Consider the following 59021-nt stretch of genomic DNA (forward strand, 5'->3'; position numbering starts at 1 on the left):
GGTTTGGATGCAATTCCAAGGAAATATTCAGTCCAATCTAAGCATAAATCAAATTTCAGGGAAATATTCAGTCCAATTTCCTCCTCCCAGGAGGGAAAAATCCCAGGAACAGCCTCACTTAAGGCTCTGCCCGCCCTGTGCTGCTCTGCTCCAAAGCACATTATTTTTGTACATTTATCTAATTTAACTTTACAGCACAAATGTTGCAGTCATGGTGATGTCATCATCTTGTTAATTTAAGGAGCTGTTCTCAGACTGTGCCATTTGAGGGTGATTTTTTGCTTTGTTTCTATTTCAGCTTCTCCGAAGAGAGTTCTTTTAGTGAAATTACAAGGGGGGAAAAAAAGGAAAATTTAAAAAAAACCGAACAAGCAAAGAAGGAAAACAAACCTTGGAGAAAAAAATAAAAATACTTTTGGGGGAAAAAATAAAAATACTGGAGAGAAAATTAAAAATACTGGGGAAAAAATAAAAATACTGGAGAGAAAATTAAAAATACTGGGGGAAAATAAAAAATACTGGAGAAAAATATAAAAATACTGGGGAAAAAAATAAAAATACTGGGCAAAAATTCCTTCAGAGCAGCTGCAGGCCTCTGCTGCCATCGTATGGGAGCTGCTTTTGGAGCAGCAAGGAAGGAAAATTCTCCCAGGAGCTCCAGCTGCTGTCCTGGGAGACAAAAAAAACTCTGCAGTTACTCTGAGTCAGCTGCTCCTGAAACAGAATTGATTAAAAAAATTGACAAAAAAAAAAAAATTTAGAGTTGTTTAAAGGTTGGAGATGAAGGATGGAGATAAAGGTTGGAGATGAGGGTTGGAGATGAAGGCTGAAGATGAAGGATGGAGATAAAGGATAGAGATGAAGGATGGAGATGAGGATTGAGGATGGGTTTGATGGCTCTGGGCTCAGGCTGTGCAGGGTGTGGGGTTTTAGGTCCACAGGCCAGGTTCCAGGTACCTACAGAGAAACCCAGAGCCCTGCAGATGCTCCTGTGGGATCACACCTGTGACACCCCAAAACCCAGTGACACCAAACACACCTGTGGAACCCCACACCTGTGGAACCCCATTCTGGCGGCGCCCACACCTGTGGGACCCCACCCCTGCCCTACCCCACATCCAAGGTACCCCACACCTGTGGCACCCCACACACCTGAGCCTCCCCGCCCCAGGACACGCCCACACCTGCCCTGCCCCCCTGCCCCACCCCACGTACCCGAGGACACCGGGTCGCCCCTGAGACCCCCGATGTCCCCTCGCTCCGCCGGACCCTCCCGCCAAATCACATCAGCTCCCGCATTGATTATTCATGAGGGGGGCGTGACCGCACAGGCGACGCGGACCGTTATGGCAAAGGGGCGTGACTTTATTTAAATATTCATTAGATGGGCGGGGACAGCGCGGGCGGGAAAAGCCGCGCGCGAGCCACTCGCGCCCCCCTCCCCCCCCCGCGCCGAGAGGGGCCGCGGGTAAAAAGGCGGGGAAAATCGTTATTAGCCAAAATTCGCATAAATTCGCCTAAAAAAGGGCAAAAAGTTGCCAATAACACCAACGAAACACCGCTGGAGGGGCGTGCTGTTGTTGTCTGTGATCATTTCCTCCCTGCAACGTGTCTGTGGCTGCATTGGTAGCTATCAAAGCGAAACTTGCTGTGCTGGTTTTTAATATTTGGCAACATTTCTGAGGCTCCCAAACACAGCTGTGCTGCCTGTACATACCCGCCTCTGCTCCTAGGACCACAACCCCTTTTAACCCCAATAGGTAGCAACATTTGACTGAAATAAGGCTTTGAAGAGTTGCATTTTAATAATAATGATAATTATAAAAATGGCGGTTTGGGGTTTCTTTCCCCCTCAGGGACACGGGGTTCGGTGACCCCCACACCCCATCCCCTGCTGCTCCCTCAGAGCTCGCTGTGGGCGCCCAGCCGGGGGTGTTTGTGGAGAGGGGGTTTCCGTGAGGTAAAAAACAGCGGATAAAGTGTTTTGTGTGAGTATCATCAACTGTGAGACATCCTCTGTTCATTTGCTGTAGGTTTTGGGGTGCAGATCCCCCATTTCAGCCCTTTAGCCATGAAGTTTGGTAGCTTGGGGGAGAGGGGTCATGGCGGAGGACACAGCCTGGCCCATCCTTTGGCCTAAAGGTCGTAGCCCATCCAAATCTGACCCAAAAACACAGGTAAAGGGCCAAAAATAACAAAAAATAACATGTTTCATCAAATATTGAAGCTTGAGGAGCAAATCCAGGCTGAAGTGAGGGAAAAAGGGACCATTTTTAGTGTTTTCCTCCTCTGTTGGGAGCCAGCTCCCTCACATCACAACCCGGCCACCACCAAAAGGCCAGGAACCCTCAGCTCTGCTTTATACTCACATTATTCTCCAATTTAGGAGGTTTGGGGACCGATTTGCACCATCAGTCTTACACAGAGCCTTTATCATAAATAAAACCACTCTTTTTAAACAAAAAATTTCAGTGTAGTTTAAGGGTAACAAGGTAACTCCATGGGTGCACTCAGTGCTCTAAGGTTTGTCATCCCCCACTACAGCTTATACTTGAAAATGACTATTTTATTTACTTCTATTTTCTTCCACTCTATTTTATTTCCTTTTTATACCACAAAAGACGAGAGAAATTCGGGAAAAACAAATGAGAACCCCCATGGGGTTAATATTCAAAGCCACTGGGTTTATGCTCCTGGTGATGAGGAAGAGAAAGGGAAACATCCCAAGCCAATCTCCAGAGTAAACACCTTTTTTGCAATAAATGTTTGCCAAATGCTAACACAGGGCTCCGAGAAATATCAGGACTAAATTGCATCCATTAGCAGGAGTTTAGCAACTGCTTAAGGCCAACATGGGTGGAAGTTGATGCTTTCTGCCTTGTAAACAAATTAGTTTATAGCCACAAATAAGATGACCCTTCCTAGCTAATATTATGAGTTTAGCTCGTTAAATATTTAACGTTTACCTTTCAATTTCCAGTGTGGATTAAGCAGTTCTCCAAACACTGGTGTCCCAGCAGCAGATGGAGATGCACAGCCCATTGCCCCGCTCTGGCTCAACTCCCTAAGAAATAAAAAAACTCACATTAAGTCAAAGAGGAAGAAAACGGGAGCTTTCAGGAAAGGCTTTAAAACTGGCTGTTTGCACTCATTTTTATTCACACTAATTTTATCTAGCTCTGCTCTGCATTAAAACAGTGATAATCAATTTAACTTTGACCAGATTGGACAGAAACTGACAAATATTAGACAAATCCTTGCCAAAAACCTCGCTGGTGGCAAAGTATTTTTTTCCTTCCACAACTGGAAAGCCAAGGTAAGATTAAAAAAAAAAATCACTGAAAGTTCCCACAAATCCCCACAGCTCCAGGCAGAAAGGAGAGTGGAAAGAGAAGAAAGTATTTTAGGATTGCAACTTTATTTCTAAAGCCCGGATCAGAAATCCGCACCAGATTTAGCCAAGTTTAGTGGTGCCTGGTCATAAACAGAGCTGATTTTTGTGTGGCACAGCAGGAATTTATATGGAACACACAATTCTGTGTGTAAAAATCCTTCCTTTTAAAAGATAAGTATTTTTTATATAATTTTATTTGTGGATTATTTTTTTTCAAGGTGTTTTATGAATTTTCCTTCCTAAAATCCTAAACCCTCTCATTTTAGCAGCAGTCTCATTTCCTCCCAAGCCCTGTGAAAGTTTTCTGCTGCTTTAGCAAGCCAGAAATATCCTACAGCTAAATTAAAAACGTCCCAAATGGCATTAAAAATCCCTTAAATATCCGATTCCCAGTCTCCCCAGATCCAAAATTCCCAAAATTCCCCCATTCCTCAGCACAAACAAAGCCCCCATTGTGGCCAGGGCCGTTTCCCCTCCGTGGGATATCAGAGAGTCTGGCTGGAGCAGTTTGATAATAAACAGGGAGGATGTTTGGAGTTTGTTGTCTGGCATTTTGTACATTTTTAATCCCGGGAACAATGGGGGCTGTTCTCAGGGAGAATTTTTCCTGGAATCACCCCCAGCACTTGGCAGTGCCCGCGGAGCCTCAGCTGCTGGAATCAAGGACCAGGGTGAAAAATTTCTGCTAGAACAGAAATTTAAGACACAGCAATCCCCAGTGTTGCCTGACATTGTGAAGTGTGGCTGTTCTAGACACTAAAAATCCACAAGGTGAAGCAAATAATCTGATTTATTGATCTTTTCAGAGCTCATTTTCAGCTCCTTGTGGTTTTGGAAAAGCCTGAAGCACTGACATTTTCACGGGGCAATGCTGCATCATTTATTTTTATATAAGGTGTATAATTATTTTTATACATTATATTAAATTTAGCCTTGCACCAACTCGGTGCTGCAGGAAAGGAAGGGTTTGAAGCATCACTTTGGTGGTTTTAATCTTTGCTTTGGTTCTGCACAATCAGTAATTATCACCCTAAAGGAACAGTGATGATCCTTTCAATAACAGCCCTGGAATTTTGGTGTCCTGTTGAATAATTAGTGTGACAAATTAAAGCGATGTTGTTAATTACTGTAGCTTGTAACCTCACATGGAATTCCCCAAAAATTCCCTTCCAGAGCTGTTTCCTTCACTTTCTGTGTCCTCAGTGCTTTTGTCTCTTCCTCCACCAAAATCAGCTGAACCCTCAATTTCCCCAGACATTATTTACATTTCAAACACACAAAATTATTATTATAAATTATTACGAATAATTATTACATATTCAATGTTATTCATAATATAAAATGGCTTATTTATTATGGTATATATTATGTTATGTTATGTTATGTTATGTTATGTTATGTTATGTTATGTTATGTTATGTTATGTTATATTATATTATGTTATGTTATGTTATGTTATGTTATGTTATGTTATGTTATGTTATGTTATGTTATGTTATGTTATGTTATGTTATATTACATAATATCATATTATAGCATATTATAATATATTATAATATTCTGTTATAATAAATATTATTTCTACTATAGAATATATATTTATTATTTTATATACTTAACATTATTCTTTTATTATTATTATTATTATTATTATTATTATTATTATTATTATTATTATTATTATTATTATTATTATTATTACAATAAATTAGTTAGGACACATTTTATTCTTTATGTACTAAAAGTTATTTAGCAAATTGCTTTCACTGAATCCAAGCTGTTTATGTCACACACACACACACACACACACACTCCAAGGGAGTAATTTTCTCATTCTGGGAGATTTTTCCTCCTCAGAAATTCAGATTTTAATATATTTTTTTGTTGTTTTTCTCCAGGTTAGGTGTATGGGAGCACGGGGACAATGACCTCGAGCGCGGGGAGCAGCGGCACCTCGGTCCCCAGGCAGAAGCAGAGGCGGAGCCGCCGCCGCTCCGGCCACACCCCGGGCAGGGATTCCCCGGCTCTGTCGGCGCTGGGGGATTTCCAAACACTCCCCTTGGAGATCTTCCAAATGGTGCTGAATTATCTCTCAGGTGAGGACCTGATCAGAAACATCAATATCTGAAAATTACCACATATATTTTTTAAAAATTTATTTATTTTTTAAAATATTGTCACTTTCAAGTAGTTAAAATAATGTTATGTGACTTCAACTCTGAAGGTTCAGCTTTTTAAGTATGGAAAAAACAACTGACCAAAACCGCAATGATGTTTGACCAATATATATTTGAAAATCTATTTGAAGTTGCTTTCTGCCTATCAAATGTGAAAATTATTCCTTAGATCTGTCAGTTTCTAATTACTCCAGTTCGCTGGCAAAGCAGATCAACATTAATTAATTCCTATTTTATTTATAAATCTTATTTCTTGGCCTTGTTCTTTTGAAGGCAGAAGGAGTCATTGACTGGTTTTTTGAAGCCAGAAGGAGTCATTGACTGGTGATCAGCATTTTTTCCCTTGCAGAGGGGATTTAGGAGTGTCCTGGGCTTTGCTTTTGCAGTGAAGGACATCAGCATGCTGAGCATGGTGTCCAAAACCATCAGCGGCCGCCTCATTAATTACATCTCCACCTCATCAGGGAGCCGCCGGCTTCTGCTGCAGGACTTCCACCAGGAGCTCCCTGCCAGGAGAGAGGGAGCCTCCATCCTGGAGCACTACAGAGCTCTAGGTGAGAGCAAAACTCACTCCAAATATTTCTCCTGCCGTGTGTATTAACAGGGGGATGTTGAGGGTGTGGCTAAAAAAATAGAGGAGCAAAAGAATCCCTTCCAGCACTGAGGAATTGCCTGGAATTCATCCAGAATTTCTGAGTTATGGGAAAAAACCCTGCTTGTTCTGCCCCTTCTGGGCGTCCCAAAATTTATGATTTATGGGGAAAAAAATCCTGTGTTTCCTGCCTCTTCTGGGTGTCCCAAAATTTCTGATTTATGGGGAAAAACCCTGTTTGTTCTGCCCCTTCTGGGCATCCCAAAATTTCTGATTTATGGAAAAAAGCCTGTGTGTCCCCCCTTCTCTGGGCATCCCAAAATTTCTGATTTATGGGGAAAAAAATCCTGTGTTTCCTGCCTGTTCTGGGCATCCCAAAATTTCTGATTTATGGAAAAAAAATCCTGTGTTTTCTGCCTCTTCTGGGTGTCCCAAAACCTCTGAGTTAGCTGCTCCTCAGGGAGTGCTCTCCAAAGCCTGACCTAGTCAATAAAAAATGGACTTGGCTGAGCTTTGGGGCAGATTTGAGGCTGATGAATAAATGATGGCTGTCTGCAGGAATGCTGACACGCTCTGAGCCAGGGAAGAGTCACCTCAGAACCACAGCAAATCCACTTTCTGACCTTGGGGAAAAAAAAAAAAAAAGATGAGTTTTTAGGATTTTTTTTTAATGTGGAGAAAAATTTCTTTTTTTAAATTTTTTTTTTTTGTTTCTTTCCCCTGGGAAACTCCAAGTTTTCAGAGGATGCCCCTTGATTAATTAACAAGCAGTATATATATTTTTTATTCTGGTGAAAGGCTTTGAGTGCAAGCTGTTAACCCAGTTTCTGTCAGGAGTGGAGAAGAAATTCTGCTCAACAACCAGCTGTTCCTCAGGATAATGAGCTCCAGACTCTGACATCCCAAACATGGGAATAAATTTCCCCCTCTGCTGTGTTTTACATTAAGGAATTTTAAGCTTGCCTATAACTGCAGCTAGTTATGTCTATAACTAGCCTATAGTTATGTATAGGCAAGTTATATATATATATATATATATATATAACTATATTAAAAACTATATTTATTTCTTTATTGTTATTTATTAATATATATTTATATATAAAGGTTCTTCCTCCTTGAAAAGTGGGGCTTTTTCCTCCCTGAAAATTGGGGGTTTTCTTCTTTGAAATTGGGCTTTTTCCTCCCTGAAAATTTGGCTTCTCCCTCCCTGAAAATTTGGCTTCTTCCTCCCTGAAAATTGGGGTTTTTCCTCCCTCAAAAGTGGGATTTTTTTCTCCCTGAAAATGGGGTTTTTCCTCCCTGAAAATTGAGGTTTTTCCTCCCTGAAAATTGGGGTTTTTTCTCCATGAAAATTGGGCCTTTTCCTCCCTGAAAATTTGGCTTCTTCCTCCCTGAAAATTGGGGTTTTTCCTCCCTGAAAAGTGTTTTTTTTTTCCCCTGAAAATGGGGGTTTTCCTCCCTGAAAATTAGGCTTTTCCTCCATGAAAATTGTTTTTTTCTTCCATGAAAATTGGGACTTTTCCTCCCTGAAAATTGGGGTTTTTCCTCCCTGAAAACTTGCCTATAACTGCAGTCACAACCTGTAACTGCTTTAACATCTCATACACAATAAACAGATTTTGAAGAGCCACTGGAGTCCCACATCTCTCCTCACAGCAGCTTTTTCTCTGTGCCTACATTTATTTTTTTCCTGGGGATGCTCCAGCAGTGTCTGAGCACCCCCAGAGCTGTGTGTGTTGCCCCCTTTTGCCCCAGGGCTGCTGCTCAAGAGGTGCACCCTGCTGCTGCCCACCAGGGACAGGCTCAAGTATGTGCACAAAGTGCTCTCAGGGGTAAGTCTGAGGGCAAAATAAAAATTGTTTGCCTATTTTTTAATATACCTTTCATAAAACTCTTATTATTAAATGATATTAATATTGATTTTATTACTTTTTAAATTAAATATTATTATTTAAAAATTAAAAATTCGTTTAAACATGTTATTTTATTATTTTTAATATTAATATTTATATTAATGATGATATTGTTTTAATATTTTTTTAATTTATATTCTTTCTAGAACTCTAAGTATTCTTAGCATGCATGCTTCTAATCCCTTAATCTGATAACTCAGCCCTGGTATTAGGTTAGGCCAGGAGATCAAACATCCTAAAGGCTGGAAAATCCTAAATTTTCTTGGGAAACCAAGGCCCTATCTAGAACACATCCTGCAAATTAGAGATTTGGCCCATCCAGGGGGGAATTCCATGGATTATCCATGAGATATCCATGGATTTTTTGGTCCATCCAGAGGGGAATTCCATGGATTATCCATGAGATATCCATGAATTATTTGGCCCATCCAGGGGGGAATATCACCCCATTCACCCAGACCTCCCATTGGGGCATCCTTGTTAGATCTACTAATTTATAAAATCTATAAAGTTTATACTCCATCTATGGTGTGTGTGTAATGTGGGGCATTCCACCTTGGTGAAGTCCTTGATCCTTAAAAAAATCCTTATAGGATATTTCCTGAGGTGAAAACCCCTTATCCCTTAACCACATCTGGCTCTTGATTTTTTGACTCCCTGAAAATGAGAATTTGGCTCCCTGAAAATTGGGTTTTTTCCTCCCTGAAAATTGGGTTTTGCTCTCTGAAAAATGGGGGTTTCCTCCCTGAAAATGGTTTTTTTTCCTCCCTGAAAATTGGGTTTTGCTCTCTGAAAAATGGGGGTTTCCTCCCTGAAAATTTGGATTTTCCTTCCCAAAAATTGCAGTTTTCCTCCCCAAACCCTTTTGTACACCCCAGTTTTGACTCCAAACCCTAAAGTAGCTGCCATAACCCATTCCAACAACTCATTTCCACAACAGTCCCATAACTCACAAAAAGAAGGAACCTTTCTGCACCTCTCTGAGTTGAGGAACACGAAGAGCACAGAAAATTTCCAATCACAGCAATTAAAAATTGGCTAATTAGGATAAACCACTGCTGTTTGCACTTGCAGGTCTCCTGTTTCAAGCTGAATGGTTGTGCCAGTCCCCTGCACTGCCTGGGGCTGCAGTGCTATGGGGTTTTCTTACAGGTACAGTATCCCCATGCACACAAGGCAAGTAAAATTAATAAAAAAAGAAAATTCAGTCATTTTTCTAAATTAACCTGTGCTTTGAAAGATTTTTTAAAGTATAAACTGGTTTTTTTTTTGGAGTGGTTTGGGGTGTTTATTCACACAGTTCTCTGGGTTTTCTTTCTGGTGCTGGAAGTTGCTGATTTGACTGCTGAGGATTTCTTGGCCTGGATTTCACTCCCAGCCAGTCTGGGTTTTTTTTAATTAGCAATTTATTACCTAAGAAGACAGGGGAGAAAGGGAGAATTTTATCACACAGCCCCAAATTCACAGGTCAAGAGCTGAAATGCTTTAATTTCCAGGGAAATGGCTCCACACAACAAAGGCCAGAATGCTTCCTGTTTGTGGTGGCTTAAAATGAATGTAAACCAAATATAAAAATTAAAACCCTGTCTTAGAAGAGCAGGTGATTATTAATACTGGGACATTTTGTAGCAAATCCCTTCCACATCACAGCCACAAATCAGATTTTGGGACACTCTCAGCAGTTTTTGATTTCTGGGAGGCATCAGGCTGATAAATCCCAGCTTTCTAATGCTTCAAATCATGTTAGAAATTTTATTTTCTGGCCAATTTTAGTCCAAGTCCTTAAGCACCTCCACTCAGGTATGACCCTTCCCTCGCTCTCCTGAGAGACTGCAGGTAAAATCGTGTTTATCTGCTGGGACCGCTGGCATTGGGAACGGAATTTCTGCTCAACCTCCTCATTTTGAGCCCATTTTCCCTCCCCTCCAGATCCTGACCGCGGGCTGGGATGAGCTCGAGTGCCACCGGGTGTTCAACTTCCTCTGGGAGTTCAGCAATTTGGCCCGGAAGGTGCAGACAGTTGTCAGCAGCAAACCAGGTAACCCCGAGCAGCCCCAAAAATCCCAAAAAAATGCCAGTTTAGCCCCAAAACCCCAAAACTGCCAGCCAGGAAATGGCTCTTGGTTGTGGGATTCAGGGTGGTTTTGTCTCATGACTCTGCTGGGGGTTCTGTGGGCATCTCCGGCAGTTCTGGGCTTCACCTGAGGGACACTCCTCCCCAAGAGCAGAGGGAAATTCTCTCTCTCTCTCCCCAAGAAAGAGAAAATTTCATGTGTCTGAAATTACCTGTTTTGAGAGGTCTTTAGGGATTTTAAATCATCCCATTATCAATCCAAAGCATCACTTGTGTCTACACACCAATTGTGGATTTGAGTCTTTCCGACCCTCCAACAATGAAGTCGATGGGAGAGGAATTAGAGATAAAAATTGGGAATAAAATGAAGCAGTAAAAAGTGAGGTTTCACTTTTCTGAACCCCAGCACTGATGGGGCTAATGCCTCTCAAGAAATTCTCCCATTTCTCCCATTCCCCTTGAGAATTTCTCCAGGGAGAAATTGTTTTGATCACTTGCTCGCCAGAACAAGGGATTGTTTTGACTGTTTTGATAATTTCTGAGGAACATTCCATCCACATCACCCTTCCTCCCATTGCCAAACCCCAGAAACCAAACCCCAGAGGATGCACCCACATATTCCACCACCTGAATTAGGGCAAAACCCCCAAACTCAGGAAGCAAGAGACAAAACCCGAATGAAACACCTTACAAAACTCCCCTTTCCCTCCCTACGAAGAAGCTGTGCTTTGTAGGGATCCAGGCCGGGGAATTGCTGATCCCGGCCGGTTTTCCAGGCAGTGCCCGGAGGCTGGAGCTGCGGATCCGCCTGTTCTGCCGGGGGGTGCTGCTGTCGCCCGGCAGCCGCCGCAGCGACTCCGCCTTCTGGCTCACCCGCATCCTCAAGCCCTGGCCCATGGTGAACCAGGCCCGCCTGCTCTACATCATCTTCGGGCCCGTGTCCTCCCGCGATGGTGAGCAAAGGCTGCACTCCCGGCAGGAGATCTTCTGCCGGGAAAGCCCAAAAAATGGGATTGTGCTGGAATCGTGGAGTTGTGGAATGGGTTGGGGTGGAAGGGATGTTAAAGTTCATCCGGTGCCACCTCTGTCATGGGCAGGGACACCTCCCACTGTCCCAAACCAGTGTGGGGTGCTCCAAACCTCATCCAGGCTGGCCTGGGACATTGCCAGGGATGGGGCAGCCACAGCTGCTCTGGGAAATCCATTGCAGCCCCTCACCACCCTCACAGGATCCTCCCGTGAGGAAGGAAGGGAAGGAATTCCTTCCCAAGCCCCAATCTGAGCCTGCCCTCTGCCCATCTGAAGCCATTGGAGCCATTGCATTGCCTGGGAAAAAATTGTTCTGCTCAACCAGGCATCACTAACATACAGAAAATACATGTGTGTTTGTGTGTATAATTTATATAAGTTACAATTCAATGAAGAAATTAAATTACACCTCTGTTCCTCTATTCTCCCTGCCTGGGGAGACTCAAATCCATCTCAAAAATGCACGCATTTCCCTGCAGGAAAACACATTTTCTCACTTAATTATTAAAACTGAGTTTCTTTAAGTTTGACTCACTGTCCCTGCTGAAATGACAGATGGAAAATAATCACAAAGCCTCAATGGTGTCACCTGAATTCCTCTCCTCTACCTCTGCTGTGAGGCTCAGTTTAGCACCTTTCTTGTTTAAAAACTGTCACTTACCAGCAGTTGTGATTGATATATCACCCAGGACACGTGGTCTGGCAGAAAATGATAGAAGGACCAACAGATGAGACCAGTCTGAAGGGTTTAGCTGATGCAATTAAGCTGCTGTATGGTACAGAAGCTAGAGAATGGACAGCAGATGATGTTATCAGTCTTGTGGATGAGCTGTCAGGTGTGTTTTTGCCTTTATCATTAATCCCTGGGATTATGGATCCTCACATCCTCCAAAGGCAGCTGTGTGCTGCAAAATTCCTCTCAGTAGCCGTGGCTTAGCTGGAAAAGTCATCACACTGGGAAGCCAGGCTGGGCTGAGACAAACCCAGTTTGTTTTACACATCCAGGCTGTCTTTCCCCATGGAGAAATCTTTTAAGAACCCATGCAGACCTTTAAAACTCAAATCTTGCCTTGAATTATTCAGGAAACACTGTCCAAACATGAATTTGCTCAGGCAAAATTCTCCTGAGCATTTTTACCAGCTGCACTGAGAGTTTTGGCTGAGGTTGTGTCCCAGCGTTGGTGTGGAGAGCTCTGACCATGACTGGTAGGGATTATTGGTGCAATTTCACTGCTCCCTTTCTGCTCAGAGGTTGTTGGACTTCACCCTTTTCTGACCCAGAAATGGGGCAACTGAGAGGTGTTTTAAAAACTTTTATTCTATTTTTACTTTCATGAGAAGGGTGAGACAATACAGATGTTATAATTCATGCTATCACAATCAGAATCTATTTCTTAATTACAACACACCATTAGTGTTTTTTACCCTATCAGCTTTAGTCACACTATGTTGTAAATGTCTTAAAGCAAATTATCTAAAATTACTCCTTTAGGTCTTAGTACAATACATCTTTCATAGTTCTATTTCTCTAAAATATCTAGTCTTATTTATAAGACCATCCTTTAAAACTTATTTCTAGCTCTATTTCTCTCTCAACAATATCTATCTTATTTTATAGCATTTCTAAGTTAACATTTCTTATCTCAAAGATTACACCCAAACACACACTATGTAAACCTGTCAAGCTCTGAGAATTTTCTGTAAATCCATTTCCGCACAATGGAAACGGATTTATAGAAAATTTCAGGTGACTGAAACCCTCTCTCCCCCGTTCTGAAGTGGTTCCCCAGGAGTGGCTGATGGAGAACAACGCTCGGCTGCTGCTCCTCAGTGGGAACAGCATCTGCTTCACCTTCATGGCCAGCAAAGCTGTGAATGGCAGAGCTGTGGAGCTGGCCAGGCTCATGGTCTTCATGGTTCTGGTGAGTACAGCTCAGCCTCTCTGCCCCACATTTGCTGCCTCGGGCTGGAAAAGTTTTCCCCCACACACCAGGAATAAATGAAGCCAGGAGCTGGGTTTGGGATTTACACTTGTGATGGGAGCTGCACCCTCCTCCAGGTCCTTGTGCCATGGAACCAAAACCACTCCATTGCAAGGTGCAAAAAGTCAATTTTAAGGCAAACAGCAGCTGAAAGGAGATTTGAGGCAGACATCCCACCTAGCCCAATCTGGGGCAGCCCTTGCTCAAGGCGGGCAGGTCTGGTCTTTAATTTATGGGATTGAAAACAATTTTTCATCTTTTATTTATACTTTTTTCCTCATTAACTCTATTTCCTTTTTCCTGTAAGAAAAGCTCTTCCACCTCTCTGCTCCCTGTCCAGCACATCCCTGAGGAGGAGAAGCCCCACCAGCAAAAGGGTCATGCTGGAACCCAGGGCACAGGGAATATTTCTCTGCCCGTCCTGAGAAGTCCTGAGCCCCAGGAGAACACTGCTTTTAACCTTCATCTGTGGAGAAAACTTCCAAGACTTCGGGATTAATTGGAATTTTCTGTGTGTGAAATAGATAGTAGATAGTTTGTCACGGGGTGAAAAACTGAAGAGTTTGGGGTTTTTAGTATGGAGGTGGATAGGAGACAAGATGGAGGATTTTGGGCCTTGTCTGATCTCCTTGTTCCTCATCTGCTCCATTTTCTGCAGTGTTGGTGGCAGTGAAAGAGCTGCAATGCAGATGCTGCATGAACAGACAAGTAATTATTGGTAGAAAGGTAGAAATAAAATACGTTCTAAGAGTTAATTGGACAAAACAGCTTTAAAAGACCTTGAACCTGTGTGTCTGGTGACCTTTCTGATGCTGAGTGCTGAACTGCTGATAAAAGAAAAATAAACAGCAACCTGAAGATCGGAAAAACCAAAAGTCCTGTTCATCTCTCAATCCTGTCACAGAAGATTTTAGAGGTCTCCCCATCAGGGAGGGTTTCCACAGGTTCAGAATTCCCTTTGTGCAAGGAAGAACAACCTCTGTGTCCTTATCACAACCCCAGATCTTCCAGGCCTTGGCACAACTGATCCAGAACCAGCGGCGAATGCTGAGATTTGATCTTGCACCATAAAAACTGTGCTTTAAATCCTTCCCCTGCCCTCCAGGTGTGTGAGAAGGACCTGTACTGCATGGACTGGGCAGTGAAGATGATGCAGAAGGTCTGCAAGGTTTTCAGCACTCCCTGGGAGAGGAACAACTTCCTGCAGTGCCTGGAGAACTCCTTTGCCCGCATGCTCATGGACATGCTGCAGGCAGTGCTGGCTGGTAAGGGTTTGAGAACATCAAATCACACATCTCCAGAGTTTCAGAATGGTTTGGGTGGGAAGGGACCTTAAAGTTCACCCAGTGCCACCCCTGCCATGGCAGGGACACCTCCCACTGTCCCAGGCTGCTCCAAGCCCTGCCCAACCTGGCCTTGGGCACTGCCAGGGATCCAGCGGCAGCCCCAGCTGCTCTGGGCAACAAAAATAACCAAGCAAGTGTCATAGTTGGGAAGAAATATTAAAATTATTTTATTATTATTATATACTCTATATTTTTATTATTATATATAATCATATAATATTATATATAATTATATATTTATTCTAGATATCATTATTATATTTATTCAATTATTAGAAATAATAATTTATATTATTATACTACTATATCATATTATTTCTTATATATTAATTTTACTATTATATATTATTGTATTTTATTATTTATTGTTATTGTTATTACTATTGCTATTATTATTATTAATTTTAAACTTATTTTAAATTACTACATTTTTAAAGGATTCCTAGTGCCATGGATGCTGAAACCAACAGTGGTTTAAAATCTGTCCCACCACAAAGCTGGGCCCAAAGTCCCTTTTGGGCTGAGCCTAAAGCTGCACCAGCTGCAGCTGCTGCCTGTGCTCAGCCCTGCTGGAGCCTCAGGGACAATGGTGGAGCTGAGCTGGAGTGAGAAACACCCAGCTCAGCTTGGCCTAGCCCAGCTCCTTGGCTCACAATTGTTCCTGTCTGTCCCAGGACAGGCTGGAAAGAGTCTGGGAGAGCTCCTCCTGTGCTGCCATGGGCAGAGGATAAACCCAGCACTAAACTCAGGCTGAGCTCAGCTCCTCCTGTGCTACCATGGGCAGAGGATAAACCCAGCAGAAGCTCAGGCTGCTGCCTCCCTCTGCTGAGAGCTCTGCCTCAGGGGGATTCACGTCCTGAGCTTCACTGGGTGAATTCCTTCATTTCACTCCTTTTCTGTGCCCTGCCAGGGGAGAGGGATGAGGAGGACAGCAGCTTCCTGAACCTGTTCCACCTGATGAACGCACAGGCCAACTTCCACAAGGAAATCCTCTACCTGGCCATGGGCAGCACCAGCAGCACCTCCTGAGCTCCACGGAGCCCTCCCCTGTCCCTGCTGGATTCTTCTTTCTTTTCCTTTGAACTTTTGCAGAGAAGTCTCAGATTATTTCTGAATTTCCCATCCCAGTAGGAGCTGGGGTGGCAGAAGTTGGGCCCATCCGTGCCAGGCCAGCTGAGTGAGCTCATGGAGGGCTTGGGGAGTGGAATTCCATCCACTCTGCTCCTCCAGGGAAGAGGGCTGGGAACACAAACTGCATTCTTTTCCCACTGTGCATGTTTGCACACACAATAAATATGACATGGTTTCCATAGCTGATGTGCAGACACCAAGTGAAGCTCGTGTTGTCTTAGCCCAGAACCCAAAACATTCTGAGCTCTTACATTTGTTTTCTCTTGGGAATCTGAGGAGAAAGGGAGGGATGGGATTTGAGGAGCTGCATTTTTTCCAGCTTGCCAAGGTCTCTGACTCAGGCTCTGTGCCAGAAATGCTCCATGGTTTGTCCATTCAGCTTTAGGGAAAGGTGATTTCTGAAAGCAATTCCAGTGCTTTGATCAACCAAGGCATTTCTTCCTCTCAATCTCCAGGTTTTAGAAAGCAAAAGGAACTTCAAATCTCTCCCCCTGCCCCAGGTTGAAGTGTTTTAGGATTTAGCCAAGTTGAAGACACCCATTTAAACACATTAAATTAGAACACTGGTTCATTAAATGGATAAATTTAAATTTAAATATTTAAATTGATAAATGTTTGCTGCTCAGAGAAGGGTTTGATTTTCTGCTCCGTTGCCTTCCAGACCAACCCCTGTGATGGCAATAAAAGGCACTCACACCCTCTGTGCTGTTTGCAGCCTCCAGGTTCCTGAAGAGCCGCTTTCCCCACCCGAATATTCCCTTCCCAAACCTTCCCTCGCACCAGCTTTCCCCCATTTAGCTCGGGAGTTTTGGGAACAGCTGCAGCGGGACCGATTTGTGTCAGCTGTCCCCACCTGCTCCCACCAGCTGCCACCTGGGAGCAGCTCGGCAAAGTTTGAGTGCCCAAAATCCTGGCGGCGCTTGTGGAATCCACAATTCCGGGCAGGATCCGCCTCCGGGACATCGTTGGCGGTGGTGCCGGTAGATGGCAGAGGTGAAACCTTCCCAGCGGCTGGAAAACGCTGGGAACATCCCTTTTTTTTTTCCCCTCTGGCTGCTCGAAGGTGACGTTTTAAGTGCGCTGCAACGCGTGATTTCTGAAAGGAGAGAAATTCCAGGCTCCGCTTTCCACTCCGGGAACCGAACGTGTCTGGAGTGAACCCGAAATGTGAGGAGAAAACAGCCGCGATGTGAGAACGGGAAAACGCCACCAGGGATCTCCAGCCCGGGTCCTTGTCTGTCCCTTTATCCTCAGAAGCCGCTCCCGATCGATAATTCCAGCGGATGGGAGCAGGAGAAGGGAGCAGAGCCCGGCCCTCTGTGTGTCCCTGTCCCGCCGTGTCCCGGGTCATTCCCGGCCAGGAGCAGCCAGAAATTCCAGCCGGGCACAAGGGGGGCCTTTATGAGAGCTCAGCCAGGGGAAAAGGGAAAAGGGAGCTCTTTGATTCCCTGGAGCAGCCGGCGGGGCTGGAATGTCAGCTCGGCGCTGCTCTTGGTGAATTATTGATGGCTTTATTAATTGTCATTAACTGCTCACTCCCAGCGCCTCAGGGAGTGCTTGGAAGGGACATTAAAGCCCATCCCGTGCCACTCCTGTCCCACGGTGCTCCAAGCCCTGTCCAGGCTGGCCTGGGACACTTCAGGGATGTTTGGTGGCAGTTTTTTGTCACATTTCCATCAAACAGCACTTTCCTTCCCAAAGAAGTGAAGCCCAGTCCCACTTCCTTGCCCATTTTGGGGTGATCTGGGAAATGCCACCAGCCCTGCTCCCTCCTTTTCCAGCTCCCCTTGGAGCAGCTCAAACACTGACAGGATCCAGGTCCAGACAAGCTGGGATGGAGGGACTCGAGGAAAGGGTGATTTTCCTTTTGCTGCCAAATTTTGACAGCTGCAGTGGCGAGTGGGTAAAAGCCAGAGCCAGGAGCAAATCCCCCATGCCAGGGCGGCAGGGCTGGATCCTGGCTGCAGCCTGAGATGTGTCCCTGCCCTCCGTGCCCCTTTGGCTGCCTGCAAACCCCTCTCCTGCCCTGGCTCCCTTTTGCCACCCCTCCCCACCTTCCAGCACGGAGCTGGGGCCTGCAGGAAGGGATTTCGCTGCCGAGCTGGCAGCTCTGTGAGGCCTGGGAGTCAGAGGAAAGGATCGTTCCTGGTTTCACACTCAGCTGAGTTTCCATTCCTCACATTCCTCTTTACTCACTCTGCCCTCATCCCTGCAGATGTCGGCTCCACACGCGGCCTGAGGGAGGGGAGGTTGTTGAGAACACGACTTGTGCCTGCAGAAATTCCTCCCGGAATATTTCAGGCTCCTGATTCCCGGCTATATTTGGTGCTGGAGAGAGGGAGCAGCGTTTCCTCACCTCGGGGACTCAGCGAGAGGGAGGCTCCAGGAACGCCCCGGGGTGAAATCCCCAGCCTGGAGTTTCTCTCGGGAGTTTTACTGGCAGGAAATTGCAGTGTGGAGCATTCAGCTGGCAGCCCTGACCACATCCAGCATTCCCAGGCTCTGAAATCTCTCTCTTTTTCCCTCTCCTGGAAGTCACAGCTGCCCATTCCTGCATTTCCTGGCCCCCTGCTCTCCCTGGATCCTGTTCTCTCACACGCTTGTGTGGAGCTTCCAGGGACAGCTGAAAGGGCACAAAGTTCTCCCCATTATGGATATTTCAGGTGTTTATTGCTTAAAAAAAAAAATAAAACTCTGTGAGACACAGGAAGGTGAAAATTTTGCCTTCTAGGAGGGTGAAACTTTCAGTCATTTCCCGTGAGTGGCAGTGGGAGAGCAGGGATGGATGCAGGGCTTCAAAACAGGACAGGAAAAATCCTCCTGATGCCCCAAACACCTCCCCAGGCATCTCCAAGTGGAGGAAAAACAAAGCTCTGAAATGTTCTTTCCATCCCACAGAAATTTCCATTGTGCTAAAAGCCTTCCTTTTCCTATCCAAGGCCTCCTGGAGCTTTCCCTAACACCAGAGAGGGACTCGAGTGAGGGGTGGGGACATTCAGGGAGGGGACAGGCTGGTGGAGACCCCTCCCCAGGGACAGCCACTCATGCTGAGGTGCCTCAGGCTGGATTTCCGATCTCTGGCATTCCCGGGATGCCCTGGATCCCTCTGCCCTCCCGGGGTTTGTCCCTGGAGCCGCGTGTCCCCCACCCCCATCCCCGCAGTGACACCAGAGCCATCTCCCCTCTCCCGTGTCATTCCTCTTTATTCCACTCCCTGAACATCGCTCATCAAAAATAGAAGCCTCTTCCTAAAATTAAGCCCAGACGAGCGGCCTCGGACCGAGGGGACAGGACACAAAATGGGGGGGACAGGATCCTTCTCATCCCCCTGGGGACAGCGCGTGCGTCACCGGGAGCATCCCAGGTCCCGGCAGCGGGAGGGACACGGGTCCTGACAGGGGGATTAGCCGGGTCCCGGCAGCGGGACAGCCCCTCGGAGCCCCCTCCCGTGTCCCCCCATTCCCGTTCCCGGCTCCGTGACCGCTCCGCGCTCCGTGCTGGGCTCGCAGAGGTTAACGCTGTTCCAGAAGGCTCCGAGGGACGCGCACCGGGCGGAGGCTGCGGGAGAGAAGGAGAAAGGAGAGGCCGGTGTGAGAGAGCCGGGCCTGGAACTGCGGAGAACAGGAGGATGGAGCAGCTCCGTGCGGGAGAACCGGGGATGGATGGAGCAGCTCCGTGTGAGAGGAGTGGGAACGGAGCAGCTCCGTGCGGGAGCAGCCGCCCCCGGCCCCGGGCGGCTCCTTTGGCTCCGGAGGATGACGCAGCCGGGATCCCGCCCGGTTTCTCCCCGAGCTGCTCCATTTCCCCCAGCTCGGGAACAAAAGCCACCGGGCCGTGCTGCAGGAGCGGCTTTGCCAATAAACCCGGCAGCAGCTGCGCAGAGCCCGGGGCTGAACGGCCTGGGCTGGAAAATCCCTCCCAAATCCAACAGCACCGACCCCCAAACTGCCCCCTGCTCCCCTCCCGGCACAATCCTCCCCCGAAACTCGCACCTGGAGGGGCTCGGAGCTCACCTGGCCGCCGCTCGGTGGGCGAGGCCACTGCTGAGCCGCATCTTCGGCGGCGGCGGCTCCTTAGAGCATGTAAATGATGTAGGACAGGACCACCAGGCCGATGATGGCGAAAAACATCAGGATGAAAATGTCCAGCATGGCGAGGGAGGGAGGAGGAGGCGGCGGGGGCTGCGGGGCTCCGGGCAGCGCTGCTGGGCAGAGCCGCCCCCGCGTCCTCCCCTCCCCGCTCCGCTCAGGATGCACAGACGATGCCGGAGCTGATGGAGCCGCTTTTCCTGCGGGAGATCAAGGGATAAACCCCGGCGGGCAGCCGGGCTCGGCCCAGCCCTGGCGCCCGGGGCCGTCTGTCCCCGCGGGGGTTGTTCTGTCCCCGCTCCTCACTTCAGGGGATGCCCACGGGGATGAGCCCCCATCCCATCCTTTAGGCAAAGCCGGGAAAAATGAGAAAATGAGCGCGGCCCCCACCCTGAAGTCACCTTGGCTGGTGCTGCTGGGGTGCCCCAGCACCGCCCTTGGCCTTCCCTGGCACCGCCGCTTTGTTCTCTTCGCTTTTTGAGCTGTTGATAAACAACATCCGTCCCAAGACACCCGCCAGATGTTCATTAAACCCCGCTGGAATTCCCACACCTGCATTCCCAGGGCTCCAAGGAAAGCCCTCGGCTGAGGGGGGGCTCCAAAACACCCCTGGGCTGTCCAAAGGCAGGGGATGAGCCCAGGAGCTGCAGCCCAGGAGGGTCCCCAGGTGTGTCCCAAACCCCAGCTCTGGAAGCCTCCCCTTGTCCCAAAACCAAGCAGGAAAAATGGCCAGAAAAGTGGCCATAATCAAAGCCAGCACAATCAGCAGGTAAAAATTAAACTTTTATTTTCAATCCGAGTAAACCAGCAAGAGAATCGATGGTCGGGTTGTTCCATTCCGTGGGTTTTCGTTTTCTGTCTTTTTTTTTTTTGGATAAAAAGGCCAAATAATTTTGTAATTTTTTTTTTTTTTACAGGTGGGTGCTCAACCCAGGAAGGAGGACACAAGGACAAAACCCCAATTAAGCGACGGATCCCGAGGAAAACACGTTCTAAGCTCAGCACTGAGACACAACCAGGGAAGCTGGGATGGATGAGGTCTATTTTACACGTGATGAGAAGCAATTATTCAGCTTTCTAATTGTTCTTCTTCCTTGTAATTTCTTTTTTTTCTTTAACTCATTTATTTATTTATTTATTTTAAATACAGGTTTAGGTGCTTTTCAGCTATGAAAAAAAAGGCAAAAAAGTGCATAAAGTTGAGAGAAAAGGCAGAAATCAAGCAGTAAGAGGTTTGTTTCCCATGGCGGGGGTGAAAGGAGCATGGGAGGGGAGAATTTAGGGACAATGGTTTTGAGGGAGGATTAAAAAAAGATCTGTATCCCAAAAGGGAATTTCCTGTGTTATTTGGTCCATTAAAAAAGGGTTTATTCACATTGAGGCTCCCCCCCGCCATTCCCAGACAAGAACGTGATTAAGAAGAGGATTCAGCAGGGAGAGGAGGCTCCCCCTGCCCTTGTGCTCCCTGTTTTAGCACCAGCTGGGATTCCCACCCCGGGCAGCCCATCCTGGCTGCTCCTGCCCCGCTGTCACCCCAAATCCCCGTCCCCAATCCCACTGCAGCCACAATTCCCTTTTCCCAGCGTTGACTCTGCCCCCAATCCCAACCCCCGAGGAAGGGAGGTGGCCCAAGGAATGTCTCACTCAGCTGCTTTGGTCCCTTATTCCCGATTTTCCTGTGGGAATAACGAAGGTGGAGCTTCCCCCTGGGAGCCTCCTGGCCCCACAGCGCTCCGGGCAGGGGGACACCCCCACTGTCCCCAAGTCCTGGTATGGGGACACCCCACTGTCCCAGGTCCTGCTCCCGGAACCCTCTGGAGGTCTCTGCTCCTCCCTCCCTGCCCAGTTCCAGTTTAACCCAACCCTGATCCCCCCCAGGAGCTCTGGAGCCCGGAGGAGAAAGGGGACAGGGACGTGCTCTGACGTTTTGGTCCGTGACACAATCCCAAAGTGGTCCCAAAGAGCTGCCACCAGCGCTGGGAATGAGAGGTGTGGGGTGGCTGGGGGTGTCACAGCACCCAGGGGACAGTGACCCGGGATGGGCCCAGAGGGGTGGCAGCACTCAGCAGCAGCAGCAGGAGGAGGAGAAAAGCAGGAAAATTCTGGGTGGGGGGAAAAAGCTCCTCCAGGGGACCCCCAGAGTGAGCTGGAGCTCTGAAGGGGGCTGATCCCAGCCTGGGGGGCTGATCCCAATCTGGGGGGGCTCATCCCAGCTCCAAAGGCCTCAGCCCAGCCCAGCCCTCCAGCCAGGACAAGCCCCAGGGCTGCTCCTGCACCGGAGGGCTCAGGACAGCCCAGCCCAAGTCAGGAGCAGCCAGAGCAGAGAGGTTTGGTTGGAGATTTGAGCTCAAACCTTTCCTGCCCTGGGCACTGAGGGGAGTGAGGATTGAGGGCAGCCAGGAGCAGGATGAGCCAGAGCTGGGCCGAGCAGGGGGAGCTGCCAGCCCACCCCGAGCCCAGGGTGAGCCCCCCTCGCTTTCCCCACCCCACAGCAGGAATTTGGTCCTAAGGTGGCCTCTCCCGCCCTTTCCTGGCATCCCGGTGGCCGGGAGGGCAGGACAGGAGGGACAGAGGGGACAGGAGGAGAAATGCCCTGGAGCTTTGATCCCCACCCCGCACGGCCCCGAAACCGGAGGAGACACGGCTCGAAGGGCGGAGTGGGCGGGGAGGGGACAAGAGCCGCAGCCACGGGGAGGGGACACAGGGCAGGGCCGCGTCACTGGGCTCAGATGGCCTCCACGTAGTTGGCCGGGAGCATGCCCGTGTCCCCCGTGCGCTCCACCGTGCCGTACATCCAGCCGTCATCGATCTGCTGCACGTTGATGATGGTGTCCCCGTCCTGGAAGGACACCTCGTCCTCGTCCGCCGCGTTGTAGTCATAGACGGCACGGAAACGCTTCTGTGGGGACACGGGGACATTGTCACAGCGCCAGGGGACGTGGGGATGGTCACTGTCACAGCCCCAGAGGACACGGGGGTCACTGTTACAGACCCAGGGGACATGAAGGTCACTGGCACAGCCCCTCCCTGGGGACAGGCTGGGAGCTGAATCTGAGTGGCTCTCAGTGCCCAAACCGAGCATCCAACCCCCCAAACCGAGCATCCAACCCCAACCGCCCAACACCCCAAACCTGAGCATCCAACCCTCCCAAAACGGCTCATCCTGGGGCTGAGGGAGCAGAGGGATCCCTGGGGTGGGAATTGGGGGGCTGAGGGAGCACAGGGATCCCCAGGGTGGGGGATTTGGGGGGCTGGGCTGAACTCACCCCCCCTCCGGCCGGGGCGTTGCGCTGTGAGGAGACCGGAGTTGGCTCCTTGTAGCCGTAGGACTGGGATGGAGGCGGCTGCTGCTGCTGCTGCTGCTGGTAAACTGGGGAGGGACAGAGGGGTGAACTGGGATGGGGAGGGACAGGGGATCCTGAACTGGGATGGGGAGGGAAGGATGAATTCTGCACTGGGATGTGGCTGGATCCTGCACTGGGATTTGGCTGGATCCATTCACTGGGATTTGGAAGAATCCTACGCTAGGATGTGGAGGAAGGATGGATCCTGCCCTGGGATTTGGAGGGAAGGATGGATCCTACACTGGGATTTGGGTGGATCCTGCCCTGGGATGTCAGTGGATCCATGAACTGGGATTTGGGTGGATCCATGAACGGGGATGTGGGCAGATCCTGCACTGGGATGTGGAGGGAAGGATGGATCCTGCACTGAGATTTGAGTGGCTCCATGAACTGGGATTTGGGTGGATCCATGTACTGGGACGTGGCTGGATCCATTGACTGGGATTTGGAGGGATCCTGCCCTAGGATGTGGAGGGAAGGATAGATCCATGAACTGGGATTTGAGTGGATCCTGCACTGGGATTTGGGGGGATTCTGCACTGGGATGTGGAGGGAAGGATGGATCCTGCACTGGGATTCGAGCGGATCCATGAACTGGGATTTGGGTGGATCCTACACTGGGATGTGCATGGATCCTGCACTGGGATGTGGAGGGAAGGGTGGATCCTGCCCTGGGATTTGGGGGGATCCTGCACTGGGATGTGGAGGGAAGGGTGGATCCTGCCCTGGGATTTGGGGGGATCCTGCACTGGGATGTGGAGGGAAGGGTGGATCCTGCCCTGGGATTTGGGGGGATCCTGCACTGGGACTTGGGTGGATCCATGAACTGGGATTTGAGTGGATCCTCCACTGGGCTTTGGGCGGATCCCGCACTGTGATTTTGGGATGTGGGGGATGCCGAGGAGCCCCGGGGCTGTCCCCACCCCACCTGTGGCTCCGGGTTGGCCGTGCTGCTGCTGCTGCTCCGCTCTCCGGTAGGCGCCGCTCTCCGGGGAATTGCGGCGCTCCGGCTCCGAGCCCTCGCTGGGGCTGGGCCCCATCCGGCTCCGCTCGAACTCCTCGTGGTACTTGATCTGCAATGGGGGGGGGCACAGCTCAGAGCTCGGCCCTGCTGCAGCAGCTCCGCCCAGGGAAAGGGGGCTGGGACAAGGAAACGGCCTCGGGGCAGGTTCGGATTGGAAATGAGGGAGAATTCCTTCAGAAAAGGGAGTCAGCGTCCCTGGAAGGGTTAAAAGCCCATGGGCTGCTGGTGAGGCAGTGCTGGGTTCATGGACTCGATGCTTTTCCAGCCTGAAGGGTTCTGGATCCTTCCCCTCATCCCAGCTCGGCTCTTTTTGGCACCCCAGCAAATCCCGGGTGCTCCTTCCCACCCCCCCTGCTCAGAGCAGCTCCAGGCACACACGGGACAGGACAGGAGGAGCTTTCCATGCCCTGTGGGTGGGGTGAGGAATTGTTTCAGGATGGGATTGACCCCAGATGCACCTCCCAAACCACGGGAAAACGGGAGCAAAATCTCCTTTAGGAATTCTGGTGTGCAACCCCCAGTCTGGGGGGACACAGGAGGGAAGGGTTAACCCAACCACGGGGGTGGGAGGGCAAAAATTACCAATTAACTCCTTGCTGTTAATGAGTGCATTCCCACCAAGAAGCAGCAGGGGCCTGGGAATGTGCCCTGGTTAAACAGTGATGGACTGGAGGGCACTGGGAGCTGGGCACGGCTGGAGCAGAGAGAGCCCCGGGGGCAGCACCTGGGGACCCCGGGAGGCTGGGACAGCCCAGGGACAGGGACAGCCTTGGGATCAGGGACAGCCTCGGGAAGAGCCTTGGGAACATCAGGATCAGCCCCAGGAGCAGGGACAGCCCCAGGAACAGCCCTAGGACAGATTTGGGAACAGGGACAGCCTCAGGAACAGCCCCCAGGATGGGCTCAGGAACAGCCCCAGGAACAAGGACAGGAGCAGGAACAGCCTCAGGAGCAGGAACAGCCCCAAGAACAGCCCCAGGAGCAGAAACAGCCCCAGGAACAGCCCCAGGACTGGTTCAGGATGAGGGGAACAGCCCCAGGAGCAGAAACAGCCCCAGGAACAGCCCCAGGACTGGTTCAGGATGAGGGGAACAGCCCCAGGAGCAGAGACAGCTCCAGGACAGGTTGAGGATCAGGGACAGCTCCAGAACAAAAAACAGGAGCAGAAACAGCCCCAGGAACAAGAACAGGAACAGGGATAGCCCCAGGATGGGCTCAGGAACAGCCCCAGGAGCAGGAGCAGCCCCAGAAGGGGCTCAGGCCGTGCCCAGCCCCATTCCCAGGGGTTTTCCCCACCTGTCCCCACCCCTGAGGCCGTTCTGGGGCAGGGCCGGGCTAGCCCCACCTCCCCTGGCCCTAGGGACAGCGCTGGGGGCTGCGTCTCCCTAAGTGGGTCACGGCCACCCAGGCTGGCAGCCAGGCACGGGAAGTGCTGGAAATGCTGGCAGAGGGTGAGGGGCAGGGCAGGGCCACCAGGCAGCTCTGTGCTGTCATTTCATGTCCCCAAACCGCCCCGGATCCGCCCCAAACCCAGCCCCAGTGAAGCTGCCAGCTCAGAGCTGCCCCAGGGAGAACCCTCCAGCTCGGATCCCATTCCCTGCCTGGGGTCTGGTGAATCCATCACATCCTGGGGATGGCTGGGAGCTGCACAATGGGATCGGAAAAAGAGGGAATAAAAATCCCCCTAGGTTTTTGTGTGAGCTCCTGTTGTGGCACCATCTCCCTGCATTGCAAACCCCTTCTCTAAAATGAATATTAAGTAATTGTCTCCCTAAAATGACTATTAAGTAATGAATGGTCTCCCTAAAATTATTATTAAGTAAACAGCAGTGTCCCTAAAATTACTATTAAGTAATGAATAGTCTCCCTAAAATTACTATTAAATAATGAATAGTCTCTCTAAAATTACTATGAAATCTCCCTAAAATTACTATGAAATCTCCTTAAAATTACTATTAAATTTCCCTAAAATTACTATTAAATCTCCCTAAAATTACTATTAAGTCTCCCTAAAATTACTATGAAATCTCCCTAAAACCACTATGAAATCTCCCTAAAATCACTATGACATCTCCCTAAAATCACTATGAAATTTCCCTAAAATCACTATGACATCTCCCTAAAATTACTATGGAAATCTCCCTAAAATCACTATTAATGCCTAATTACTATAACCATTTGTATCCCACGATAAAAATCAGATTCTGGTCACCGGATCAGCCTCCCTCTCCTCCTCACAGAGGCTGATTTGTGCCAGGACTGCAGGAACCTGTGACCCCGGCGCTGTTTGTCAGCAGCTGTCCCCTCCCTTCTCCCCATGGAGGTCACGGCGGTGTCACAGCAGGGACGAGAGGCCACTCACGTTGCTGATCTGATCCTGAGTCTTCTTGATCCTCTGCAGCTCGGGGGTGTCGGCCACCACGCTGAAACCCTTCCCTTTGTTCTTCTCGAACTCCTCCTTGTAGCGGATCTGGGGGCGGCAGCAAAACGGGTTTGAGCAGGGGAGAGAGGAGGGACAGGGCACAGCTGAGACCCAGGGCTTCCCCAGGGGAGCAGGTCCTGCCAGGGCTCCTGCCTCGCTCAGGGGCACCCTCGGAGCATCCCCAGTGAATTCCTGAGCATTCCTGGACATCCCTGAGCCTCCCAGTGCATCCCCAGTGAATTCCTGAGCATCCCTGAACATCCCAGCGCATCTCCGCACATCTCTGAGCATTCTTGAACCTCCCAGTGCATCCCTCAACATTCCTGAGCATCCCAGTGCATCCCCAGTGAATTCCTGAGCATCCCTGAACATCCCTGTCCATCCCTTAACATCCCTGAGCCTCCCTGCACATTCCTGAGCATTCTTGTGCCTCCCTGAATATCCCCAGCGAATCCCTGAGCATTCCTGGACATCCCTGAACATCCCTACATATCCCAGTGCATCTCTGCACATCCCTGAGCATTCCTGAACATCCCTGAACCTCCCAGTGCATCCCTCAACATTCCTGAGCCTCCTTGAGCATCCCTGAACATCCCAGTGCATCCCTGAGCATCCCAGTGCATCCCTGAGCAACCCTCAACATTCCCGAGCCTCCTTGAGCATCCCTGAACATCCCTGCACATCCTTGAGCATTCCTGTGCATCCTCAAACATCCCAGTGCATCTCTGAACATCCCTAAACAGCCCCGAACATCCCTGAGCCTCCCTGAACATCCCCAGTGAATTCCTGAGCATTCCTGGACATCCCTGAGCATCCCTAAGGCTCCCTGAACATCCCTAAATATCCCAGTGCATCCCTGCACATCCCTGAACCCCCTCAACATCCCTCCCTCAACATCCCTGAGAATTCCAGGCAGGAAAGACAAGGAATCACTGAGCAAGCAGCCAGTCCCAAGGGAGGGCAGATCCTCTGATAGAATCCCGTGGTTTTACCCTCCTAAATCCCACCCTGCTCCATCTCCTTTGGTTTTTCACCCTGCTGATGTTCAGGACACAGGAATTCAGCCCTAAAAAACCTGGCAGCACCCCCATGATGATGATGAGAATAATTTAACAAATTAATTAACCCCACAATTAATTTTCCTGTGGGGGAGCTGTTCCCTCCATGCCGTGACTCCAAGTGCATCCATGAGTTATCAAAGGGAGCCAGAAAAAAATCTTCAAAAAACCCTTCACACATCAAACCCTAAAAACCCTTCACACATCAAACCCTAAAAACCCTTCACACATCAAACCCTCCCCTTTTTGTCACCAGCACTGAGGTGACACTGGGTCAGGACAGGAGTGGCACTGCCACCCCCACATGGCACCCTTGGGCAGGAAGGGCTGTACCCAAACTTCCCCCCAGGAAAGGCTCAGAAAAGGAGCCCCAGGATGGGAACCTGCAATTTCCCTGCCACACGTGGGCTGGGAGAAGCAGCCTGTGGGCACCAGGGTGGCACTTTGGGGACACTTTTGGCCTGACAGGACATCATTATCCAGCAGCTTCCCGTGAGCGGAACGGGAGGCGCCTCCTCGGGGACACAAATAGAGGGGACAGAGGAGTGACACAGAACTGCTGTGGCCTGGCCCTGCCACCCACCCTGTCCCTGGCACCCTGCCCCTGCAGGTGCCCAGTGTCCCATCCCTGACACCCTGTCTCTGTCACCCATCCTTGCAGCTCATTGTCCTTGTCACCCCATCCCTGTCACCCCATCCCTGCAGGTGCCCAGCACATTGTCCCATTATTGCCATCCCATCCCTGGGGGTGGTGAGCATCCTGTCCCCATCATCCCCACCCTGCCCCTCATCCTTGTCACCCCATCCCTGTCATCCCCATCCAGATCCTCATCCTTGTCACCCTACCCCATAACCTCTGATATCCCAGCATTCCTGGATCCCAAATTTCTGATATCCCCCCATTCATAATCCCAAACCTCCTGCATCCCAACCTCCTGGATCCCCTACTTCTGATATCCCCCCCCATTTGTTATTCCAAACCTCCTACATCCCAAACATCCTGGATCCCAAATCTCTGATATCCCCCCCTATTCATTATCCCAAACCTCCTGCATCCCTCCCTTTCTGTATCCCACCCCTCCCAGCCCCTCTGCAGGGTCTCTCCCACCCCCCAGAGCTTCCCCCTGCCCAGCACCCACAGAAATCCCCTCTGCAGCTCATCCTGCTGGGGAGGTGACCCTGAGGAGCCCCTGGCCTGCCCTGCAGGAGGCTCTTCCACCCCTGAGCCACCCCAGCTCCATCCGAGCACCCCATTCCTGTCACCCCATCCCCGTGGGTATCCAGGACCCCATCCCTGTAATCCCATCCCTGTGACCCCATCCCAGCTCCATCCCAGTACCCCATCCCTGTCACCCCACCCCTGTGGGTGCCCAGTGTCCCATCCCTGTCACCCCAGTGTCCCCTGAGCCTGGCAGGCCCCAGGAGCTGGGCACACCTGGCACAGGGGACAAGGGACATGAGACAGGGGCTGAGCTGTGGTGACCAACCCATGGAACAAGAGCCCCCCTCCCTTCAGGGCTGTCCCCACCCAGCTTGAGGGGCTGTGAGTCCCCCCCGGGCTCAGGAGAGCCCAGGCAGAGCTCAACCCCCTCCCCTGGCTCTGCTTCCATCGACAACAACCCAGGGAAAGCCTGGAGACTCCAGAGCAGCAGCAGCAGCTCCGTGGTTGCCATGGAAAAGCCACGGTGTCCCCTTGTCCCTGCCACCCCCCTGTCCCTGTCATCGCTGTGTGGACACAAATCCAGCCCCAGGCTGGGCTCAGCTCTGAGCCTGAGGCAGGGCTGGGAGAAAAGCTGAGCTTTGGGGACAAAAGTTGAGCTTTGGGGACCCCATTTTGGCCCTGGTCCTGCAGGTGAGGCTCCCCCATCCTCCCCCTCCTCCTGGAGGAATTCCCAAGGATTCAGCTCCTGGCACTGTCGTGCTAATGGGAGGAGAAGGAAGAAGGTCACAGCATCCTTTGGAGCAGGGCAGGCAGGGATCTGATCCCAATCCCCCAAAAACGACTGGAAACAGCAGGGAAAAAAATCCCAAAAAAACAGCAGGGAAAAAAAATCCCAGAAAACAGCAGCAGGGAAAAAATCCCAGGAAACAGCAGCAGGGAAAAAATCCCAGGAAACAGCAGCAGGGAAAAAAAAATCCCAGAAAACAGGAGGGAAAAAATAAAAAAAAAAAAACCAGCAGGGAAAATCCCTGCCCAGAAGAGGCAGCAGGCCCTGCTGCCAGCACCCTGGGCTGTCCTAGTGCCCCTCTTCCAAGGAAAAAAGGCAATTGGGTGCAGGAATCCCAGGGCAGCTGCCCCATGGAGCTCTCCTGGCAGACAGGATTGCCTCTGGATGGGATTTTTTCCAGCACAGTGAGCTCGGCTCGTGAGCAGGGCTGACATCAAATCTCTCAGCACGGCTCAGGGGATGCTCCAGCACAGCCAGAGCCCAGGAAAACCTGGAATGGTCACAGCTGGAAAAGCCCTGTGAGCTCAGAGTCCAAGCATGCCCCAGTTCACCATTAACCCACGTGCCCAAGCTGGGTTTGGGACATTTCCAGGGATGGTGACCCCACCACTGCCCCTTGCAATGCCTCACAACCCTTCCAGTGAATGGTTTTTCCCTGATTTCCACCCTAGACCTTCCCTGGAACAATGTGAGGCTGTTTCCTCTCACCCTGACAATTGATGGGAAAGCCTGAATCCCACCTGGCTCCTTCCAGGGATTTGTTGGGATTGGGAAGGACCCCCCTGATCCTCCTTTTCCGGAGGGAAAGGAGCAGCTGAGGGAGATGGGGAAGGGGCTCAGCCTCTCCTGGTGCTCCAGCCCCTTCCCCAGGCAGGCTCACACACCTTCCCCAACACTCATTCCTGCACTTCCAGCAGTTCTCCTACAAAACTGAAGCTCCCATCCCTCTTCCCAGAGTTCTGGAGCAGAAGGAAATCCGTGATCACCACAAGGACAATCCCTGAGCCCACACCCAGCAGGGAATGGCTGAGCCAGGGCCACCTGCAGGGGACAAAGCCTGGCCAGCAGCCTGTCCCACAGGCTCTGCCCTTCCCAGAAAAATCAGGAATTCTCCTCCAAGCCAGCCCTGCTCCCTTGCAGCTGTTTGTTCTCCCAAGGTTCAGGTTCACAGGAAACATTTGGAATGGGTTGGGGATGGGGTGGGAAATGGATTTGTAGGAAATTTTTATAAGTTTGACAGAAGGTTTACAAAGTTTGTACTTGTATGCAAGCTCTCTTATTTGAGGTAAGAAATGTCGACTTGGGAATGTTATGGAATAGGATGGATATTGTTGAGAGAGAAATGAAATTAGAAATAAGTTTCAAAGGAGGGTTCTGTAAATGAGGCTAGATGCTTTGGAGAAGTAGAATTATCAAAGTTGTGTTGCAGTGGGACTGAGGAGGGAGGGGTTTGGGAAGCAGCCAGAGAATCATGGAATTGTCAATCATGGAATTCCAATGGACTTGGAGTTGCCAATTCCAAGGCTGGAAGGGCCCCTCTGGAGAGGGAACCCAGAGAAATCCCAAAACATGGAACCTTCAGAGACAGAAATGCAATGGGGAAAGGTCAGGGTGGGCTTTTCCCATGGGAATTTGGGAAGCACACAGAAAATCATGGAATTTTCAGGGCTGAAAGGGCCCCTCTGGAGAGGGAATGCATAGAAATTCCCAAGCCATGGAACCCCGAGAGACAAAAATGCCATGGGGAAAGGTCAGGGTGGGTTTTCCCCACGGGAATTTTGGGAATTTGAGGGGCTCACCTGGCTCTGGAGCTCACTCTGCTGCTTTAGGCGCAGGTTCTCGGGCGTGTCTGCCACCATGGTGAAGGATTGCTTGGGGTAGTGTCTGCAGAGGGAAGGAAAGGGTTAATGCCACCGTCCCCTGTCCCCACCTGCCCAGGGGCTCAGGCACAGCAGAGCAATTCCCACCAGGGAATTCATGGAATTGTGGAGTCATTCAGGCTGGAAAAGCCCTCCAGGATCATCGAGCCAAACAGTGTCACCCCAAACCTGTGTCCCCCCAAACCTGAGTCCCCAGGGGCCACACCCAAGTGCTGAGAACATTCCAGGGGTTTTGTCCCACTCCTGAGGAGCCAGAGCTGGCCCCAGGCCCGGCATGCTGGTCCCACAGCTCTGCCTGGAGCAAGAGCAGCATTCCCAGCCTGGCAGAGCCCTCCACGGCCCAGAATTCCCAGGAAAAGCCCTGGGAGGAAACCCAACCCAGAGGAGATCTGAATTCCCAGATCATGAATTCCCCCAGGGAATCCCAGAGCATTCCCAGCTCTATGAGGAGAGCCAAGAGCCCCAGCCCAAACCATTCCTGGGATTCTGGAAGATCTCAGACCATGAATTCCCCCTGGGAATCCCTGAGCATTCCCAGCACTTCTGCCCCGGGTTTTTACAAACCCTGAGGGTTCTCCCTGTGGCTCAGTAGTGCTTTTATCCAACATTGCCAATGTGAACATCCCAACATCCCCCAGGAAAGGCACAGAGAAGGACATGGCCCAGCCAAGGGCAGAGGCTCCTCTGAAACCAGAGCAGCTCAGGCAGAGCCCAGAGCATCCACAGAATTCACAGAATAACAAGAAGACCTTCAAGATCATCGAGTCCAACCCAGCCCAAACACCTCAACCCAACCCTGGCACCCAGAGCCACATCCAGGCTTTGTTAAACACCTCCAGGGATGGTGACTCCACCACCTCCCCAGGCAGAACATTCCAGAACTTTATCACATTTCTGTAAATAACTTTTTCCTGATATCCAACCTAAATTTCCCTTGGTGCAGCTCGAGGCTGTGTGCTCTGGTTGTGTCAGTTCCTGGAGACAGAGCCCAGCCCCAGCTGAGCACAGGCACCTTTCAGGAGCTGTGCAGAGCAGTGAGGGCACCCCTGAGTCTCCTTTTCTCCAGCTGAGCACCCCCAGCTCCCTCAGGGGTTCCTCATGGGGTTTGTGCTCCAGACCCCTCACCAGCCTCATCTGGACACATCCCAGCCCCTCCTAAATTGGGGGGTGGCCTCACCGGTGACAATTCCAGAGGAAGAAAGACCCCCCTGCTCCTGCTGGCCCCACCATCCCTGATCTGCCAGCCAGGATCTCCCATTGCCATGGCAACCTCATCCCTGCCCCGGGCACTGATAACAGGGAGGAGATCAGGCCCCAGCAGGCACCGCTGGCCAGGAGGGCTGGGAAAGGCAGAAATCCATCCCTGTGCAGCTCAGGAGAACGGGGAAAACCACGGGAGGAGGAGGAGGGAATGAAAAACAACCCAGACAACAACAACAAGCAGCCTGGCTGGAGTGAATGCAGTGCTGTGTCCTGCTCCAGCCCAGCCTGGGCGAGCAGCAGACAGCCAGGGATGAAGCTGGGATTAGGTTTCCTTGGGATTTTGAGGAAATCTTGCAAGGATTTGAGGCAGCTTTTGCTCAGCCCTGAGTTAGCAGGCAGGAGGGAGCCGTCTGTGCTGGGTGTGGGATGCACAAAATTCGGGATTCTCCCCCGGGATCGGGAATTGCTTTTCCATCAGTTCCCTGGGGAGAAGGTGTTTCAGCCCTTAGGGAATTCAAGGCTGGAGGAGGGGGATCTGGGATGGAATCTGGGATGGGATCCTGGGATGGGACCCAGATTTTGGTGGGTGTTGGGAATGCTGGGCTGGTGCTGCTGTGTGCCCAGGGTGTGTGTGAGGAGCCCAACACCGGCCAGACAGGGATTATCCCAGGGATTGATGGAGAGGAGCAGGGAGATCTTAGGAATGGAGCTAACAGGCAGCCAGGGGGGATTGGGTGGGGACCTTTGGGGTCTCTCCTTACTGCTGGCATCCCTCCATCCCTTTATCCGTCCATCCAATCCCCCTGCCTGCAGTCTGCACACAATTCCCTGCTGGAATGGCTGTCCCATGGATCCCAGGCACATACAAGGATGGAGGAGCTGCTCCCTGCAGAGGATGGAGCAGGAAAACCCTCCCTTGAGCTCACCGGGAGCCCAGGAGGAAACTTAAGGAAAAGCCACCTCTGGATGCAGCTGGAAAAGTGAGGGGAGACTCCTCAGGGGCTGCAGCTCCTCATGGGGGGAGTGGAGGGACAGCTCTGGTCTCTGGGACAGGGACAGGACAAAGGAAGGGTGAAGCTGTGCCTGGGAGGTTCAGGCTGGATTTCGGGAAAGGTTCCCAGCTCCACAGGGAATGGGCACGGCCCTGAGGCTGCCAGAGCTCCAGGAGGGTTTGGACAACTCTCTCAGGGACAGGAGGGGGATTTTGGGGTGTCTGTGCAGGGCCTGGGGTTGGATGGATGATCCCTGAGAGTCCCAGAGCTCCAGGAATGTCTGGACAACACCCCGAAACAGGCTGGGATTGTTGGGCTGTCTGGGGTGAGCCTCATGATCCTTGGGGGTCCCTTAAACTCAGAACATTCCAGGATTCCACACAGAACAGCACAGGGCATGGCAGGAACCCCAAACACAACACCACAGGCAGCACTGCCACAGCAGGAGGGACCCCTTTCCACCCTCAAAACCCCCAAAAACCCCACAAAACCCTGGCTCCTGCTGCCAGCAGCCCAGACCAGGCAGCTTTTGTGGCGCTGCTAAATCAGGTCAGAGGAATCTCCCCGGGCTCAGCTCCCGTCTGGCGCCGGCATTAGGGGCGGGCTGAGGCTGAGCACGGCAATTCCCGAGCATGGAAATTCATCCCTCTGAGCACGGAGATTCCCAGGGGATGGAAATTCATCCCTCTGAGCCTGGAGGTTCCCAGGATGGAAATTCATCCCTCTGAGCCTGGAGATTCCCAGGGCATAGAAATTCATCCCTCTGAGCACAGCAATTCCCAGGGGATGGAAATTCATCCCTCTGAGCCTGGAGGTTCCCAGGATGGAAATTCATCCCTCTGAGCACGGAGATTCCCAGGGGATGGAAATTCATCCCTCTGAGCACAGCAATTCCTGGGGATGGAAATTCATCCCTCTGGAAGAAGGAGAGGGCTGAGCACAGCAATTCCCAGGAGAATGGAAGTTCATCCCTACCAGCAATCCCAGGGGATGGAAATTCATTCCTGCAGAACTGGGAGAGGGCTGAGCATGGAAATTCCCAGGGGATGGAAATTCATCCCTCTGGGCATAATTCCCAGGGGATGAAGCTCATCCCTCTGGGAGAAGGAGGAGGCTGAGCCTGGCAATTCCTGGGGGATGGAAGTTCATCCATCCCACATTAGGAATCTGGCAATTCCTGGGGGATGGAAATTTGTCCCTCTGAGCCCAGAGATTCCCAGGGGATGGAAATTCATCCCTCCTGCAATAGGAGCACGATAATTCCCGGGGGCTGGAAGTTCATCCCCCCAGGAGAAGGATCCCCCTGCTCCCATGGCCACCACCATGTGCTAAAGGGCTCTTTTGCGGGGCACCAGCAATTCCTGCACCTTTCCCAGGCAGGGAAATTCCACAGGGATGTCAGGAAGCAAATCCAGACCTTCCTTCCCATAGCAGCACCGTGCCTGGTTTCCATGGGATCTGTATTCCCCAAATTTCCCACCTTCCCCACCCCGCAGCAGGAGAGGGGTTTGGAGCAATCCTGCTTCCAGATGGAGGTGAATTTCCCAAAACTCACACCCAATTCCATCCCTGCCCTAAAAGCAGCATTTTTGCCCCCCAAAAAAACCTCCCATCCCAACCAGCAGCACTTGAGCTGCTGCCTCTGGAGCTTTTCCCAAGCTGGAAATGAGGATAAATCCTGGAACTCCACTAAAAACTCCTGTGAGTGCAGCCTGGCATGGCCCAGCTGCTCTCCAGAGACAGCTGATGGGATTTGGGAGCCCCAGGAGCAGACCCTGCATCCCCAACCCCTGAGTCTGATCCCAAAAAAACCCACGGATGATGTGAGTGTTTGGAAAAACCTCGGGAGCTCTGAGTGTTGCTTACATTGAGGCTTTAAAGCAGATTTTGGCAGATTGATCCATCAAGGAGCAGCCCTGGATGCAAACATTCCCTCTCCCTGCACCCCCCAGCTGGCTCAGGGATTTGGGAACGATTTGGGGAGGATTCAGCAGAGGAGAGTTAAACAAAGGAAGCAATTGGCTGTGCTCTGCCAGGAGGCTCCGAGGTCACATCCTGCCTTTCAAAGGGCTGGGGACGAGCTTAAAAAATAAACCGAGCCTTTGTCAGCACCGAAATCAGCCCCAGTCTGCAGAGATCCCACCGGGAATGGGCCCAGGGGAGGGCTGGGATCCTCCCAGGGTTTCCAGGGAAAAGCTGCCAGGGTGGCTGGGCCAGCTGCTCCCAGAGAGCCCAGCACCTCTGTGGAGGACAGGATTCCCCCAGGGTTTGTCCCAGTGGGCTGGAAGGGGCAGGAGAGGCCAATCCCATGGCCAGGCCAATCCCAGGGCTGATTTGGGGCCAGCAATGGGATTGGGGACTTCCTCACCAGCTCTGGGTGCAGCAGGATCCATCCCATCCCAGATCCTCAATCCCACCCCCAATTTCCAACAGCCCCAATCCCAAATCCAGAAGCAGCTGCAGATCCCCGGGATCCAGCAGGGAACAACCCCAATCCCAAATCCAGGAGCAGGAACAGCAGATCCCACTGATCCAGCACAGAAACAAGCCCAATCCCAAATCCAGGAACAGCAAATCCTTCTGATCCAGCAGGGAAGGAATCCCAATTCCTTATCCCTCAGCCTTAGCACAGCAAATTTAATATTAAAAAAATTAATAAAATAGATTTAATATATATATAATAATTATAAAAATATTTGTATGTATTTATAAAATACATATTTAATATGAAATCTCTATAAAATGTGTTTTTAGGAGCAGCTGGAGCTGGAACTCCAGCCCTGCCTGTCTCTTGTATCCAACTTTTCCCCACTTTTCACCCGGGAAAAGTCTCAGACTTTCCTGGATTTTCCCTTCTCTCACTTTTCGCTCCAAGTGCTCAGGCCAAGAGCTGAGCCCAGCCCTGAATGTCACTTCCAGTGAGCCACCAGTCCCTCCCAAGTGCCCAGCTGGAGCCAGGGAGGGGACAGGGAGGGGGCTGGGGACCGTCCCATCTGCCACCCAGCCATTCCCAAAGATTTCTGCTGGATTTCTGGCTGGGGCAATGGCAGGGCTGGAGGAAGCCCAGCCCTCTTCCTCCTGCTCTCCCAGAAGAAAGAAACTCAGGAATTTGGCAGGGGGCCACGGGCTCGAACAGAGAGGACCCTGTTTGGAAAAGCAGCCTCTTCCCTGCCAGGATAAACGTTGCTTTTCCACCCCCTTCTCCTGGATCAGAGGACATTGTCCCTCCAAATGCAGGAAATTTGGGAAGGCTGGGCTCCTCCTGGGATGTCCCCAGCCAGGCACAGCTCTCCTGGACTTTCTGCTGTCCCAGGATACTCCTGGGAGCAGCTGAGAAAGAGCCAACCCCAAACCCAAGCCTGGAATTTTCCCTTTTTTCCACTGGAAAATCCTCCAGCAGTTTTCCAGCTGCTCCCTTTGCTTTCAGACAAGGAAAACGGGAAGGAGAAAAGATTTTGGGGGGGCAGTTTCTGTGCTCAGTGCCGGGCTGGGAAGGGTTAAAGCAGCAGCAGCATCAAAGGGAGCCCCCAGAGAGGGGGGTGAGAACCCGAGGTTGCGCAGGCTCCTTGGAATGTCAGGAATTTCCCATTATTATCCCACTTCCCTGGCAGGGAGAGCACGAGAACAGGACCCTAAGCCTGGGGATGGACAAATCCCACGGGCCAGGGGAGGAAAGTTTTGGGTCAGGACACTCAGAACAGCTCAGGGGGCTCAGCTCTGCCAGGCCAGACCCTCCCCACCCCAAAATCATCACCCCCCAACAAAGGCAGAGCCCACCTGCTCAGCACACACATCCTCCCCAAAAAGACCCCCAAATTTTCTGCTTTTTCCCCCAAAAACTGGAGCTCCAACAGTGCTGTTCCCCCACAAAAAAAAAAAAAAAAATTCAACCAATTATTTGCATTGTCACCCTGGTGAGACCCCCAAGAAATGCCATTCCCTGCCCAAATTGGAATTTAACAAATTTCCTCTCAGCCCAGCTGAATTCTTGGATTTTGGACAAGCCACAGCCAACCCCAGCACCCAACCCTAGCAAAAAAAAAACCACAAACCAAACACCTAAAAAAACCCCCACGGAAATGGGAGGGTCTGGCCAAGCTCTGCTCTCACCACTTCTCCTTTCGGTGTAACTCAGAAGAGTAAATTTAAAGAGCAAAAGTAAAAACTTTTAAGAGTAAAATCAGGAACATTGGGAAGAAATTCCCCCCTGTGAGGCTCTTTTACAGATTGTTCCATCCCTGAAGTGTCCCAGGCCAGGTTGGATGGGTTTGGGGCACTCTGAGACGGTGAAAAGTGTCCCTGCCCATGGGACTGGATGGGATTTAAGGTCCCTTCTCACCCAAATCACCCTGGAATTCCCTGACTCCTACAGGGATCTTGTCAGGATCAGCATTTTTAAAGCACCCTGTGAACAGACCACTCTAATCCAGCACTAAGAAATTAATTACACTAATTACATTGATTATATTCTCTAATTTTTTCTTCTAAGGACTGCCAGTGCATAAGGAACAGATAAAAAATTGGATTTTCAAGCTGCCTTTTAGATGTTAAGAAGCATTTTGGGTCCACAGGGTCCTTCTGGATAAGGGAAAAAAATAAAGGTTGGAAGGGAATATCCAGTGGTCAGGAACAGGTGGAAAGGGCCAGGAAAAAAAGGGCCAGAGGAAAAAGGGGCTCAAGGAAAAAAAGAGGCCCAGGACAAAAGAAAGGACCCAGAAAAAGAAAAGGACCCAGAAAAAAAAAAAAAAACCAGCCAGAGGAAAAAGGGGCTCAAGGAAAAAAAAAGGGCCCAGGAAAAAAAAAAAAAAAAAAGTCCTAGAGGAAAAAAAATAAAGGGAAAAAAAAGAGCCCTGAGCTCTTGCTCCACCCTGCCCTGCCTCCATCCCCCACACCAAGGATTTCACCTCCCAGGTTTATTTACCTTAGGATTCCTTCCCTGCCAGGAAATTCAGGTGGCTGCACCCAGCCCAGCCTGGCCTGGTGAGCCCTGCACAGAGGGGATTTCAGGGGCTGTTCCCCGCACAGAGGGAATTTCGGGGGCTGTTCCCCGCACAGAGGGGATTTCGGGGTCTGTTCCCCGCACAGAGGGGATTTCGGGGTCTGTTCCCTGCTCCTGGAGAGCTCGGGGTGTCCCACAGAGCCCATTCCAGGGTGAGGACTGGAGTTTGAGAGAGGAATATCCAGGAGAGCCCACAGGAGATCCCACAGGAGATCCCCACAGGAGGATCCCCACAGTAGGATCCCCACAGGAGGATCCCCCAGAAACCCACAGGAGGATCCCCCAGTAGATCCCCACAGGAGATCCCCACAGGAGGATCCCACAGGAGGATCCCACAGGAGAATCCCACAGGAGGATCCACCACAGGAGAGACCCCACAGCACAGGAGGATCTTCAATGCACCCCACAGGAGGATCCCCACAACAGGGCTCCACACAAGGAGGAGATCCCATGAGAGGATCCCCACAGGAGTAGATTCCACACATCAGGGTTCCACACAGGAGATCTCACACAGAAGGAGACCCCCCACACAGGAGGGTCCCACAGGAGAGACCCCACATGGCAGGAGACCCACAGAAGGTCCCACAGGAGGGCCCACAGCACAGGAGGGTCCCCACAGGAGAGATCCCACAGGAAGATCACCCACAGGAGAGACCCTCACACAGGAGGATCCCCCACAGGACAGGAGACCTCCACAGTACAGGAGGATTCCCACACGAGAGACCCCCCATAGGAGAGTCCCACAGCACGAGATCCCCACAGCAGGAGATCCCATGGAAGGTCCCACAGCACAGGAGACCCCTCATAGCACAGGAGGATCCCCCACAGGAGGATCCCCCCAGTGGACCCCACAGGAGAGGCCCCACAGCACAGGAAATCCCCACAGGAAAAGACCCCCAGTGGAGCCCACAGGAGGATCCTCATGGGAGGCCTCACAGGAGAAACCCCAAAGCAGGATCCCCCAGAAAAATCCCACAGCAGGGATCCCCAGCAGGCCCCACAGCAGGCCCCACAGCAGGCCCCACAGCAGGCCCCACAGCAGGCCCCACAGCAGGCCCCACAGCAGGCCCCACAGCAGGCCCCACAGCAGGCCCCACAGCAGGCACTCACGCGTTGCAGTAGGGCTTCTTCTCGTAGCCCTTGTAGTTCTTCATGTTCAGGGTCATCTTGCAGGTCTCGCAGTGGAAACATGATTTGTGCCAGAACTGCAACACAAAAAAAAAAAAACCCAACCATCAGCACCAGGGATCCCAAAACCCCACTGGGACCCCACAGTTCCCACCCAGCATGGCAGCAGTGCAACCTGTGACCCTGGGAAAATCAAATTTTCCTTCTAGGAACTGCCAGTGCATAAGGAGCAGGCACAAAAATGGGATTTCCCAGCACTTTTTTGGATATTAAGAAATATTGTGGGTCCACAGAGCTCGGGACCAGCCAGGAAAGGGGAGCACAACTCAGGATCCTTCCGGATAAATGAAAAAAAGAGGTTGGTTAAATGAGCACAAGGAATATCCTGGTTAATTTAGGATCAAATTCCATCTCTCCTGATCTTCCCAAGTGCCAGGGGAGGTTTTTTTTCCTTCCACAAATCCAAGAATTCATGGATAGGAAAAGCTCCTTCTGCAAGTGACACCTCAGCAGAGGGAACAGCTGTGTTTGAAGATTCAAAGCTGCTGCTTTGGTTTTATTTTTTTATTTTATTTTATTTTATTGCTGTTCTTTGCTCGGTGCCAGCCAGAAGAGCAGGTCAGGTGAGGCTGCACGAGCCAAGCAGGAAAAGGTTCTCATGGGAAGCAGACACAGATCCACAAGAAAGAGACAACACCAAAAACCCAGACCCTGACCCCACACCCTGAGCTGTGACAAACCCTAAAGGAAAATTTTAAGGTTCTTTTTTAGGGCTGCTCCTAAAGAAATTATTCCCACCTGGCTCTGAGCTGGGACAGGCTGGGAGGAGCCTGAGGACAGCTCAGAGCTGGAGTTAAAGGTTGGATTTGATGATCTGGGAGTAAAATTATCGTGATTTTGTGATTCTGAGGTCGCACAGACCGAGTTCAAAGTCCTGCCAGAGTCCAGACTTCGCTTTTCCAGGGGGATTTGTGGGGTCTGGTGGGAATTCCCAGGGCCCAGAGAGGAATGGGAATTTCCTCCTGGAGCAGGGAAAAAGGGAAAGCACAGCCTGGAGCAAAACCTTCACCCCTGACAGCCAGTCCTGCCCTAGGGCAATCCCCCCAAAAAAATCACAGAAAACTCCACCAAAAGCCCAATTAGCAGCTCCAAGCACTAATTAGAGCACAGACAAGTGTCCTTTAACACTCAAGCACCACACCCAGAGTGCCCAGCTGCTGCTTCTTGCTGGGATTTCCACTTTAAACCCTTCAAGGAACCGATTCCCCCCTCCAAGGCCAGCCTGGATCTGTGTCCCCGCAGGGACCAAGCCCTGCTGTCACCTCCCCAGGTGCCACACCCCGTGCACAAACATTGCCAGGCTCTGGGGACGTGACTCAGCCCTGGAGAGGACAATTCTCCTCCTTTTAATTGCTCTCAGCCACGGATTTGTTCCTCCCCTCTGCTCACAGCAGTTCCTCCAGCTGCAGAGGCTTTGCTCCTCCATCCTCTCCCAGGGTGGTTTTGCCCTTTTCCCAGTTTTTTGGGCTCCTGCAGGATGGATCAGCGGCTGGATCCTGAGTTTTTGGGGCTGTCCTGGGGGGGGTGAAGGGTCCTTTCCAAGCCCTTCCCAGCAGGAGCTGCCAGGGATGGCACCGTGGATCTGCAGGGGTGAACTGAGCACAACCCCAGAGCCTTCTCCTCCTCAAGGAATGGCCCAGCTCCCAGGAGGAACTGCCACAGCCACCAGATCCCTGGGATCCAGCAGAGGAAAAACCCCAATCCCAAATCCAGGAACAGCAGAAAATCCTTCTGATCCAGCAGGGAAATAATCCCAATTCCAGCTCCAGGAACAACAGCAGATCCCTGGGATCTAGCAGGGACACAACCCCAATCCCAAACCCAGGAACAGCAGCAGATCCCTCTAATTCCAATCTCAAATCCAGGAACAGCAAATCCCTGTGATCCAGCAGGAAAACAACCCCAATCCCAGATGCAGGAACAGCAGCAGATCCCTGGAATCCAGCAGAGGAAAAACTCCAATTCCAAATCTGGGAACAGCAGCAGATCCCTGGGATCCAGCAGGGAAACAATCCCAATCCCAAATCCAGGAACAGCAAATCCCTCTGATCCAGCAAGGAAATAATCCTAATCTCAGCTCTGGGAGCAGGAACAGCAAATCCCTGTGATCCAGCAGGGAAACAACCCCAATCCCAAATCCAGGAGCAGCAGCAGATCCCTGGGGTCCAGCAGATCCCTCTGATCCCAATCCCAGCTCCAGAAACAGCAGCAGATCCCTCTGATCCCAATCCCAAATCCAGGAACAGCAAATCCCTCTGATCCAACAGGGAAACAACCCCAATCCCAAAACCAGAACAGCAGCAGATCCCTCTCATCCCAATCCCAGCCCACAGCAGGACTCTGGCAGGCTCTGCTCCCATCCCAGAGCATTCCCAGCACACTCCTGCCCCAGTTCCCACCAGGGATTGCTCAGCAGGGCCATTCCCAGCCCGAGGCTCCTCCCAAGGGATCTGGGAAGAGATTTAGGATCTGGGATCCCTTGGGAAGTGTCCATAGAGCATTTTCCCTGTCCCCAGCCTCACTGCCACTGCTCCCTGTCTCACAGACAGAGTGGAATTAATGCTGGATCCACAAAATCTGAGGCAGCACTAAAAAGAGGTTGGAGCAGGGCTGGACACAGGGGAGCAGGAGTTATTTCAGCTTCCAGGAACATTCTGCTCGCTGTGGAAAGAGGACAGGATCCAAATGGGGTTTGGGGGAGGATGAACTCCCTGTGCTTCCCAATCCTGAGCCTGGAGGGGATCCCAGGTGATCCCACATCCCAGCAGCCTGGACAGGATTTATTTCTAAGTGTGCATATTTTGGAAACTCTTCTGACCAGCATAACCTCAGTGGAAAATGACAAATTTAAAGGAAAACAGCCCTAAAACTTTCCAGGTTATCCAGGTGAGTGGGTCAGAGGTAACCCATGCTGGGGAAATGAAAGATTCCTAAGGTTTATAATCATGGAATGGTTTGGGATGGAAGGGACCTTCAAACTCATCCAGCGCCATCCCTGCCATGGGCAGGGACATCTCCCACTGTCCCCAGGCTGCTCCAATCCCTGTCCAGCCCAGCTTTGGGCATTTCCAGAGATCCAGAGGCAGCCACAGCTGCTCTTTTCCCACCAGGCAAAACTTTTGCTCCACACCTGGGGCAAACCCCATAACCTGGGGGCAAACCCCATAACCTGGGGAGCAAACCCCATAACCTGGGGAGCAAACCCCATAACCCTGGAGGGGGGCAAACCTCACAACATGGGGACTCCAGGATTTGAGGACAACCCCCAGAGGAACCCCCTGGGCTGGAGGAGATGAGCCCAGGGTGAGGCTCAGCTCAGGGTAAGCCCAGCCCAGCCCTCGGGTGTCACTTCCCCTGCGGAAGCCAGAGCCAGCAGTGGCACTGTCCCCATGGGGGCAGGGACAGCGATGTCCCCAAAGCCACTCGGGGCACGCCAGGGCGGTGGGGAGGTGGTCAGGCTCTGGGTTTTCCATCAATCCCAAAGGGAAGTGGGGTTTCCCTGGTTCTGGGAGCAAAGGCACACCCCAAGGTTGGGGCTGTGCCCTACGGCTGCCCTTCGGACTCTGCCCGGGAAAAACAGGGACAGGAGAGGGACAGCAGGAGACTGGAGTCCCCACAGGACTCCATGGGCTGGGAAAAGCAGGGACAGAGAGAGGAACTCCAAACAGGGATAGAGACAACTCCAAAGGCTGGGAAAAGCAGGGACAGAGGAATTCCAAGGGCCAGGAAAAGGAAGGATAGAGGAAGTTCAAAGGCTGGGAAAAGTAGGGACAGAAGAATTCCAAGGGTCAGGAAAAGCAGGGACAGAGGAATTCCAAGGGTCAGGAAAAGCAGGGACAGAGGAATTCCAAGGGTCAGGAAAAGCAGGGATACAGGAATTCCAAGGGTCAGGAAAAGCAGGGACAGAGGAATTCCAAGCAGGGCCAGAGGCACTCCAAGGCCTGCCCACGGTTTTATGGGAACTGGGGCAGCGTTCCGGGAAAAGGGCAGCCGGAGGCGCTCCGGGGCGGGGTGAGCCGCACCACGAGCCGGCCGAGCCCCGGCTCCTCGGAAGAGGAAGTGGGTGAGGAGCCCGAGGAGGACAAGATGGTGACTGCGGGCTCCTGCCGGCTCCCAACAGCTGGAATAGACCCTCCCCAGCCCCCCACAGCTGGAAAACACCATCCCCTGGAGCTCAGGGAGCCCAGGAGCACCAGGGAGCCACGGCTCATCCCCTTCCCTGCCGGCAATCCTGGGATCCCCCTTCCTTCCCGGTCAGCCTCAATCCTGACACTCCCCTTCCCTTCCAGTTATCCCCAACCCCACTTCCCTTCCAAACATCCAGAATCCCCAAGCCTTTCCAAATATCGCCAATCTCAGCACTCCTTTTCCCTTCCAGTTATGCCCAATCCCAGCACCCCTTTCCCCTTCCTGTCAGCCCCAACCCCAACACTCCCCTTCCCTTCCCAATATCCACAATCCCCAAACCTTTCCAAATATCCCCAACCCCAGCACTCCTTTTCCCTTCCAGTTATCCCCAATCCCCCTTCCCTTGAAATATCCACAAACCCAAAACCCCTCTTCCCTTCCTTCTATCCACATCCTCAAAACCCCTTTTCCCTTCCAAATCTTCACGATCCCCAAATCCCTTTCCCTTCCAAACATCCACAATCCCCAAATCCCTTTCCCTACCAAATATCCACATCCCCAAAACCCCTCTTCCTTTCCAAATATCTACAGCCCCCAAACCCTTTTCCCTTCTAAATATCCACAAATCCCAAACCCCCCTTTCCCTTCCAGTTATCCCCCGACCCCTTTTCCCTTCCTATTGTCCCCAGTCCCAACACCCAGCAGCTCCTGGAGGCTCCCAGGGCCCAGAGCCACTCACAGCCCCAAATCTCAGTTTTTAGGGGTGATAGTTCAGCTCCCAGCCATTCCCGGCCTCAGGAAGAAGCATCATCCCTTAAAAATGCGAGCAACAGGGTCTGCCGGAGCTCAGGAATGCCGCTGGAGAGCGGAGCGTTCTTCCCAGTTACTTTTTTTAGTCCCTAAACTGGTTGTCCCAGAAGCCTGGGAGAGGAGGGGAAGGAGAGCAAAGGAAATCCCATGGGAAGAGAAGCGGGAATGGAGCCCCACCATCACCTTCCCCACCTCCAGTTTCCACCAGAGCTTTGGTTTTGAGAGGAAAATACTCCAAAAAAAAAAAAATTCCAGGTTAAGGGAGGCAGCCCCGGAGTGGAGGAATGGGATTTTGGAACAGGGAAGTAGCAACTGGGATGGAAGATTTGGAAAAAAAAAAAAAAAAAAAAAAAAAAAAAAAAAAGGGGGAAAAAGCTCGATAATGGAAACCAGATGAGGTTCCCGGCTTCAGGGAAGCGTTAACTGTTGCTTTCCTTGGGCCTCCACACGGATGTGCCGCCTTTGAATAGGAGATACTCCAATAAACAGAAATATTTGCTATGGAAAGAAGAGCTGGGGATGCTGCCGGAGCCCCCAGGGCAAAGAGCTCCGTCCCTGTCCCCTCCCCCTGGGGACCCTCGGGACGCCGGGGGCTCCAGGGACCCCCGGGACATGGGGGAGAACATGGAAATACCCCCGGGAAAGGGGGGTGGGAGGGACCCAGATCCCCTGGGGTCCCACCAGGAGGGGATCCAGCGCGGAAATCCCCCCGGGAAAAGCGAGGTTTGAAGTGGGAAAGCGTGGAAATATTCCCGGGAATAGGGCGGGGGGAGAGCCGTGTCCATAAGGAAGTGCCACCCGCGGGTTGTGGGGGGGAGGCTGGAATCCTACCGGAGACCCCCCAGCACAACGGGATCCCATGGAAAACCCGCCAGGAATGGGGATGAGGGAAAAACCATTCCATGCAGAGGCGATCCTATGGGGAAAAAAATCCCAAATCCTTGTCCCAGTCCCCACGTGCCACCCTGCGGAGCTCACCTTATCCAAGCAGTTCACCTTCTCCGTGGGATACACGATCTTCCCGCAGCGCGCACAGTTGGGATTCATGGCGGAAAACTCGCGTGGAAGAAGGAGGGGGAAAAAAAATAAAAAAAAAAATCACTCCCACCCTCCTCCGCCGCCTTCTTCTTCTTCTTGCACTGAGCCGCCGCCCGCGATGTCGCGACTTTAAATAGTCGGGAAGGGGAGGAGGCGGTGGGAAAAAGGAAAGGGGAGGGACAGCGGGGGCGGGGCGCGCACCTACGCGTGCGCGCACACGTAACGCGCGTGCGAGCGGGGCGCACACCCCCAGGGAGGCAGCGCCAAGGTGAAACACCCCTAAAAAGGGCTAAAAACAGCGTAAAAACCACAAGAAATTTGCATTGAGGGCGCGGCGGGATTCGAACTGGAGACCTGTGGGTCCGCGGCGCCGGTAGAGGGGATTCCTGGCGGGAGGCGCGCGGCGAGCGGGGGTATAGCTCAGTGGTAGAGCATTTGACTGCAGATCAAGAGGTCCCTGGTTCAAATCCGGGTGCCCCCTCACAGAGTGTTTTTAGTCTTTTTACCCATTTTTTCGTTTTTTTGTCGGTATTTCCAGGGCATGGGCATTGAGGCCGGCGAGTCGCATTTGCGTGCACGTAGCCTGCATTCTACGCACAGAACGGCGCGAGCAACCCCTAAAATGTCACCTGGCGGCCGCTGGCGAACAGCGGGGGTATAGCTCAGTGGTAGAGCATTTGACTGCAGATCAAGAGGTCCCCGGTTCAAATCCGGGTGCCCCCTTGTTTTGCTCTTTTTTTTTTTTTTCTTTCTCCTTTTATCCTAAGTTTTCTCGCTCCAGTTTTTCCTGGTCGCTCTTTCTGTCCCCGCCGCCCGCTCCCGGTGCTCCCGGTACCGGTAAGGGTGTCGTGTTTCCCGGCGCCGCTAGGGGGCGCCGCGTGCGGAGCGAGGCGGGGCGGGCGCGTGACGTGACATCCACCGCCTCTTCCGCCGCCAAGATGTCGAAGCGAGGTGAGGCTGGCCCCGCTCTCCGCCGCCATCCGGCTCCATCCGCCGCCATCCCGTGTCCCCGTGGCCGCCTCGGCACAGTTGGGACCCGGGGAGAGGCTCCTGAGCCCGGGTGGGAGCGGATATCGCGGGTGATGGCGCCATCGCCCTCCCCGTGAGGCCGCGGCTGCTCCGTGAGGCGGTACCGGGCTCTTAACGCTCTTCTTGACCCGCAGGACGCGGAGGTTCGTCCGGGGCCAAGTTCCGCATCTCCCTGGGTCTCCCGGTGGGGGCCGTGATCAACTGCGCCGACAACACCGGTGAGTGCGGGGCTGGGACCGCGGGGGCGGCGGGAGGGACGGCCCGGCAACCGGGAGAGCCCCTCGGGAACCGGGAGAGCCCCTCGGGAACCGGGAGAGCCCCTCGGGAAAGGCCCGCTCAGTAACCCCAGGGTGGGGTGTTCAGTGAGTTCCCAAACCTCCGTTTTCCTTCTGGAATCTCTCTCTGGGCCCGTGGTAGTGGCAGCGCTGTGGGGTGTCCCTGCAGTGGGACGTGCCCCCGGCTGTCCCGGGATAAGGGCGGCGCTGCTTCCCGGTATCCCGGGATAACGGCGGCGCCGCTCTCCGCAGGGGCCAAGAACCTCTACATCATCTCCGTGAAGGGCATCAAGGGCCGCCTGAACCGGCTGCCGGCGGCCGGCGTGGGTGACATGGTGATGGCCACGGTGAAGAAGGGCAAGCCGGAGCTGAGGAAGAAGGGTGAGTGGCACCATTGCCGTCCCGAATTGTCGCGGGAATCGGGGACACAGTCCTCGGAGAGTCCCCGAGTCACTCCCCCCCCTTCTCTAAAGCACTCGTTGGGTCCGTGCCGTGGCTCAGGGAGTTGTCGTGGAAGGGCAGAGCAAAGGCGCCGCTTTTGGGTGAAGTGGCAGCTGCTGGTGCTGTTGATTTCAATCAGCGGTGGGACAGAGGGTTTGGGAATCCTGGAGTGGGTTGGGTGGGAGGGGACCTTCAATCCCATCCGTGGGCAGGGACATCTTTCACTGCCCCGGTGGCTCCAAGGCCTGGCCTTGGGCGCTTCCGGGGATCCAGGGACAGCCACAGCTGCTCTGGGTAACCTGTGCCAGGGAGGAATTCCTTCCCTAAATCCCTCCTGAGCCCAGCTGTCCATCAGTAAAAGAGAAGTGATGTCACATGGATCCATAAAATTTAAAATTATGGAATTATTTGGTTGGGAAGGAACCTTAAATCTCATCCAGGTTCACTCCTTGCCATGGGTTTGCTCCTGCTCGAGAGGAGTTTTTGCTGAATGTTGTTTGTGAATTAATAATTTACTTCAAAATAAAGGTGCAAAAGTGGGAAAACCCTGTATTTTCCAAGTGTAGATGGAGCAGGTATTTCATAGTCAGTTTTAATGGGATTGTTGACTATAAAGTGTAACTTTTGAGTAAAACACCACAAATACAAGGTGCAAAACAACACCCACCCTGAATCTGGGTTTGATTCCTGTGGGATCTGTGTAGAATGTGTGTTTATCCTGAGGGCTGTGACACTTTTTCTTCCCAGTGCATCCAGCAGTGGTGATCAGGCAGCGGAAATCCTACAGGAGAAAAGATGGGGTGTTCCTGTACTTCGAGGACAACGCAGGAGTGATTGTAAATAACAAAGGGGAAATGAAAGGTGAGCCTGGCAATTGTGTCCTATGGGGAAAAAAGAGAAAAAGGACTCTAGATTCCCCTCAGAGAGTGGGATTTTGGCTGGGAAATGCTGCCCTGAACCATCTGTGAGCTCTAAATCACAGAATTCCAGAATGGTTTGGTTGGAAGGGAGCTCATAGCTCATCCCAGGGACATCTCCCACTGTGCTCCAGCCTGGCCTTGGACACTTCTAGGGGCAGCCACAGCTTTTCTGGGAGTTGCATCTCAGGGATCAGGTGAACCTCACTGACCACGGGCTGTTGTTGTCGTCCCTGTTTTCCAGGCTCAGCCATCACAGGCCCCGTGGCCAAGGAATGTGCAGATCTGTGGCCCAGGATCGCCTCCAACGCTGGGAGCATCGCCTGATCCCGATCCTGCCCCTGGCCAGGGACACAAAATAAAACTCCTTGTACCAACTTCATGGTGTTTTCATTCCAAACAGGAGCAGGGTTGTGCTGGGAGGTGATTTCATGGAGCTCCAGCTGGAAAATGGGATTGGGGGATTTAAGTTCTGTTTTTCAGGCAGGTTCCTGAAGAATCCCCGGAGTGGCTCAAATTTTAGTGATCCTGAGTTGCCTTGTCTGTGGGGAGCTGGGAGGAGTCTGTGCCTTTGTGCTGGAGCTCCCAGAATTGGAGAATTCCCAGGATTTTCTTCCAGAATGAGCAATCTAACTGTTCAGAGTGAAACAATGCCTGAGGCTGAGCTGCAGGACAGAGGGAGCTGAGGGATGTCCCTTGGCTGGGGACAGGGGGAGGCCACTGCTGTCACCTGAGGAGTGGCTGGAGCTGAAACCCTGGTGCCAATTGCACCTGGAGAGCCTGGGCTGAGCTCGGGGTCAGCTGGAACCTTCAGGAGCAGAGTGGGGAGGGATGTCCTGGGAAAAACTTGGGGTCTTGGTGGTCCTGGAGCAAAAGGAGGAATGGTTTGGGTGGGAGCTGTGATTCCCTGGACCCACAGGTGACCAACAGGTGACAGTGGGGTGGCTTTGGGGCCCTGGTGCCTGGAATGCCTGCCCTGACCCCAAATCATTGGCAGGAAAAAGGGGCAGTTCCCACCTCCAGCTGGCACCGAGCTCTTCCCTGGAGATTCCTGATGATTCTGTACCATTCCCTGTGTTCCTATGACATCCCTGATGCCTTTTGTGCCATTCCCGATGTTCCTGTCCCGCTCCCTATGCCTCCTGTGCCGTTCCCGACATTTCCGTGCCATCCCTGATGCCTTTTGTGCTATTCTCGATGATTTTGTGCCATTCCCGGTGTTCCTGTGCCATTCCCGATGATTTTGTGCCATTCCCGACGTTTCCCGTGCCGCGCTCACAGCGGGAAGGCAGCGACACCTCCTGGATCCAGCAGCACCATCCCAGGGAAGGCTGCACAAATCCCTGCTTTGGGCGGGGTTTTTAAACCTCTCTGACCATTCCTGGATATCCCTGGCTATCCCTGGCTATCCCAGAGCCGGGTGCAGGCAGCAGGAGCAAACCTGGCCAAGGATTTGCACATGCCGAGGGTCGCTGCCTCTGTTGTGAGTTTGGAGCAGGTGAGCACACGTGGATCATTCCCTGGAGCACTGGAAGGGCCCAGCACTGCTCTGGTGGTGACCCCAACACCCCAAACCTGCTGCTGGAGGGGATTTCTGTCTTCCCAAGCAGTGACCATCATTCCAGAAGTGCAGGCGATGCCTCAGGTTTTAGTTTGTTATATTTTTTTTAGGTTCTGTGCTGCTTTAGTGTGTGGGTCTGGGCTTCATATTAGGGGATGGTGAGCTCTGTGCACAGAGCAGGGAGACAAAACAATTCCTTCTCTAGCTGGGGACCAAGGACAATTGACCCAAATCTCAAGCCCAAGAGCACAAACACCATGGGCTGAGGAGAGAAAAACAGGAAGGATGGGACTTCATAACCCAAAGCTGTAATTGGACAATTAACTCCAATATGCAAATGGAGCAGAACTTATAAAGGTGAGAGACCCAATGAGTGGTCGTGCATTTTGTGACCATTTTGGTTCATTTTGTGACCATTTTGGGTTCATTTTGTGACCATTTTGGTTCATCTCGGGTGCAGCCCTGGCTGGGCTCTTGTGCTGCCCAAGGTGGATCCATGGAGGGATGTTTTGAATAAATCCCTGCTTTATTCTGTAATTCTGACCTCAGTTCCAGCTCAGCCTTCTGAAGGCATCACAGGGACCTGCTCTGTGTAAGGAACCACCCCAATAAATCTGCTCTTGTGGGTCAGTTTTAACATTCCTGCTTTGTGAAGGATTTCTCCACGGCTTCCAGAGCTGGATTAAACATTTTGAGGAGGGGATTTTTGGTGTTGCAGTAATTCCTGAGCCAAGCTGGACACACCCTGAGACCAAACCAGAGCCTGCGGCGACATTTTGAAGTCAGTGCTGGAAATGTTCCTTTCCTTTGGCCACATTTGGGGCTTTTTAGAGGGAATCAGGTGGGAATTCAGTACCTGCCTTACCAGGAGCGTGGTGAGAGCCCTGGTGTGAGGGCTGGGTGTGCCAGGCAGGGCTGGGAGCAGCTGGTGTGTGTGACAGCCGTCCCTGGAATGTGACAGAGCCACATCAGCGGCCACAAGGATCCTCACCTGGCCACAAGGAGCCTCACCTGCCTACCTTGCTCAGGTGGGGGTATAGCTCAGGGGTAGAGCATTTGACTGCAGATCAAGAGGTCCCCGGTTCAAATCCGGGTGCCCCCTCCCTTTTAGGTCTTTTTATCCCCAAAAATGCGTTTGGGAGGCCGGAATTCCCAGGTTTTCCCCCCTAAGCTGTGTGCGGGCCCTGTGCTGATTCCCAGCAGAGCAGCAGCAGGGGAAGTTGGTGAGGAAAGGGAGGAGGATTTTGGGAGGATGTGGATTTTGTCCTGGGATTAATTAGCTTTGCTGGGATGGTAAATGAGCAGGGAATTCCTGCTGGGAATGCCCATGGGAAGCAGGGGCTGTAGCTCAGGGGGAGAGGAGAGCGTTTGCAGATCAAGAGTTCCCTGATTCACCTCCAGGTGCCTCCTCTTTTCTCCTCCTTTTCCTCTTCCTCCAGCCTTCCTTCTGCCCAAATCCTTCAGGGGAAGGCTGGGAAGCTGCTGTGGGATGTGGGAGGTTGTGCTGGGCAGGGAATGTGGGGTGGGAGCACCAAGGCCTGGAAAAGCACAGGGGGTGTGCACTGGGTGAGGAACCACTCACAGGAACTCCTCAAGGGAAATCTGGGCCTGCCTGAGCCTCCCCTGGGCTGAATTCTCTGTAGGGAGAAATTCTGGGAATAACGGGGAAAACTGAACTTGGATCTGGGATGGGGGAAAACTGGGAGTCCTAAAAAAGTCCTCAACATACCCTCAAAAAGACCTCAAGAAGACCTTAAAAAAAATCCCTAAATAATTCTAAAATTACTAGTAATACTAGTAAATACTAGTAAAAAAAAAAAACCCTTGAAATACCCTAAAAATATTTTAAAACCCCTGAAAAAGCCCTAAATAGTATCTTAACATTTCCAGAAAACTCCTAAGTTCCAGAAAATTCCTAAAAAACCCCTAGAATATCTTTAAAAAGCCATTATAAAAACCTAAAAAAAACCAGTTCAGCCTCCAAACCCTACCTGTCACTCTCTAACCCACAGAGGGTGTCATCCCTACCTTTTTGCTGGGGGTCTTGTCCTACTGGAAGGGTTTTTGGGGCTGTCCCACCATTAGGGTCATTGCCCAGCCTGTTAGTTGAAAATTATCAAAAGATTTTTGTGAGTCTTCTAATTTTGGGATTAATGCTGGCGAATTTTCAGGGTTTAGTGTCTAATTTTAGGTCGAGAAATCTGTCCCAAACACTGGGGGGGGCTCTGGAGCTATTTGGGAACAGTTCTTTTTTGAAATTCTTTTGTGTTGGCATCAAAGGGTTGGAATTTGCAGCGGCAAAATAATTCTCTGTCTGTCCTGGATTTATTAAAGCAGCTGTCATATTCCAGCCTCCCCCTCCTCGTTGCACGGTTTGTGTGCGTGGATGTGGCGGAGCGGATGGACCGTGACACAAAGTAGTCCCACTCGGGAGTGCGGAAGCCGAAAACGCGGAGGGATATCAGGTATCGGTTGAGCAGGGTTACGAGATGCGGAGGGATCTCTCGGTGATGCGGCTGCCCTGCTCCTCAAGCTCCGGCAGAGACGCGGAAGGATACATGCGTGGCGCCACAGCTTTCGCCTGCTGTGGTGCCGCCCCGGTGGCGGCAGAAGCGGCGTGAAAGGGCACAGGGATTCCAGCAATGTCCGGACAGCGGCACGCAGCGGCTCGGAACCGGGAGGCTGCACCAAAGCTGCGGCGAAAGCAGTGCGGTGGCAGCGGGGCCGTGGAGATAGAACTGCTCCGTGCGGCTCATCCCGGAAGCAGGGCTGTGGTTGGATGAGGCGCGGAGTGATATTATTGGTGCGGTCAGCGGCGGGAAAGCGGCGGGGGCAGGAGGGGCGGGGCCGCGGTGACACTGGTGGGCGGGACTGAGGGGCGGGGCCGCGAGGATGGCGAAACCGGGGGCGGAAACGGCGGTACCGGCACAGCAGGGACCGACGGGATGGGCAAGGCGGGGATGGCGGCAGCGGTGAGGGGAGACGGGGGGCGGGACCGCGAAGGCAGGAGGCGGGGTGGCAGGGCTTAGCGAGACTGCGGGTACCGCAGCTGCAAGCTCCGACAGGGAGGTGGGGGGCGTGTCCCCCTAGAGACTCGGGGCGGCAAGGGGCGGAGCTTGGCTAAGCGACTGCTGCGGGCACTCCCGTGCAGCGAAGAGCTCAAGCAGCGCCCTGCAAGCTGATCCCAGCTCCGCTGCAGCCACGTCCCGGCAGGAGATGCTATTAAAGTCCTGAATAACAACCGTGTCTCAAAAGTCTCTTTACGGCAGTGCTGCTTTACATCGCCTTTTACGACTCTCGGGCTTTACGGCACCTCTTACGACAGTGGGGCTTTAAGGCACCTTTTGCGCCTGTCGCGCTTTACGGCACCCTTTGCGACAAAGCTCTTTTACGGCAGCTTTTACGACAGTCGCGCTTCACGGCAGCTTTTGCGACAGTCGTGCTTTACGGTACGTTTTAGGCCTGTCAGGCTTTACAACAGTTCATTTTCTGGAACTTTTATGAAATTTTACGGCACTTCACTTTACGGCACCTTACTTTTTTTTTTAAATTTATTTTAAAAAATAAAATTAATTAAAATTTAAAGTTATTTTTTATTTAATTTTTATTTTGAATTTTTCTATTTTTAAAGCCTTTGATTTAATTTGATTTTGTGCTGCCCAGACCAGCCCAAGCTGGTGATTGTGGTGGTGTTTGAGGGTCCCTAGGACAAGGGAAGAGATGAGAATCTTGGCTCCACCTTTCAGAAGGCTGACTTATTATTTTATGATTTCTATTATCTTAAAAGAAAATCAGCTATTACAACTATACTAAAAGAGCAAGGAGACATCAGAAAGCTGGAAAGGAATGAATAATAAAAACCTGGGACTGCTTACAGCCCCGACACAGCTGGACCATGATTGGTCATCAAGTAAAAACAATGCAAAGGAGACCAATCCAAGATGCCCCTGTTGCTAAACCATCTCCAGCCCACACTCCACAGCCAGGGGATCATTATTGGTTCCATTTCTGTTCTGAGGCTTCTCAGAGGAAAAATCGCAGCGAAAGCATTTTCATCAAACACGTCAGTGCCAGGTGATGGCACAGGCAGCACCGGCTGGCCGAGGTCACTGTGTCGTTCCTGCCAGCCCAGGTGTCACAGCAAGGAGGAGAGAGTTCACCCTCTGCTCACCCTGTGCTCACACAGCCCTGCCAAGGGACTGGCTGCCAAAACAGAGCGGTGCCATGCATGCCAGTGTCTACATGGCAGAGAGGGAACATGGAAAGCTACTGATGAAGCGGCCACCTCCTCCCTGAGCTCTGCCCTGCAGGCCGGTTCGTGGGCAGCCACTTTGGGAAAGCTGCATTTGCTACACATCAGCACACCCAAGCTGCCACCATTGGCAACTCAGGCTTCTTTGAGAGTAAAAACTGACTCCTGCAATCTGCCATTGCAAGCAGGACTGGTGAGTTTTATGTCCAAGGGAAAAGGGCCAAGGTTGATGTTCGGAGGCATGTGACCAGGAGAGGCCTGCTGGCTCCCAAAAATACGCAATAGGCAGGATGCCTCTAAGACCCAAGCTGGCACCAGTGCCAACTTCGGGCTGGTTTGATAGTGCCAACGGAGTCCTACAATCTGCCATGATGATCCGGGACTGGTGAGTTTTCTTTCAGAGGCAAAAGGGCTGGTGAGTATACGTGGGAGCCTGTGGACCGAAGGGCCCGGCCGGCTCCTGAAAATCCGCGATACGCAGGATACCTCCCAGACCCAAGCTGGCACCAGTGCCAACTCGGGCTGGTTTGATAGTGCCAACGGAGTCCCACAATCTGCCATCAAGTACCGGGGCTGGTGACTTTTGTTTCAGAGGGAAAGGCCCGTTGTTTATGTTTGGGGGCCATAGGCCCGGAGTGGCCGGCTGGCTCCTGAAAATCCGCGATACGCAGGATGCCTCCCAGACCCAAGCTGGCACCAGTGCCAACTCGGGCTGGTTTGATAGTGGCAACGGAGTCCCACAATCTGCCATCAAGGACCGGGGCTGGTGAGTTTTGTTTCAGAGGGAAAGGCCCGTTGTTTTTGTTTGGGGGCCATAGGCCCGGAGTGCGGGCTGGCTCCTGAAAATCCGGATAACGCAGGATGCCTCCCAGACCCAAGCTGGCACCAGTGCCAACTCGGGCTGGTTTGATAGTGGCAACGGAGTCCCACAATCTGCCATCAAGGACCGGGGCTGGTGAGTTTTGTTTCAGAGGGAAAGGCCCGTTGTTTATGTTTGGGGGCCTGTACCCCGGTGTAGAGAGAATGGTAAGGGGGCACAGTATTCCCCAATGAGTTGCAGCTGGGGCCAATTAAGAACAAGTGGCATATACACCTGTAAGTGATTAAGTACAAGGACCATAAAAGGGTGGAATCAGCCAAGGAGTCAGAGTCAGAAGCCTGCAAGAAGACAGCAGGAAGAGCTACAAGAAGCAGAAGATGACTGCAGAGTAAGAGTCAGAAGCCTGCAAGGAGTGGAAGGAAGAGTGTCAGAGCCAGATGAAGACTGCAAGAAGAGCTAGGAGAAGGCTGCCCAGAAGGTGACTGCAGAGGAAGAGTCAGAAGCCTGCAAGAAGCAGAAGGAAGACTGCAGAGAAGGCTGCTGCAAAGACCAGGAACCCCAGGAGAGAATAGAAGAATCCCAGGACCCCAGGAGAGGGTGAGGACCAGGAGAGTCCCAGAGAGGGCTGCAGCGAGGACCAGGAGAGTCCCAGAGAGGGCTGCAGCGAGGACCAGGAGAGTCCCAGAGAGGGCTGCAGCAAGGACCAGGAGAGTCCCAGGAGAAGATGGTGAGTTCCCCTGGAGGGGATGAATAATCCCAGAAGAAGACTGACCCCAGGAGGGTAGACCCCAGGAGAGGGTTGGAGAAGCTTCAGACATGCCAGGGCTCTGTGGCAGTCTGGCAGCAATATCCTTCATTGGATCGCTGCTGGATTAGCTGCAGATGCTCCTGGCTGGGTGCTTCGGGAAAAGCCCCTGGAGGGGATGGACTCTGTACTTGTAATGCTCACTGTAATATATAAGTATTGTTGTAAATGTGTTTAATATAACACCCTGGAGTGGCCGGCTGGCTCCTGAAAATCCGCGATACGCAGGATGCCTCCCAGACCCAAGCTGGCACCAGTGCCAACTCGGGCTGGTTTCATTATGCTAACAGAGTCCCACAATCTGCCATCAAGTACCGGGGCTGGTGAGTTTTGTTTCAGAGGGAAAGGCCCGTTGTTTATGTTTGGGGCCATAGGCCCAGAGTGGCCGGCTGGCTCCTGAAAATCCGCGATACACAGGATGCCTCCCAGACCCAAGCTGGCACCAGTGCCAACTCGGGCTGGTTTGATAGTGCCAACGGAGTCCCACAATCTGCCATCAAGGACCGGGGCTGGTGAGTTTTGTTTCAGAGGGAAAGGCCCGTTGTTTATGTTTGGGGCCATAGGCCCGGAGTGGCCGGCTGGCTCCTGAAAATCCGCGATACGCAGGATGCCTCCCAGACCCAAGCTGGCACCAGTGCCAACTCGGGCTGGATTGATAGTGCCAACGGAGTCACACAATCTGCCATCAAGTACCGGGGTTGGTGACTTTTGTTTCAGAGGGAAAGGCCCGTTGTTTATGTTTGGGGCCTGTGCCCCGGAGTGGCCGGCTGGCTCCTGAAAATCCGCGATACGCAGGATGCCTCCCAGACCCAAGCTGGCACCAGTGCCAACTCGGGCTGGTTTGATAGTGCCAACGGAGTCCCACAATCTGCCATCAAGGACCGGGGCTGGTGAGTTTTGTTTGAGAGGGAAAGGCCCGTTGTTTATGTTTGGGGCCATAGGCCCGGAGTGGCCGGCTGGCTCCTGAAAATCCGCGATACGCAGGATGCCTCCCAGACCCAAGCTGGCACCAGTGCCAACTCGGGCTGGTTTGATAGTGCCAACGGAGTCCCACAATCTGCCATCAAGTACCGGGGCTGGTGAGTTTTGTTTCAGAGGGAAAGGCCCGTTGTTTATGTTTGGGGGCCTGTGCCCGGAGTGGCCGGCTGGCTCCTGAAAATCCGTGATACGCAGGATGCCTCCCAGACCCAAGCTGGCACCAGTGCCAACTCGGGCTGGTTTGATAGTGCCAACGGAGTCCCACAATCTGCCATCAAGGACCGGGGCTGATGAGTTTTGTTTCAGAGGGAAAGGCCCGTTGTTTATGTTTGGGGGCCACAGGCCCGGAGTGGCCGGGCTGGCTCCTGAAAATCCGCGATACGCAGGATGCCTCCCAGACCCAAGCTGGCACCAGTGCCAACTCGGGCTGGTTTGATAGTGCTAACGGAGTCCCACAATCTGCCATCAAGGACCGGGGCTGGTGAGTTTTGTTTCAGAGGGAAAGGCCCGTTGTTTATGTTTGGGGGCCTGTACCCCGGAGTGGCCGGCTGGCTCCTGAAAATCACGATACGCAGGATGCCTCCCAGACCCAAGCTGGCACCAGTGCCAACTCGGGCTGGTTTGATAGTGCCAACGGAGTCCCACAATCTGCCATCAAGGACCGGGGCTGGTGAGTTTTTTTTCAGAGGAAAGGCCCGTTGTTTATGTTTGGGGCCATAGGCCCGGAGTGGCCGGCTGGCTCCTGAAAATCCGTATACGCAGGATGCCTCCCAGACCCAAGCTGGCACCAGTGCCAACTCGGGCTGGTTTGATAGTGCCAACGGAGTCCCACAATCTGTCATCAAGGACCGGGGCTGGTGAGTTTTGTTTCAGAGGGAAAGGCCCGTTGTTTATGTTTGGGGCCATAGGCCCAGAGCGGCCGGCTGGCTCCTGAAAATCCACGATACGCAGGATGCCTCCCAGACCCAAGCTGGCACCAGTGCCAACTCGGGCTGGTTTGATAGTGCCAACGGAGTCCCACAATCTGCCATCAAGGACCGGGGCTGGTGAGTTTTGTTTCAGAGGGAAAGGCCCGTTGTTTATGTTTGGGGGCCTAGTGCCCCGAGTGGCCGGCTGGTTCCTGAAAATCCGCGATACGCAGGATGCCTCCCAGACCCAAGCTGGCACCAGTGCCAACTCGGGCTGGTTTCATTATGCTAACAGAGTCCCACAATCTGCCATCAAGTACCGGGGCTAGTGAGTTTTGTTTCAGAGGGAAAGGCCCGTTGTTTATGTTTGGGGGCCATAGGCCCGGAGTGGCCGGCTGGCTCCTGAAAATCCAGCGATACGCAGGATGCCTCCCAGACCCAAGCTGGCACCAGTGCCAACTCGGGCTGGTTTGATAGTGCCAACGGAGTCCCACAATCTGCCATCAAGGACCGGGGCTGGTGAGTTTTGTTTCAGAGGGAAAGGCCCGTTGTTTATGTTTGGGGGCCATAGGCCCGAGTGGCCGGCTGGCTCCTAAAAATCCGCGATACGCAGGATGCCTCCCAGACCCAAGCTGGCACCAGTGCCAACTCGGGCTGGTTTGATAATGCCAACGGAGTCCCACAATCTGCCATCAAGGACCGGGGCTGGTGAGTTTTGTTTCAGAGGGAAAGGCCCGTTGTTTATGTTTGGGGGCCATAGGCCGGAGTGGCCGGCTGGCTCCTGAAAATCCGCGATACGCAGGATGCCTCCCAGACCCAAGCCGGCACCAGTGCCAACTCGGGCTGGTTTGATAGTGCCAACGGAGTCCCACAATCTGCCATCAAGGACCGGGGCTGGTGAGTTTTGTTTCAGAGGGAAAGGCCCGTTGTTTATGTTTGGGGTCCTGTACCCCGGAGCGGCCGGCTGGCTCCTGAAAATCCGCGATACGCAGGATGCCTCCCAGACCCAAGCTGGCACCAGTGCCAACTCGGGCTGGTTTGATAGTGCTAACGGAGTCCCACAATCTGTCATCAAGGACCGGGGCTGGTGAGTTTTGTTTCAGAGGAAAGGCCCGTTGTTTATGTTTGGGGGCCATAGGCGGGAGTGGCCGGGCTGGCTCCTGAAAATCCGCGATACGCAGGATGCCTCCCAGACCCAAGCTGGCACCAGTGCCAGCTCGGGCTGGTTTGATAGTGCTAACAGAGTGCCACAATATGCCATCAAGTACCGG

General features: G+C 52.2%; 3 protein-coding genes and 3 non-coding genes across 6 annotated transcripts; 5 read left to right on the top strand and 1 right to left on the bottom strand.

Annotated features, from left to right (window-relative positions):
• Nucleotides 1-5413: 5413 nt before the first annotated feature.
• FBXO47 (F-box protein 47) lies at nucleotides 5414-15539 on the top strand. Its single transcript, XM_030966310.1, has 10 exons — nucleotides 5414-5490; nucleotides 5958-6125; nucleotides 7922-7998; nucleotides 9154-9231; nucleotides 10009-10117; nucleotides 10930-11106; nucleotides 11872-12018; nucleotides 12962-13104; nucleotides 14270-14429; nucleotides 15421-15539. Exons 1-10 carry the CDS (start codon nucleotides 5469-5471, stop codon nucleotides 15537-15539), a joined length of 1200 nt encoding a protein of 399 aa, XP_030822170.1. The 5' UTR covers nucleotides 5414-5468.
• Nucleotides 15540-20499: 4960 nt separating this feature from the next.
• LASP1 (LIM and SH3 protein 1) lies at nucleotides 20500-45879 on the bottom strand. Its single transcript, XM_030966284.1, has 7 exons — nucleotides 45705-45879; nucleotides 39711-39805; nucleotides 31326-31410; nucleotides 26460-26567; nucleotides 24002-24146; nucleotides 22996-23099; nucleotides 20500-22628 (listed from the first exon to the last, which is right to left on the bottom strand). The coding sequence occupies exons 1-7, from the start codon at nucleotides 45771-45773 to the stop codon at nucleotides 22455-22457; spliced, it is 780 nt and encodes a 259-aa protein (XP_030822144.1). The 5' UTR covers nucleotides 45774-45879; the 3' UTR covers nucleotides 20500-22454.
• Nucleotides 45880-46173: 294 nt separating this feature from the next.
• TRNAC-GCA lies at nucleotides 46174-46245 on the top strand. The gene has a single exon. It is a non-coding gene; the product is annotated as a tRNA-Cys (tRNA).
• A 170-nt stretch (nucleotides 46246-46415) lies between these two features.
• On the top strand, nucleotides 46416-46487 carry TRNAC-GCA. Its single transcript has one exon. It is a non-coding gene; the product is annotated as a tRNA-Cys (tRNA).
• A 168-nt stretch (nucleotides 46488-46655) lies between these two features.
• Nucleotides 46656-48804, top strand: RPL23 (ribosomal protein L23). The gene is made up of 5 exons (XM_030966318.1): nucleotides 46656-46715; nucleotides 46928-47011; nucleotides 47321-47449; nucleotides 48257-48370; nucleotides 48671-48804. Exons 1-5 carry the CDS (start codon nucleotides 46703-46705, stop codon nucleotides 48751-48753), a joined length of 423 nt encoding a protein of 140 aa, XP_030822178.1. The 5' UTR covers nucleotides 46656-46702; the 3' UTR covers nucleotides 48754-48804.
• Nucleotides 48805-51017: 2213 nt separating this feature from the next.
• Nucleotides 51018-51089, top strand: TRNAC-GCA. Its single transcript has one exon. It is a non-coding gene; the product is annotated as a tRNA-Cys (tRNA).
• The last annotated feature ends 7932 nt before the right edge of the window (nucleotides 51090-59021 follow it).

The sequence above is a fragment of the Camarhynchus parvulus genome, chromosome 27 (assembly GCF_901933205.1).
Source record: "Camarhynchus parvulus chromosome 27, STF_HiC, whole genome shotgun sequence".
NCBI lineage: Eukaryota > Metazoa > Chordata > Aves > Passeriformes > Thraupidae > Camarhynchus > Camarhynchus parvulus.

Coding starts and splice junctions, on each gene's coding strand:
- LASP1 (XM_030966284.1), bottom strand. CDS start 45,773: ATGAATCCCAACTGTGCGCGCTGCGGGAAGATCGTGTATCCCACGGAG. Junction 23,100..24,001: donor CGGCCAACCCGGAGCCACAG/GTGGGGTGGGGA, acceptor GTCCCTCCCCAG/TTTACCAGCAGCAGCAGCAG. Junction 22,629..22,995: donor ACGCCCCGGCCGGAGGGGGG/GTGAGTTCAGCC, acceptor GTGTCCCCACAG/AAGCGTTTCCGTGCCGTCTA.
- RPL23 (XM_030966318.1), top strand. Junction 47,012..47,320: donor CAACTGCGCCGACAACACCG/GTGAGTGCGGGG, acceptor CGCTCTCCGCAG/GGGCCAAGAACCTCTACATC. Junction 47,450..48,256: donor GCCGGAGCTGAGGAAGAAGG/GTGAGTGGCACC, acceptor TTTTCTTCCCAG/TGCATCCAGCAGTGGTGATC.
- FBXO47 (XM_030966310.1), top strand. CDS start 5,469: ATGGTGCTGAATTATCTCTCAG. Junction 5,491..5,957: donor GGTGCTGAATTATCTCTCAG/GTGAGGACCTGA, acceptor TTGCTTTTGCAG/TGAAGGACATCAGCATGCTG. Junction 9,232..10,008: donor GCTATGGGGTTTTCTTACAG/GTACAGTATCCC, acceptor CCTCCCCTCCAG/ATCCTGACCGCGGGCTGGGA.